Below are 72,089 nucleotides of genomic sequence, written 5' to 3' on the forward strand. Positions count from 1 at the left end.
AAAGCATGAGATGAAAATATAATATCACCTACAAATTAGCTTTGTGTTCCTGTATAGCCAGAGAAGCAGCACAGTGAGATAAGCCCACTCATATTGAACTATATCCTTTCTGGCTAAAGTCCCCATTGCATTTTGGATACAGCACACTGTCAGCAGATCGATAGGAGAAAAGAAGATGCACAGCCTAAGTGCATAATCACTGTGTTTTTTAGCTGTCTCTCATTAAATGACAGCAGCGCCACCCATTTCACACACACCTTATAGGAATTCTGTATAAACTGAAGAATTATTATATGAAAGATGCAATCTACTCCTCTGAAGAATAAAAGGTTAAGCTGGGCAACTTGAGCATCACTAGCAGCAACCATCATCTATAGGTAACTTAATGCTAAGTCACAAATGCTAAGCATTTTACTTATGTTTACCCAGGAACGTAGCAAAATGGCTAGGCATGCACAGTCTGAATTCAGACCCTATATGGTTTAAATACCAGTGGTATCACCTTCTAGCTAAATAATCATGAGCAACTTCACCCCTCTGTGACTCAGTTTTCCCATCTGTGAAATAATGATAAGAATATCACCCACTTCAAAGCACTTTTGTGTAGGTTGTGTTCATTTATATGTAGCACTTAGAACAATGCTTGGCATAAACAGCTATTTTTTTGCCATTAATATTGTTATTATTGTTAGTAATTAAAAGGAAAGTAAGGCATAGTTGTATAGAGCCCGTGTAATCTGGGAACATTGAAAATTGAAAGTTCCTGCTTTTCCAGTTGCTCATATAGTAAAGAGATCCTTTCAGCTGCCAGTCTTGATTAACATATAATCCGCAGTGATGTTATCTGTGACAGTCACCAGCTTTAAGTTAAATCATTTTATGAATACCAAATAAATAGACTTTTTTATACTGGAAAAAAATGTATTTATGGCAAAAGTTCCAAAAAGAGTCTATTCTGAAATAACTATAGGAAGACGCACAGGTTGAGTTGAAAGCCAAAAGAGCAATTGGTAGATTTAGAAGTATAAAGCTTTTTATGAGCTTCCCCAAGAAGAATATAGATTGGAGCTGACGATTAGTTGCCTAGACTTGGATTCTTGACCAATAGGGGAAAGCAAAGAAGAGAAAAACAATGACTGTCATTTAGCGTCTACTGCAGAATACAACCATTTCTTAGCAATACTTATTCTCTTCCAGCTGGAGAATTCTACTTCCTCATCAAGTTGAAGACAGGTTTGACCATCTGACTTGCTTTGCAGGATCCAATGTGAGAAGTAATATAGTGTCACTTCTGGGTAGGAGCTATATGAGCCTGATTATGCTAAACCAAGTTATCCTCTTCCCTCTTCCGTGTTTCGAGGTAATGTTCTCAGCTGGTGTTTTTAGAAGGAGGAAACGATGCAGGTGACTCCTGATGGGCATACGACATGAACAAAGGATGCACATACACTAAGTTTCTGGCATTTAGGGGTTGTTTGTTACTTTGACACAATCTAGTCAATCATGACTGGTACAGTTTATTAGGTAGTGTCTCAAGGGAGGGAAGAAACATACTCTGAGATGATGAGAGCCACATCAGAGGTGTTGTGTAGATATGAGGGGTCCCCCAAAAGCTCATGTGTGAGACAATTCAAGAAGGTTTAGAGCTGCAATGATTAGGTTATAAAAGGCTTAACTTAATCAGCCCATTAATCCACTGGTAGGGATTAACTGGGTGGTAAATAAGCAGATAGGGTGTGGCTGGAGAAGGTGGGTCTCTGGGGATATGCCCTTGGGGTACATATTTTGTGCTTGTTGAGCAGAGATCTATCTAGCTATCCATCTAATTCACTCTCTCTCCCTCCCCCTACCTCCCTCTCTCCTTCCTGATCATCATGTCAATGTTATCAGCCTTGCAAGTAATAAGAACAATTATCATACATGATAAGAATAATTTCAATAGGTGGCCACAAACTCAACAATTGGAGAACAATTGGGACCCCAGACTCAGAGAAAGCAGAGATCTTGTGTTAAACTCCTGAGTGTCCATTAATGTGCCTCCTTCCACTAGAAGAGAGAGCTTGAGGGACAGGAGTAACTCAGACTCCTCCAGTGGAGACTCAGGTGACTTTTATTCCCACTTTCAAGGTTTTCCTTTGTACCATTCTCCAGACCCCTGACTCCAGTCATTCGAGAAAGACTTAAGAAGCAAAGTTGCATATAAAAATGGAAAAATGGATCAACAAAACAACTACGCAACCAATATGAGTGAGAAGAGGACTTGCTGGTTCATGGGAGGTGCTGTAGGTACCTATATAATATAATAATAATGTGGGTATACAAAGAATGGCTAAGATCTATCCCCTTCTTCAAAGGATACTAATAATTATTAAGAGTCTCCTATGCAGTAAGCTTTTTGCTAAGTACTGCACATGATTTACGGCCTACATCCCTAGAACAGCAGAGGAGGATTCTATTATTATCCCTACTTTAGAGATGAGCAAATGAGACATGGGGTGAGTGGGATCCTTGCCTGCGAACCTACAGTGAGAAGCTACCAAGACATGATCTGAATTCTGAAATTTTGTCTCTGGAAGTTGAGATCATCACCCCTGCCTGATGCCCCTGCCAAGCACCTTTATTTTGATTGTGGGGCAAAAGCATAAAGATAAAAATTCAATTGCTATAGCAATCATAGGAGAGAAAATGGTTAATTTCTAAATAATTGGCAAAAGTAAATGAAGGGTCAGAGTTACAGAAAAAAAAAAATCATAGCCCTGGTCACCTTTGTGATCTGAAGAGGCTTCGTGTGGGAAAGGGTGTTGAGCAAGAACCATAGGGATTGGTAGGAACTGCATGGGTGGCAAAGAATTTGCTGTGTGAAGGCCAGTTCAGAAACAAACAAACAAAACCCTAGCAACTAGGTACCATCAAAAAAGTTCACTAATAATGAAAGAGAAAATTTATCTCAGCTTCAAATATGATGGCACTTCTGGCGTTCTTCAAATATTTCTTGATTCTGAAGCTGAGAAAAAGAGAGCAAAAACTTCCAAAGGACCTTTTTGACATTTATTTCCTTGCTCTAAACACAGCTATAACATTGTCAAGATTTGATTCTTAAAGAGACTAATCTCTGCCATAGGCAGCTGTAGCTGGCCTGGCAAAGATCCTCTTGGCGTTTATCTTCCTGTTTGAGAGACAGCTAAACCTTTTAGAAAGCCTCTTTCTTGGAAGTATTTCCAACCTAGCTCATTTACCATTCAGATGAGAAAACCCAAGATGCAGAGAGACAGGGAAATTGTACTAGGTCACACAGCAAAAGCAGCCTCTCTTGGGAATGTCCGGATTCCTAATAAAGTAAGTTGCTAGAGCCACAGCCCCAAGTGAGTTTGTGGCTACCTGGGAGAAGCAGGACAGGTAATGGTGCTGACAGAGAGCAATAAAGGGTCTGAAAGGGTCTGGAAAGGAAATTATAAAATACACTATAATGGGCTGCTGTGTTTGATACCAAGTGCACTGAATTTCAGGAATTTCCAGGAATTCTTAAACTTCTACTTTCATTATTGTATGAAATTCCACTGCCCACATAGCTTAGAATATTTTATTCTATGTCAGAAGAGAATAGAAGATTCTCCCCAAATCTAATAAAAATGGAGTAGCCTTCATAAGATCTCAGTCAATTTTATGAATTAACATTAATCTTTGGTTCACCTCACATACGGATCTCTTAATGCTATATGAATTGCAAATGCATATTATTACACTTACTTAATTTGAGAGACAAAATTTTAAAAGATGTCGAAGTGCAAATCAAACTTCTTCAGAATGTACATTTTTTTTTAAGTGACCAGTAACAGTGTTCTTCAGCTTTGGTTTCTCAACGATTGTGCACAAAAACAAATGCAGATCTAGAATCATGCAGAGTTGGTGTACTGGTTCCTGCCTGAAGAGCTGATAGAGAACACTGGAATTATGAGTGCAACAAGCAACTTTCAGGGTCTGCTCTGTTATAAAACTGTGCTTAACAGGATAGTGGCTGGTTAGAATAATGCTGAAAATTAAGATTATTCCCAATGACAAAACCTTGAAATCCGAAAATATTTCCAAAAGCACTTCAAAATTGTTTTTCAAAACTAAATGACTTTATCACTCTCTCAGCCCACAAAGGAATAACAGAGAAAAAAGAAACTTCCTTCTGTTGAACAAATGATTATACTCAATAAAACAAAATAATTGTGCAAATAGCTAGGGAAATGTCATGATCCTTTGAGCACAGATGATTTACATATGGCAGTCAGATTGTTGTACTAGTTTTTGTTAATGTCTGCTTAAAACAAGCAGACAAACAAAAAGTTCTACTTACTAACCAGGATCCACTTTTTTTCTGAGTTCTTCCACCAAAAATAGCCTCAAACAAACAAAAGACAAAGAGACAAGGAAAAATTCAGAGAAAGTCAGTTTTGTCTCACATTTCCTGAATTTTGCTACTCAAGCTGGGGTTCCACCAACCAAAGTTAAAACAAATGAAATAATTAAAAGTAGGAGTAGATCTTCATGTAGAAGAAATTCTCTGAATCATAAAAAGCATTCACAATTTATGACCCATGAAGCCCTACTAGACTATTCTAATCACGATGAACTATTTAAATATAATAATTATTGAAGTATTAGAGCATAAAATCTCTCCATTAAAACTGTGCTGAGATTACCCAGTTGTCTAACAACCATAGGAAACTCACGGGCTGTAAACAGTGTGGTGCTTCTTCAGAACTAAAACTTGATTCAAAACATTGCAAAAACATTTTTATTGCATGGTTAACCGTAAAATCCATTTTAAATTTGAAGTTTAAAAAAAAAAGATATAAATCCTATGTTTTTCTTTGAATTTTGCAAATTTTATTGCTTCCGTCTAAAAATGTGACTCGGGTAGTAAAACGTGACGCTACTCACTGTAATGGTATGTGTTTGAAATACAACCCATTTGCTCTTCATTCATTTTGCTTTAGCAGCTGGCAATGTTACAAAAATTTTTTCTATAAAATATTCTTTGTTGTGCTGTTATCATATTCATATAATTTCTTTATTTTATCTCTCTTGATAAAATATTTTCCACCCATGTCTGCTTTTTATCACTTTACAACTTACTGCCACATGCCCTCTCCTCTTGGCAAGGTTTATGAAGTGTCTTGGCTAAGAAAATGCTTGAACTGCCTTATCAACGGGCAATTGTCGCCTAGAACTTGAGTGACCACAGGGCATTATCTGAGGGTCATTACTGCACTGTTCTCCCATTCTCTGTAGCATCATGTTATGTGATCACCTTGAGAATAGGAACCAGGTTTTTTTTTCGTAAGTTATAACAACCAGCTATTTCTTTATTTTCTTCATTGTCTCCATGTGTCCCATGTGTGCAGATTTTTCCATAAATCGCAGACACATACATAGGGCGTTCCTTGGTACCCTGTGTGTCAGCGCATTTGTGTTTAGGGAGGACCCTGTGGCAGCTGAGCAAGTTGAGTATTTAAATACCCCACTCATCCCTGGTTTTGGCTTCCTTGCATTCATCTAGCTGTTTATGGACACCCAAAAGCTCCAAAAGCTGTTTTCCTTGGCTGTGAATGGGACTCTATAAAGTGTGTCTTAGTAAGAGTATTGTATTCCTGTCCTTTAAAACCTAGCCAGGTACTTTTCAGCTCTGGCAGCATTTCTGTCGCCCACATCGGCAGGGCTTTATTCCTTCACAGTTACTGACAACACCCAGCTCTGAGCTATCTACCTGACAAAGCCATCTTTGCACACTGTAACATGACTGTGGAGAACAATCCTTCTCCTCCCCCAAACAGCTCGTACTGAATTAGCATGAAAATGCAACTAATTATGTGTCCTATTAATAAGGGAAACACTGAGCGAGTCAGTTCTTCATTTAGAAAAAACAAGAGAGATCTTCATTAGACCTTCAAAAAAAGGACTTACTCTAAGGAGCTTAAAGTCGGCACTACCCTAGGCAGTTGGTAGAACACAAAAAAGAAATTGTGTGATCCCTGTCATTAAAAAGTGTTGTTACAAAACTCCAACACGTGCCTCTGAAAGAGAGTATTAACAAAGCAGCTAATGACAACTAGCAGCACGCTGTCCACTGAATAGATGCTATGAAAAAGAAAGTCCTTTCAGTTAAGAGAAAAGTTATTTGTCCTTTAAGCTGAAAAATATATTTTAGAGAAAACATATGGTAAGAATCTAACACAGTGAGGAAAAAAATTTCATGTATCAGAAGATACACAGAAGTAAAAACTTGTCTTTTATGTCTTTCTCCAAATGAATTTCTCAGACCAGAGTATATTAATTTGCAGACAAGATAAAGTTGTACATAGCAATTATGAGAATCTTAAAAGACTGAGCCTAAAATTTAAATGGTCTTAAAGGGAGATCCAGGGGTAGGACAAAATATAAAGGATGGTTTTTAGTTTATAAACTTTAGCCTAGAACTCTCCTTCATATGATGAGTCACTTATAAAGGGGGATATATGGATTCACATACAGTGTTCACTAGTGTAGAGTTATTAATTAGCACTAAAGACCAGGATTTCTCTGGTTTCCACACTTCAGTAGTTTCTGTATTCAAGTCCATATTATCCCAATACAGACAGTTAATTTTGCAGAAGAAACTTTCCACTTGAGAGACTTAAAAATATATACTTTAAAAAAAAAAAAAAAAAACTGATGTGACTTCTTTGGAGAGCTGAGACCAGGAGGAAACACAGTTGCTGATCTGCTTTGACTAAAAATACCAAAGTCAGAAACAAATGTCATTTGTAAAGTTGTATTGAAAGTTCTCTGTGGGACATAATTTTTAATCTAGGTCCATTTTGTATTAGATAAGGAAATCCTGTATGTGAGATAATACTGTCCCCTGAAAATTACCCTAGAGCTTGGAAAATTAAAATTATCTGTTTAGACGAAATTCTACCTGTATCTATTTTCATTTGCATTAGCAATAACTAAAAAAATATATAGTATTAGCTTATAATAATCAAAACAAACATTCAGCACATGTTAAACTAGCCACTGAATTAGGCACCTTGTATTTCGTCAGAAAACAAAGGCTGAGGAAACGTTTAGAAACTACTATTTTATTAAGAAGTGCAACCCCAGGGAGCAAAAGAAAGAGACAAAGAAAATTAGGTAGTAAAGGAAGAAAAGTCAGTAAAAGGACACATTACCAAGCTGGTCATCTCCAAGCGTAACCGATTGCTTAATATCACTGCGTCGTACTCCCCAAAGCTATGCAACTGCATTCCAGGAGTCTGTCCAGGAGGAGAAGAGAAAGGTTTATTCTAGTCCCTATCTTTCCATTGCCAGGGTTTGCCACAGAGCTTGTTACTAGCCCCATGTTTCTGGGCCATGCGTGGGTGGCCCTGAGCAGTGTCTCTGAGTGTGCCCTCCTCAGCATTAGGAACAAAGACTAGGGCAGGATCCCAAATGCCCTTGGCACAGGCATGGGGTGTAAAAGCACTGTCAAGCTGTTCTAGTGTCAACTTCATTCCCTTCCAGATGCTGCAGCTGCATAGGGTTGACAAAGCTGGAACAGGCAGAAGATGAGCTGGGAGACCCAAAGTCCTATGTCAAGGTTTCTGATCACAATCATCTTTTCATTTTAATCCTACCATCAGTAACCTGAGTGGATGCACTTGCATCCCCATTTTACACACAAGGAAATACAGGTTGCTGAGCCTGAGAGGCTCACCTGAAAGCACTCAGCTATTAGCAACTTGTACCTTAGAAATTTTAAGTTAATTCTCTTATCGTCAATTGGTCAATTCCATCAATTTTATGTTTTTCCGTAATAATAAGCATTAAAATATAAATATGTGATCTTGCTTAATAAAAAGAGAAAATCTTAACTTGATCTTCCCAAATATCACACACAGAAGAGTAACTTATGGCAATGAACAGATGCCAGTTTTCTGGTGTCCACTCCTACCCCATGTCTAGTAATTTAGGACAGATATAAAATCTAAGGAGATGTGTCGAAGAGTGACAAAGCCTAAGAACCTCACAGCTGATAACACCCTGTGCCCTTAAACCCCTTAAACCCCCCATAGGTTTGATCCAGTGAAGAAGGCGAATGGCACAACCTCAAAACAGGAACTAAATTTCCCCCATTTCTACTTGGTATTTTTTTTTCTATTAAGTAATTTATTTTAAAGATCATTATTTTTACACATGCAAAACGAGAAATGCATAAGTATGTTTACTGCAGCATTGTTTGTGATAACAAAAATAGAAAACATCATAAGTATCCAGTAGGCATCTGATTAAGTAAATTATCATAGTTTCATACTTTGCGATACTGTACAGCTTTTATCAAGTACAAAATTGGTCTCTAGGTACTGATATAATCTGTAATCTATAAAGTAATTTTTATTGAGGCATAATATTTGTACATCTTTATGGGGTACAGTATGATAATTTGGTATATGTATACAATATAATGATCAAATCAGAGTAATAAGCACTTCATCTCCTCAAATGTCAATGGTTTCTATATGTTGTAAACTTCCATGGTCTTCTTTTTAAGTTATTTTGAAATATATGATAGATGGTTGTAACCAATAGTTATATATTCCTGTGCAATAGAAAATTGGTAGTAATTTCTCCTCTTTTTTTTATAATTAGTATTTTTAATTGTGTTTTTATTAATGTATAATTATACATAATAGTGGGCTTATTGTGACATATTCCTATGTGAACTTAACATAATTTGCTCCATTTCATTCCCTAATAGTTCCCTTTTCTTTTCCCTCCTCACTCCCACTGATTTCCTTCCTCTGCTCTACTGGTCTTCCATCCATGTATTTTTTTAAATTAGTGCATTATAATTATACATAAAAGTGGAATTCATTGTAATATATTCATACATGCACATAGTATAATTTGGTCAACTTCCTTGCACAATTCTTCCCCTTACTTTTCTTGCGAACTGTTGCTATCCCCCTCCCCTCACCCTTCCCAGTCTCTACTGACCACTATTTCACTCCATTCTTCTAAAAGATGGTACTGCACACCACAGAGAAAAGCTTTAAACCAAAGAGGACCTGCAACGGAGGAGGCTGACCAGACCATGTGGTAAGTTGGCTGGGCTGGGAACAGTACAACTGAAAACAAAACAGAGCACAACACCTATGTATCCAGATAATGACATTTTGTGTCCTCCTTTCATTCCTGTAATACTTTTTAGATCTGTAAGAGCCGCTCCAGCATACAAAAGTGCATGTGCGTGCACATATACATATACAACTTTTTCAGAAAAACATTCTCTCATGTCACAAATTAATTTCTCTCTCTTCATCGATGCATTCTACAAATCAAAAGGCGGAGTTTATAAACAGATATTACTTAAAATGAGTATATCCAGCAGTCAAACAAAGCTTAACTGATAGCAGGGCACTGTGGCACACGCCTGTAATCCAACAGCTCAGGAGGTTAAGGCAGGAGGATCACCAGTTCAAAGCCAGCCTCAGCAACTTAGTGAGGCCCTAGCAGTTCAACAAGACCCTGTCTGTAAATAAAATATAAGAAAGTGCTGGGGATCTGGCTCAGTGATTAAGCACCGTTGGTACCAAAAAAAAAAAAAAAAAAAAAAAGGGGCTTAGTTGATTAAGAAAGTTAAATCAAACCAGGTGCGGTAGCACACGCCTATAATCCCAGTGGCTCCACTTGGGAGACTGAGGCAGGAGGATCACAAGTTCAAAGCCAGTCTCAGCAAAAGCGAGGCACTAAGCAACTCAGTGAGACCTGTCTTTAAATAAAATACAAAATAAGGCTGGGGACGTGGTTCAGATGTCGAGTGCCCCAACCACCAAACTCAATCCCCAGTACTAGCCCCCGACACCAAAAAAGAAAGTTAAATCAGTGCCTTTTTATTACTATTAATGTCAACCCTCACAGCACTCAAACATTATGAGTACTTGAAAGATTAAAATCACTGTTACATAAGCAACAAGGCCTTTGGAAAGCCTAAAACTTGATCAAGTTTTTCAGTTATTCTAAAACTCTAGTTATTTCTGTTTTCTTATAAAAGAGATAATTTGTATGTGTAAATGGCAATTATTTTATGTTTTATTACTGGTTAAATTTTAGATATATTCTAAGAGATAAGGGAATGGATGTACTAGAGGTCAAAAATTTGGTTTCACAGACATTTAACAGCATCTATCTGGGGAGGAAGAAAAAAGTTGAATTGAAATTTGGGATTTGCCGAAGTTTTTTTGCTTGATGTGGTCCCTTCAATAGAAGAACTACTGCATTAATATTCAAAAGGCAGCCATCTATGCTTTAATATAACTTCCATTTTGTAGCTGAAGTTTTTTTGGAAGAAGGAGAATACACTCTATGTAACTTAACATTGTGAAAATTTGCTGCAAACAGACCCTCTTAACCAGGGGTCCTTAATCCTACTTAAAAGGTTTTTATTGTAAGGAGTGAGTAAGTACGGCACACTCATGACTTTCACAACATAGTTATTATTTGAATTCAAGTCTCCAAAACTGAAACTTACATGTTGAAGGATGGCACCAACACAAGCATCCCCGTTTACAATTTCAAATGCCGTGCGTATTTGCCATGGTACACACTTAGTAATTCAACCAATGATTGCCCTATCCTTTATTTTCCAAGCCCAGCTCAGACATGAAAAGGAAATCTGACCTGCATTTAATGACCAAATCTGTTAACAGTTTTGTCATGGTACCTACGTCCTAGTTCGATCCAAATGAAATACTTCACCAGCTCCAGATGTCACAAGCTTAGTTTCATAAGCATGAAAAGGCATGTATGGCTGTTATTAACAGAGCTTGTTTAAATAACTGTATTTGTGTAGCTTTTAAAATTCTTTATCATACTCCACGAAAGACTTGAAGAGGAGCTAATAAAAATCGTATCAACTGAAAAATTCAACCTATGTGAAAAGCTCTCTCATTCCTTGACACGGTCAACATGAAGGATCTATGTTTGCCAACAGTATTAGCTAAAAAGAAATTTGAATAAAAAATACACACACTATAATTAGACATCATGATTGGATTCTCTTTTGACTTGTTTCTTTGCTTGATTTTCACATTTCATCTCATAAGAGTTCAAGCACCTAGTTTGACATCGAGTTTGAAGAACTTCCATATACATTTGTCAGAGTTGCCGATGGAAAATAGAAAATGGTTAACAATAATATCACTTCCTCCACGACCGCTACCTCACTCCAACAATGTGGAAACAAGTTGGCATTCCAGGAAGACAGAACATGATACACATAAAACAGATCAGAGAGGAGGTGACTAAAAAGACTTGACTATAAACTAGCTGAAGTATAAATCTGAGTGAGAGAGGAAGAAAGAGGTCAGTCAAATAGGAGTTGGGTCAGTCACCACAGACTAGGACAAAAGGAGGCACAGGTGTACGTAAATGTGTATTATGGAGCTATAAAACTAACTCCAGGTACTTTTCTTTTTATTTATCAAATAACATGACTACAGGAAGAGACGGTCATGAATAGGATTTCTGTAATAATGAGTTCAGTCTACCTTTATTCATTGTAAAACAACACAGTGGTATTCTGGTAGTTTTTCTTGTTTGTTTTGTTTTTTTGTTTTTGTTTTTGTTTTTTCGTTTGTTTGTTTGTATCAGGGATTGAACCCAGGGGTACTTAACCACTGAGCCACATTCCCAGCCCTTTTTATTTTTTATTTTGATTTTGAGACAGGTTCTCACTAAGGTGCCGAAGCTGGTTTTGAACTAGTGATTCTCATGCAAGGCATGTGCCACAGCACCTGGCTGATATTCTGTTCTTTTATATCAAAATGAGATATTTTGGCGGGCTTCCTTAGTATGACTCAGGATGACTAAACTTGACCTGCTCTTGACCAATAAAGTTTTTGAGCCAGCTAGGAAAGGGACAGCCCAAGTCCACACCTTTTTTGTTGGCTATTAGGGAACAGTCGATTGTTCTATCTTAGTAAAAATTTAACTTTATACCTTAATTTTTCATTGAAATATCTATATTGCCTTTTTTTTAAGGAGAAAAGCCTCAAAAAGAAAAAAAGGCAATTTCTTTCACTTCCTGTTTACTAATTTCAGATTATTTTTAGTAAAATTGAATGTTCCTTAACCTAAGTTTCCTGAAATTTTAGATAAGTGAACTTGTAGTTACCAGAGAGGTTGAAATAACTGGAGTCTAGTCACTACAGTCCTCCAGCATGACACTGTGATTATGTGTCAAGAAAAAAAAATGGCATTTTAAGTTTCTCTAAAAGTAATCCATGTGTCCTTATAAAAGTCTTCTTCTTTTGTACATGGATATATAGTAACAATAATGTTATCAATGGTGATAATAGCAAACTATTGTATAAAAAAAGCATTCCTATTTATTTAACTATATATATTTGCACACGAGAATAATATTTACTCTTATCCATTTTTTTTTTTTTTTTTTTTTTTTTTGCAGAGTGAAAAAACTTTATCTCTTTTGTTTTTCTATGAACAGGCTCCTCTGAACAATTCCTGGATTTTTTTGCTACTTCCACCCACCATCCCCATGAGAAAGTAGAAAAGTTTTCTGAGAGGTCAATGGATTTGGCTCCAGGGCAATATGCACAGGAGGTCCCTACGTGGAGATGGGGTACCTCTTTGTCCAAATACAAAAATAAGGCTAAAATGTCTTTAAGGAGCTGGGTATAGTGATGTACACTATAATCCCAGCAGCTCGGGAGGCTGAGGCAGGAGGATCACAGCAATTTATAGCAAGGCCCTAAGCAACTTAGCCATATCATGAGTAACTTATCAAAACCATGTCTCAAAATAAAAAATAAAAATAAAAAGGCTAGGGATGTGGCTCAGTGGTTAAGCATCACTGTGTTTCATCCTCATTATGGTACCCCCCCAAAAAAAAAATTTTAAGACCAGTTCAACAGCAAAATTTCATAATTCTTTCTAATGATGCTCAGCTTATCCCAAGTTTAAAAATCCAGTAGTTGATGCCTTTCAATATTTTTTATAACTGCTACACATTATTGAATAAATTTGGTCTGAAAATGTGATTGTTCCTTAGCTAAGCTATGGAACCAACTTAGGTGCTTTTCAACAGATGAATATCCAAAAGGAAATGTGGCATACAAACACAATGGAATATCACTCAGCCATTAAAAAAAAGAATGAAATTATGGCTTTTGCAAGTAAATGGATGAATCTGGAGATTGTCATGCTAAGTGAAATAAACCAATCCAACAAAAACCAAAGGTCAAATGTTTTCTCTGGAATGTGTATGCTGACACACAAGAAAGGGTGGGGAAAAGAATAGAAGTTCCAGTGTATTAAATAAAGAGAAATGAAGGGAAAGGAGGGAGGGTAGAAATAGGAAAGACATTGGAATGAATTGGATGTAACTTTACTATGTTCATGTATTAATACACCTCAGTAATTCTCCACATCATGTACAACCACAAGAATGGGATCTTAATTAGAATAAGACATACTCCATGTATGCATAATATGTCAAAATTCACTCTACTATCATGTATATCTAAAAAGAATAATTTTTAAAAGATATTTGAAAACAATTGCATCTAAACTGAAAAAAAAAAAAAAGATTGTTCTTGAAATACTAGCTGTCCATGACTTAAATAATTGAATAGATTTCAATTATAAGAAACAGTTACTCTTCTGGTTAAGTCTGTATAAGCAGCTTTGTGAATAAGAACCATATTTTCTTTGAACCAACCTGTCAATTTTTTGTTGAATGATTGTGCTATTGTTTTATATCAGCTAATGTTAATATATATAAGGATAAAAGAATTAAAGCAATACACTGTGCTTGTCTCAAGAAGCTCAAGAAAATTTATAAGGAAGACAGGTAATTAGACCTAAAGTAACATATAGAAGAATAAAAGTCTATATAAACTTCTCCAAGAGCCCAGAGATGGAACAATGTCTTCATAATAACTTGGATGTAAGATTGATTATGAGGACATTAAGTTAGTTACTATTAAGTTAGTTATTATTGCTTTCCTTTTTTTTTTTGGGGGGGGGGGACAATCTACCTCCTCTTCCTCCTTCTCAACATATATTTCATTTAAGTCCTGACTTCTTTATGTAATTTTACCTTGCCCAGATAATAATAATCATATTACAGCAATAATTTTTACATTTTTTTTAATTTTTTGGTTTTCATTTTAAGAAATTATCCATTGAACTTGCTTTTTTATTCAAAAATATTTTATAAGAAATACATGATTTTATAAAATATATAATATAAGAAATATATAACATAAATCTTATATAAGATATTTTTCACAAAATAAAATATTTTTATATTTTATAAAAATATATATTTTGCAAAAAATATATATATATGTTCTATTCCTGGAAATTGAAATTATATTTTTAAATGTACTACTGTCATACACAATAACAAAGACTCTCTGACAAGCTTTAAGTTGACATTATTTGAGTTTTAAAAGACTTTAGTGGGGCTTTCCCCCACATTTTTGTTGGCTTATTTATGTTGATAAAATTCTTTATTCTTAGGGTTAACTCACACCCATGGGATAAGAAACAACTGGCCCAGAATCATATAACCACCATGTTCTAACAATCAGAGCCAACCCGATTCAAAAGTGGATCAGAGTAGAATTTAGCATAAAGAGTGTTTCCAGTTACCAAATAGCAAAGTTATTTGAGAATTTGGGATTAAAGCATGCTTATCAGACCTACCTGATCGGAAGAATCACTCCATGATGTTGAATTGCTAGATCTTTCCCCAAAAGAGCTAGATTAAATACATCATTGGTGATCTTTATAAAATAAATAAAGAAACCAATCCAATGACTCTAACAACCAGGAAAATTTAAAAAGCTTTAGCATATTACCATAAATTATTATCATCTACTACATATTTAATTAACTTCAAGACTTGATGATGTAATTTACTAATGATATAACCCAATCCAAGTCTCTTCCTGATAGCAAATACTCAGAGTATTAAAGACATTCCAAAATAAACGATGCGTACCTCTCTATATGCTCCCTTTTCAGAAAAATCATTATTGGATAACATAAACAAGGAAGAGTTATTTACCCCAGTATATACAAATCTGAAGAAAGGAATGGAAACATCATACCAAAAAGAAAAGAAATAAAAAATATGCATTAACCACAAACTTTAAACCCAGCACTAATTGGAAATACTCAAAGAATTATCCTCTCTCTCCCTGACCAATAATCATGGTTTGTTGTTTGCAGTGACAGCAACTCAAGCCTCATAGCTGCTGAGCACATAAACATTCCAACCGATCTTTCCAGTATATTTCCATGCCTCTAGGATGCCTCATTCCCAAGTCAGGATTCCCTAATCTCTCTCCAAATCAAGACATTTTAAAAATGTCTTGGCCTTCAGGCTTCTTATTTTTGGAGATTCCACATTGTATCCAACATATTAAGATGATGCTTTGATCACGTTAAATGTAATTTCCTGCTAAAAATCTTTTTCAAGATTGTTATAATTTGCCTTTCAGTTTCGGGCCACAAAGAATTAAGCCACAGCTGGCTATGGGGCTATGGTTTCTCAGCAATTGACATGCCCATTTAATGATATTTCAAAAAGAGAAAAAACAAAACTCACTTACAAATTGTTTTTAAATATAAGAACGTTTATAAATAATACAATTAAAAATAGGTGAATGGCAAATATTTTGTTGAATATTAATCTCAATTTTGTAATATCTCCTGCTTAGGAATGAATGAAGGTTGTTTTAGATATCAATATCTATTTGGCTTCTGAAAAGATTGGGGGCCTTATATGCCACTCCAATAGTGCCAAATGGCCTTGCCCCATGGCACTTTTAAACAAAGGGACTCTTCTCAATGTCTCTCCTTTCACTGCTCCATACCTCTTCCAAAAATTCCTGAGGTTATCAGATCTGATCATCTAAGAAGAGCAGATTTAAGAGAAGATTTTTAGAGAAGATTCTGAGAGTGTCATTTATGTTCAGAAATGGTTAACACCATTCTCATAGTTTCATTTGGGGATCTGTCACTCTTTTCTGAACTTCACAAAATCGTTCTTAGATGGATCTAAGCCTTCAAGCTATTGTCATCTGTCATAATGTGTCAGTTGCATGGCAAAGGAACAGAGGCTGGAGGGTGATGAATGCCAATCAGTATGATTATAATCAAAGAGTCATCTAAATTAACTTGCTAACTTGCCTTGTCAAATGCGAGATACTCCTGAATCTGTTGGTCTCTGCTCCTTTGTGTTTATATGCACAATTAATGTATTGAAAGAAAACATTGACTATTCCTCAAACATATGACCAAGGGCAAGAATTTATTGTCACTATGAACTAAGACAGCTGTCATCTTGGGGAGCCAGGAATGAACTGATTCTCAAATCCTGAATTAGGTAAAAAATTTTACTTTCTCAGTTTTTGTTTGACAATAACAATTAGATCCAGAAATAACATAGCATGCCAGCAAAATCTCCTTTCTCAATATTTGTGCCTGAGTTGGCAGTACGAATGCTGACAATCTCTCATGTGATCCTGCTCTGCTGAAATCTGCAGACTTAACTGTGTTTAGGTAGTTCAGATAAGGTTTAAATAAGCATCTGAATTTCTGGGTGCTCATGGAAAATGAACCAAATTCCTCTCCTTTTGAGACTCACTTATGTCTGATTCTAATGCATTCATGTAGGAATAATAGAAGGTCTTGCTTTACATACCTAAGCTTACCATTAATATTAAACAATGAATTTAATGTTGTCAGCCACGTGGTACTTCATTCATTCCAGTGAGCAGGGATCTTTTGTGTTTATTTTATTTCCAGCCAGTAAAATATGTTATTTGCTTTTTGCTCAAACAACTGCTGGCTCTCTCTAGGGAATTGAGGCATTTCATGGAAAAGTGCAATCATGATTTCAAAAGACTGCATGATATAAAAACCATAAAATTGTACATAGTGTCAGGATACAGTGATATAACAGCAGGGGCTGGTGGGGACAGACTGTGTTTTTCTGGTCTTGTTAAAATTCAGTTTCTGCCTCTATTTATTTACATAATGGATTCCTGTTAACCTTGATCACATGCCGATACTGTCCTTTACCAAATGGAATTTGCAAGTTAAAAAGTTGAACACTACTAAGAAAGTTTCTTCCTTATGATTGGTTTGTTTGCAATTAGAATACACTGTCATCTACCTAGGAAACATTTTATTTATGGGCCCCCCAAGTTCCTAGAGAACATACTTTCTGAGACCCTGGAAAATCTTACAAATATATGATCCCTCTTTTTTAAAAAATCTGCTATAATTATGCTTAGCAATAAAATATAACAGTTTTTAAAAATTTTTAGAACCAGATGATTTGGAGGTGGGAAGGTAACCACGGCTTGAACCCAGGACACTTAACCACTGAACCACTTCCCCAGCCCTTTTTTTTATATTTTATTTAGAGACAGGGTCTCACTGAGTTGCTTAGAACCTCACTAACTTGCTGAGGCTGGCTTTGAACTCCTGCCTCAGCCTCCCAAATTACTGGGATTATAGGTGTGCAGCATTGCTCCCAACAAATCAGACATTTTTTTAACTTAAATACAAACTAACCCTTAAAAATCAACAACAAAGTTATACAGAATACATACATGATGTTGTGATGAGAAAAAGAAAAAAAGTGTGTCACATTAGATTGGATAGAGAGAAAGGATGGGAGAGGAGGGGAGGAGTAGGGAGGATAAGAAGGACAGCAGAATAGAATAGACAATATGATTGATGTATGTACATTCCATGTATGTATTATATATCAAAATGCATTCTATTGTCATGTATGACTAAAAATAAATAAATAAATAAAAATCAACAACAAAGTGACCGTTCTAACCTCCAACTCTCTTCCAAGGACTGTGACACATGTTTCTCCCATGGAGCTGCTTAGCTGCTTCGGGTGTTCCCATGGCAGTTCTTTGAAGGAAGTAGTATGTTCCCTCCTTTTTATCAGACATGAGGAAATTTAGGTAACCTGGTGAGGTAACCTGCGCAAGATCACACAGGTATTAAATAACTGGACCAGGATTAGAATTCATGTCTACAGTTAAAAGATATTGCTCACTTTATGAGCACAACATATTATGATGCATGAACTTGTTTATCATAAACACACTTCCCAGCTTCTGCAGCTCCACCTGGTGTCAAAATTCTACATGGTTTTCCTTCTACAGTCAAAGGGAACTGAGTTCCTTAACCTCTTTACTTCCTGGCATCAGAATCGCTAACATGAGTCACCTACATCCACTTCAGGGGTGGTTACAGCAGTGACATGAGGTAACAGCAGAGTGTACAATCGGAAGTCCAACATGATCGAAGCTCAGTCTTCCCATTGTCCCTATAACTCTGTCTCTCACCAAAGAAGAAAACCTCTGGTTGGCCTTTCTAATTCTCTTTTTGACAATACCTCCTTCCTCAAACATCCACCAGAAAAACAATAAGGAAAGAGTAATATTCTGCTACAAAGTAACATCACAGAAGGGTATGAAATGTTTTGAACTCCTTTTGCCAAACTGAAGACTTCCAGACACCTTGTTCATTCACTAATCCTTAATAATCACTTTTCTGATTAATAGCTTAATGATGTAAGAGAACGTATTCCTACCATGTAAACAGCCTCCTCATAATACAAGGTTATTTTTTTAAAAAGATCTCAGCTTACCTCTAAAAAGATGTATTCAAAAGAAACCAGGGATTTTTTGTTTGTTTAAGGTGATGCTGGGGATCCAACCCAAGGTCTCGGGCATGCTAAGTGACTGCTCTAGCACTGAGCTACTTTCTGCCCAAAAGTAACCAGTTTTTAAATATTTCTTCTTTGAACTAGGATGGATACTGTTTTAATCACAAAATCTAATAACCACAAGTTTCTGTTTAAAAAAGTTTATTTTGCTACAATTTATTTTTTAAGGATTTTTGAAACACAAATTTAAACCTACGGCTTAAGTAGCAAGTTAAGCTAATGCTACAAGGTATGCCAGAACTCTAGTTTAGAGGAAACAATGAAACTTTGCTATTCTCAACCTCTGCAAGTAGAAATGAAACAGTCATGTCAATTAAGTCTTCCTAGCACTTGGTATTTACCAAAAAATAGAAAAAGAAAAAATCCAACCAACCAACAGAAAAATCCTTGTACATGCATTTAATGGCCACTAACCACCCTACGCAAGGACATTATTTCCTTTTGTAGATTAGGAACAGGCCTACAGAATATAGGTGGCTGGCTGGCTTTAGGTCACACAATTAGCAGCTAATAGAAATGGGAATTAAATTCCTCATCTGATTCTGCTTCACAATTTCTAGCACATATGCTAAAAGCAAAACAAAAAGCTAGAAGACATTCAAAGTGAAAGACCAGTATCATCATTGACACACACTGGTAATAAATTGATGTAATGACTTAAAACCATAAAATATACAAGAAATCAATGCCATTTTTCTTAGTGCTTTAATTCTCAAAATGTTATCATGGGAAGTCCAAAAATTTTTTATTTCCTACCAGAGGTTTATAGACCTTGTTCAACTGAATCATTTTCACTTAAAACCAACTCTGACCATAGACTTCAAAATACGTCCACTCAGTTCTCAACACTGCTATCACCCCACGCCATGATGCCTCTGGATTCTTAAACTCCAATGACTCTCTGTGATGTTTTACCATCCCAGCTCCCTTGAACCCTTTCTTTCTTCATGCCTGTGTTGACTTTGTCAAAGCACTGAGACGCCATTTCCTCTGAGATAATCTCCCTTCCCCTGGTTTCTCTCTCTTCCCTGACTGACCTCCATCTCTATTGCTCAAGGTCAATTATCTATTTTCTTACCTCCAAGTCCTCCATTTCTTGTACTCATGAATTTCTAATGTTCTTCCCAGAGAAACAAACTCAAATAAGTGACATTATCTGTCTAGCGAAATGACTGCTTTTAAGGGCAGCATCCCAGGATGGTTCCTTGCCCCTCATTATTTTCATAGCATCTCACCAAAGCCTGGAACTCCTGCTGCCAACATTCACCTCACTGTGCCCACCCCTGGCATCTCGTTTCCTTTGGGCATGGCCGGAAATTGGTCCCACAAAGACTCTGGAATCATATCTGGCGCCGGGATCATACTCCATGAGCATCATGAGATATTTAAGCATCTCTCCGCCTGAGGACAGACAGAATAGAGACTGGTAGACAGATAGGTTTCAGTGGGTTTCAAGTTCTCTCCAGAGGACAGTACAATCTTTTGCTTCATCTTTGTAATTCATTCTTTTAAGTGAAACTATACTCTTAAAGATAGGTACAGTCTTCATTCCTTATTTCCAAACCATTTCTCATTTCACTGATAGCTGCTTTCTGCCCCCACTTAAGCCCTACTCCTGAAAATCTCCAAAGACTTCCTCAGTTGCCAGATGGTACCTTGAAGAACCATTGCTTAATTGACACTGTCAGTCATTTCCTCCTTGGAACAACTCCCCTCCTGTGATTTCTAAGATGTTAAGTAAACTTACTTTTCTATCTCCTTTTTGTTGGCCTCTTCTTCTGTTCCCTCCTAAGGCATTTGTATTATGTCCTGTCATTAGTTTTCTGAAGAAGTTGACTTAAGTGCTTTCCTTGGTTGACTTCATTCATATCATGGTATTTTCAACCAAATGCAGATAACTCCCAAATATATATTTGAGCTCACAAAATTATACACATATACATGTGTGTGCAAATATACATAGGTATATGTACATGTTCACGTGAGTACATCAGCACATATACACAAACACCTATCCTTACACGTGTCCTGTCAACTCAACCCAGCTGTCTCCTCCAAGCTTCAGAATCACATATTTACCTTGTTGCTGAACACCTCTTTCTGCACTCATAGTGCAGATACAAACTCAATACATTGAAAACTGAATGCATTTTTTCCTCCCGAAATCAGTGCTATATTCATTATAGCCCCCAAAATTAGAAACCTCAAAATTATGCTTGAATCTTTCCACCACACCTTTCTAATAAAACATTAAATATTGTTAATTTTAACTCAATAAACTATTTTTTCTTCACTTATCTGGTCTAGGACCACATCCTTATTCAGTGGGATTGCTAAAAGAATCTCCAAACCAACCATTGTCTCCAAATAGTTCGTCGTATAGAACATACCCAATGTAGACATATCCAGGTACTTCCCTGCTTAAATCCTTTGAGGGTCCCTTGACCTTTAAAGAATCAAGCTTACTCCTCTGCAATTTCTCTAACCCCATCTCTCTAAGATATATTGAACTGAGAGATAAATCAATGGTTGGGAAGAAAAAAGAGAGAGAGAGAGAAATTAGATTCAACAAATCTTGGCACCTGAAAATACAGATCCTTTTCTTTGGAAATCTTCTATGCAATAAAACAGAAATATTTACACACAAATTAAACCAGGTTGCAGCATGGCATTCTCTTTGCTCCCCAAACCTCCACGACTCCCAAAAACCCTGAGAACTCATCAGGGACTGTTCATATGAGTAAACTTACAGGATGAACTCTACTAACCTTCTAGTAAATTCTGGTCTACTTGCAGGTCAAGGCCTAATCACACTCCCCTTTCCCTTGGTTCACGCACTCCTGGAACATGTGTTTTCTGTGCCCTCCCTGCTAACCCCTCTTAGTTTCCAATCACCCACCCTGACTAAATAATTCCCAACTATGGTTCAAGTGCTACCTGATTCACCCAGGCTGGGAGACTGCTCTTTTCAGGACTCTTATGTACCTTAGCTTTTACAAGGTCCAGGGCATGAGGTGAGTGGAAGCTCACTTGTTAGATACTCAAATGTTTAAAAATTATAAATCAATCTGGCAGACATTAAGATACATTCTCTCTATCTGCCCTGAGAAACATATCTTTGTTTTAGTCAGCTTTTTCATTGCTGTGACCAGAAGACCTGACAAAAACAACTTAGGGGAGAAAAGCTTGTTGGGGCTCACAGTTTCAGAGGTCTCAGTCCTCAGATGGCTGACTCCATATCTCTGATCCAAAGTAAGGCAGAATATCACGGCAGAAGAGTGTGGGAAAGAAAAGCAGTTCGGAACCTAGCAACCAGGAAGCAGAGAGAGTACTCCACTCACCAAGGACAAAATACAAACCTCAAAGGCATACCCCATGAAGTGCTTCCTCCAGCCACACCCTACCCATCTATAGTTACTGCCCAGTTAATCCATATCAGTGGCTGAATCCACTGATTAATCTACTGGATAGGTTACACCTCAGACAATCTAATCATTTTATTTCTGAACTTTTTGCATTGTCTCACACATAGACTTTGAGGCTCACCTCCTATCTAAACCATAGTAATCTCCTGGAAAGTTGACTTCAAAGTCAAAATTCTTGAATTCCTTGTAATTTTGAGCCAGAATTAGCTGTACTGGGAGAACTGTCCTCTATCCCCAGGACCACAGCAATTTCTTTTCTAAACCAATCCTGCCATTCCCACTTCATTCCACCCTACAATAGCATCATGTGTACACAAGTGAACATTCCAGGCCTGTACAAACTCCATTCATTGCCCTTGCAAACAGCTACCCCTGAATCATCCCTTTGGTCCAGGTATGTGAGCATAAGGAGCATGGACTAGGAAATGGAGTTAGGACAGAGGCACCTGTCCAGGGGATGAAACTGCAGATTATCCCATCATCTAGAAGAGGAGGCAAACTTCAGCTGATGATAATCCTATGCCTCTCCACGTCCTCACTCCACAGGAAGGGACAAAGTCAAGTGAGAAACCGAATGTAGGCTCTCTAAAGCACCCAGGCCAGACCAGGAATCTCTCTTCATTGAATGATGATGATGTTTATGTAAATATTACATATGTCTCCCTACTCAAGTGTGAGCTCCTTATATGAAAAGACTGTTTCTTATTCATTGTTGCCAGCAAACTATAAACGCCTGAAGCATGAGTGAAAGAATGAATCAATCAACAAAACAAGGAAGAAAAGAAAAAAGCATAAACCGAAGGATGGAAAGTCTATAAAATTATGATTCTTAGGTTGCTTCTATTCCAAATAACTCACACCACCAGGCTCTCTAACTTGTCTTTTGGATTCTGTTCATGGAGAAGCTTGTCCCATCAAAAGCCAGGGATTCTTTCAGAAAGTAGACTGGGATGTTAATTTAAAATGTAGTGATCTAGCCAGACTCATGGCACAGGCCCCTAATTTGAGCAACAGAGGAAACTGAGGCAGGAGGATCCCAAGTTCAAGGCCAACCTCAGCAACTAAATGAGACCCTGTCTCAAAATAAAATATAAAAAAGGTTGGGGATGTGGCTCAGTGGTAAAGCATCTCTGGGTTTCATTCCCAATTCACACACACACCCAAATAAGTAGTTATTTAAAATACTCAGGGGGTGTCCAGAAGTATAGTATTTTAACAAGTTCAGTTGTGATTCCAATATATACTTCATATTTGAGCTAATAAAATTCACCTTCAAAATGAAGTTCCAGTCTCTCTCAGTCAAGAAATATACTTGCTTGGCAGCAGATTCTTCCCTGACTTGGTGGTGAAAGGATGTAGGTCTGATGTGTAGTTGGAAGGGAAAGGGGTGATGATAATAACAAAAAAAAAAAAAAAAAAAAGGAAAAACAAAGAGTTAAACTACTTTTTAAAAAATTTTATTAACATGAATGTCTTTTATGGGTCAAAGTATGAATTTTTTAAAAATTTTTGTGGTGTTGGTGATCAAACCCAGTGCCTTGTGCATGCAAGACAAGCAGTCTATCAACTGAGGTACAATTTTAAAATGTAAAGGGACATCATCTAACACACTATCTGGCACAAAGTGACCACTTGATACGTAGTAGATTAAATATGGAAAATAACTTTGCAAAGGCTCTCAGCTGTGTTAGCAATTGGCTGTTTCTATTCAACTAAATAAATGACAAATAGAAACCATGCAGTAAGATATTTTTCTCATTTACACTTACAATATTCACACTTCAAAGAAATTCAGGGAGGGTTTTTAAGAACATTTCATTGTTGCCAGGCGTGGTGGTATATGCCTATAATCCCAATGACTCAGGAGGCTGAGGGAGGAAGCTGGCAAGACCAAAGTCAGCCTCAGCAACTTAGTGAGAGACCCTGTCTCAAAATAAAACATTTTTAAAAAATTGGAGATGTTGCTCAGTGGTTAAACATCCCTGGGTTCAATCCCCAGGTACCAGGAAAAAAAAAAAGGAAAGAAAAAAATCACTTCATTATTATGAAATAATTTTTGTTTTCACAAAATTCACTAATAAAACAGCACTGAAAGATGTCATACTAACAAACAATTTGTAGATGGAATGAATTCTGTATAGTCTGTGATGTTTCCTTCTTTCTGCTTACAGAAAGTACGAATTTTTAACTGTATGAGGTAGTGAAAAAGAAACATTGGAATCAAAATCTTGGCTTTGAATACAATCGTAGGACCTTGGGAATGTTACTTTTTGGCTTAATTTCCTCATATTCAAAATGTAGTTGTCATGGGCTGCTCTTTAAGGTTTCAATATAATGGTCTATGCAAGGTGGTATCACAGTGCTGTACAATAAGGATGTTTGATAAGACCCTTGACTTTATCTAAAAACACAAGAGTGATACAATTAATTTTCTCTGTACAGGTATAAATGTTCTCACAATGTATTCTCTAAATCAAGATGTATTTCTTAAATCAAGATGTATTTCTTATTAAGTCTGATTTTGAAAGTCCATAAAATGCTTAATTTCTCACAGAGCTCTTGGTAGACTTTTAAAATTCTTTTTCACATTCTTATTAACAGTCCATATAATGGCTCCTCATTTTCTTCAGACTCAACATCTGGAACTGTCTATTTATTTCTGTTCATTTCACAAAATATGCCTAAACCTGGAACTTAATAGAGAAAATAATGAGCTTAAAATCTTGAGGCACAGGTTGGCTCTTAGCTTTACCACTAATCCCAAGTGTGTAACCCTATCTGACAATAACTCTAAGATAGCATATTAAGATTGCAATCATTTGTATTTGCATAAATGTATTTTTCCATTTCATAATATTTCAATAATTAACACATCTAATTCAACAACTAGCAAACAAAGGAAACCATATAGAAAACAATGGGATCTTCTGCCCTTGTTTTCAGAAAGAACTAACAGATACTGACAAGAGGTCTTTCCAAACTGGGCCTGCAATTTATGCCTCATGCAATTGGCCTTGTGCTTCATTTCTTTGATTCCTGCCTGGAATTCTACTCCATTGGAAAAGTCCATTTTGCAGGCTTTTTACCTCCCAGACTCTCCAGGCTGTTCAATATTGTTTCTCAGATGAGTTGTATCAAGTTGTTGGAAACCATTAGAGTAGCTGGTGCTCAAGGATCTTCAAATCGTTCAGACAAATGGGTTCTACGTAAATATGAAACACCATTTATTTTTATCTTCTTAAAGGCATCCTCCATGGGCAAAATAAAAGAAGAACTAGTTTCTACTATACTCTTTGCAAAGATTAAAGAGGGAATGCAGCTGAAAATGTGCCACATCCCACCTCCATCGTTTGCACCATAAATGTGTCAATAGCAAAGATGGAGGCGTCTCTTTCAACATCCATAACTCTAAGTCTGTGAAAGATCTACAATTTGTGCTCTTTCAATTAAAGATTCTTTCTTATATGTTATTATAAATATCTAAAAAAAAAACAATATCTCTAAGCAAAATAGAGCGTAGTATCTCGGTGAAATGAATAGAACAAATTTGAACAGCCAAGTTCCAGGAAATGCAGGGTTAAATTATCTTGATCTGTTAGTGACCCCACTGTGTAGGAATTAAAGTCTCCTTGCCCAGCTCACCATTATGTAGGCTCCACTGCAGTTACTCCTGGCCTCTCCCCTTCACTTCTTTATCCACAGAATTAGAAGACTGTACTGCAAGATGTTTAAAACTCTGACATTTCATCAGTTCATCTTTCTGGAAAGCACAATTATAAACTGATAGCTGAGTTTTATAAGCTCTACTGATTTGACCTCATTAATCAGAAATACTAACAGCCTCTGGTTTCAAGTTTTACCAAAAATGTAGAGTATATTTTATCAGCCCTCCAACCTAAACTTGTAAACCAATCTAACGTTTTTCTGAACATGTGAAAAAACAAATTGATATTCAAGTAACAATTCAGTTAACAATTCCTATCTGTATTATGGTGCTATTTTTATGGAATAAGAAATTTTAAAAATTTTAGCACAAAAGAATAATTTACAAAGGAGGATAAAACACATTTAAAAATTCTTAACTGTTGTATTTAGCAATGTACACTATAGGTATCAAGTTCTAATATATATAATACTGATTTTTAAATACTGGTATTTCAAAGTGGTTATGGAATTATAATTCACTTGTACAATTTAAGTTCAGTTCTCACATTAATACATATAGTCAGATACAGGTAATTTTAAGTAGCAAACATATCACAATGGATATAGAAGGAAAATTCTATCTTTTCTTCTACACAGATCTTTTCAACCACACCTACAGATAAATGAAGGCAAGAACTGAGTGTGCCCCATAAAGGTCTTCAAATGTAGACATCAACAGAATAACTAACTGAAAAAGAGTCTGAATATCCATTATGAACTGACAGTGTTATGACATGAAGCTACAGTTAAAGAGCATTCACCGTTATATTTTCATGGACTTGAACATAATACTGTGTTAATTACATAGATGAAAACAAATAGACTTCATATGCTGTGTTTTGTTTAGAATAGAAATATTCTTGAAAGCTCTAAAATAAAATGTCAAGGCTATTGTTTCTATTCTGTTCCCATCCTTCTATGTCTGGACTTGTTTTTATATTGTTTTCTTTTGTTAGTTTTTTTTTTTCTTTCCTATTTTAAAGATTGGGTAATGTGAACCTCATCATAGCCTTTCATTTAAAGTTTTGAAAAACTCTGGATTCTTTCTTTATCAGCAAATAAAGATAAGAGTAGCATGCTAAAAATGCCAATTTTGCCTCTTGTCTTGAAAGGTGATAATGTGCTTTCAAAAGCAAATTTTCTTTTCTAAATCCAAAGACTCAGTAATATCACCTTAATAATCCTTTCATCTTGAATGGCACGATTCTTTGAAAATATTAATTACTGAACCATTCATGATATCATTTTGAAATTATGTTATACCACTTGTAACACTTTAGCAAATGCAAAATGTTGTACAAAGAGAAATCAATATTATTAGAGGGCTATTGACCAAGAAAGATCTTTCAGAATCACCACCGCTCTAAGCTTAAGTGCATACAACAAGCTTGAACATTAATTAGGCACTGACAACAACAAGCTTTTATTAGGGTGGAGAAACATGTCATTAGTCATAGGTCCTATGAGTGGAAAAAATTTAAGATACTCGAATCATGATATTTAAAAATAAATGCAGCCATCTATAATAAGTCCTTCATTCTAATCAGTTTTTTTGGTACACTTAATTAATGCATTCTTTTAACAACTAACTATGTAATGGAAAGATAATTAAAAATGTGTAGCTTGCTTATTTTAAAACTCTACCATTTCTGTTGAGGTAAGAGGGATAACATCTTAAACCCTAAGTGTTATATTGTAAATAATATAAGGTTTTCGACTTTTCATTTATGCTTCAGAATCCTAACCACATTGTCTCACTTATTTGTAATCCATCAACCCAGGTGACAAATAGTCTTCTATATTTACCCACTCAGAATATACAAGAAGCATACTGTATTAGCAGCTGAAACTACAAACGCTACTGTCAATCACACAGTCTGGCATGGTACCATATTTCTTGTCACCAAGAGGCTTAAAGCAAAGAATCTGTGCCTAATTCTTTTAAACCTTATAGGTCAAAAGGTTTTAAAATTATTTTTGACACCATTTCTTTGCTTTGTCAACAGGCCTGAGTACTTTTTAGCTTGTAAAGGATATCAAAAACGACTCATTCTAACATTGCAAATTTATGGGTTTTAAGACATCACTTTTCACAGTAACATGATTCTTCAAGCAGATTAGATGATTGCTATGCCTCAGAAAGATGTTGATCTGATTTTGAAAACTGTCCTAAAAGCTTGGCGACATAGTACCTAGAACTGAGTGAATAGGCCAGTGGGCATTCATATGTGTTTGGGACTATGATAATGGCCCTGGCCCTAGGGTCAATAGTCTTATTCAGTTAAGCCACTTACAAATTCTAGGCACATTATCAACTCTCTGTGGCCTTCACTAAATCAGAAGGGAAACATTTTGGTATTTCTTTTAAACTAACTTCTCAAAGACCAAACTATATGAATCCATGTACCTCTTGATAAAAATTCAGTCACTCTCCTCATATATAAAAAGAATTTGAGGACACACCTTCTTCGCTAGAACTTTTTGCTCCTCCCTTATTTGTTCAGCGTTCAGACTACTTCAATGCACCTTCTGGTATTTTTTAAAGCCTCTCACATCTGTCTTCATGTCGTAAATGTCTCTTTTCAATCTGTGAGCTGGACTGTCCCACAGACTCCCACCCAGACACACTGACTTCTCCCTACTTGATGCCTGTCTTCCATTTTTCTGCTCCACAATCCTTTGGCTTGGAGTAGCTCAAAGAGAAGTCTTACTCTGTTAGCACACCACTCATGTGAAGCAAATCTATCCCTTGCTGTCTTTATTTAATCTTCTTACTCTAATATCAATAAACCATCTCCATGACCACATACCTTACACGTGATACATTCTCTCTCTGCAAACTTAGTGACTCCACTCCCTTTAAAAAAAATTTTTTTTCTTGACATCCTGAAAGACAGTGATGAGCTCCTCCTGGCCTTGCCCTGACTAAACATGAAACACTTGTCACGGTATCTCAGTTCCCACCTGACAGTGACACATGATGATGCTGTGTGTGTGTTTATTTAATTTCTTTGATTTCCTCAAGGTGTCCCTACACTGTAGGGTGTGTACCTTTCATGTCAATCTGAAGATGTTGTTGGTGAGCAACCGAAGAGTCCTAGAAGTCTCACATGATACAGTAATATGTCACAATTCACATTTTTATGGTGATGTGGATGATGGCTTAGAACTACACTTCTTCAAACTCCACACTGACTTGAGGTTTATTTTTCTTCCATTTTCCACTTATTATTAGGCCCAGAGAGACCATGTGGTCAATAAAGAGGAAATTATTTAGAAAAGAGCAATTATACCTGATTTCAAAATATACTACAGAATCATAGTAACAAAAAACTGCATGATATTGGCATAAAAGCAGGCACATAAACCGATGTAACAAAATAGGGGACTCAAAAATAAACCCATACATCTACAGTCAACCAAGACTCCACAAAGTAAATGTTGGAGAAAAGACATCCTTTTCCAAAAATAATGGTCATAAAACTGGACATCCATGTGTAGAAGATTGAAACTAGACTCCTCTCTCTTACCCTGCTCAAAAGTCAACTTAAAATCAATCAAGGAACTAACATAAGATCTGAAACTTTGAGACTGTTACGAAAAAAATAAGAGAAACACTTTGTGATATTGGCACAGGCAACAATTTCTTGAACAGGACTCCAGCAGCCAGAAAACAAAACCAAGAATTGATGCATGGGACTACATTAAATTAAAAACCTTCTACACAGCAAAGGAATCATCAATACAGTGAAGACACAGCCTACAGAATAGGAGAAAATATTTGCCATCTGCTCATCTGACAGAGGATTAATATCCACAATTTGACAACTTTAAAAAAGAATTCAAAAATTTTTTTAAAAAAGAACAAGTAATCCAATCAATAAAATGAGCAAACAATCTCATTTTCTTTTGAGACATTTCTCAAAAGAAGTACAAACACCCACAAATACATAAAAAATAATGGTGACTATCTTTAGCCACCAGGGAAATGCAAATCAAAACTACATAGAGATCCAGATTCATCTTACTCCACTCAAAATGGGTATTACAATATGTGTGTGTGTGTGTGTGTGTGTGTGTGTGTGTGTGTCAAGTGCTGCTAAGGAAAGAAAGAAAAAGAATCTCTTACACATTGTTGGTGGGAATGTAAATTATTATAGATGCTACTGTAAACAGTACAGAGTTTCGTCAAAAGATTAAATGTAGAACTATCACATGATCTAATTATCTCACTCCTGAGCATTGATCTGAAGGGAACAAAATCAGCATACAAAAGAGATACCTGCATATCCATGATTTTGTGGCACTATTCACAATAACAGAGATATGGAATCAGCCTAAATACTTGTCAACAGATGAATGGGCAAAGAAAACATGATACAAACATAATGGAGTATTATTCAGCCATAAAGAAGAATAAAATTATTTCATTTGAAGGAAAATGGATGGAACTAGAGGACATCCAGTTAAGCAAAATAAAGCAGACACAAAAAGAATGTGTTTTCTCTCATATGTGGAAACATTAAAAATATATATAATAAAGAAAAGATGACTTGAAAGTAGAAGAGAGACTCTTAGTAAAAGGAAAGAGGGTTGGGTAAAGAGGGAAAGAAGGGCAAGAAAGGGCACAAGGGACTGTGGACATGATCAAAACATGATATATACATATATAGAAAGTTCACAGTAGTCAGGCGCAGTGGCGCATGCCTGTAATCCCAGAGACTCTGGAGGATGAGGCAAAAAGATTGTGAGTTCAAGGCCAGCTTCAGCAAAAGCAAGGCACTAAGCAAACTCAGTGAGACCCTGTGTCTAAATAAAAAACAAAATAGAGCTGGGGATGTGGCTCAGTGGTTGGGTGCCCCTGAGGTCAATCTCTGGTACCCCCCCAACAAAAAAGAAAGTTCACAGTGAAACCCATTAACTCATATAATTAATGTGTTAATAATTATAATTTTAAAAGAGAAAAGATTGTGATAGTCACTTGTGTACATAAAAATGAGGCACAGAAGCAAAAACGTGTAATCACACAATGATTAAGAAAAATGTATACAATTACAAGATAAAAATAATTACACCATGAGCGCCATCCCTCTATAGGAGGAAACATCTTATAGATGTCTTTAAAGTCTCTCAATCCAAACTGTCAACAATTAGAAAAGCAATCACCATTATAGTGATGGGTGCTTTGTTACCAATTTTGTATGCCATCTTCAATAAAACTGAGCTTACTGAATTCATTGCATAGAGATTCCCTAAAGCTCATATTTTTTAATGTAGAGGTGACGATGGTACACACTAAGCCCCAGCTTAGGCTTGCAGTTACTGTGGATGTGTTACAAAGCTAAGGATTTTGTGGTTTTTTAAAAATTTACCATATTACAAACAAATGGCATTTTCTAAGCTACACAATTATAAATTGGGGCCACAATTGCTATTGTAAATGAATAATAAGAAATAAGCAATTGTCCTGAAAATGTTTTTCAATTAGACTAACTCTCCAATGTGTTTTATTTTTTTTTTTAATTTTCTTTAATATTTATTTTTTAGTTTTCGGCAGACACAACATCTTTGTTTGTATGTGGTGCTAAGGATCAAACCTGGGCCGCACGCATGCCAGGCGAGCGGGCTACCACTTGAGCCACATCCCCAGCACCTTTATTTGTTTTTATATGAAAAGTATGTTACAATTACCAATATGTTCATTATAATGATCTAGGATGGGGTTATAAATCTTACCAGTAAGAAATGTTCAATAATTTAGTTTCTGCAATTTTGTTTCCAGAGTCTAAAATCTGAACTTTTTGTTGCTGTTGTTTCCTAGGGCACTTGTTTTATTTGCTTTCTCAGATTATTTTTAAAGGACTGTTTGCCTAAAAAACTTAATCTCCCTTCCTAAATCCATGGTATAAAATCCATGACATTCACATTTGCAAATAATTTTACAATAGAACTTTCTATCACATTATTTGGAAATAACCAAAGCAGTGATCTTAACAGAAACACAGAGCCATCTTATACATAAAAACTTGCAATCATTGTCTTACAAAAATTAATCTGCTTATAAGGAAGTTCTTGAGTATGGAAGTAATATGCAGACTGTTTAGTAACATGCATGTAGGTACTAAAACTGGACCCCAAAAAGCCTGAAGTTTAGAATTAATATATAAATGACTATAATGAGGGTTCCTTAACTTCAAGGATATCACCTATCTGTAGGACTGCATGCCCAGTGATATTTCAGTACAGTTGTAGTAGAAACCCTTATTGGTCTTTGCTTTATACTAAACTACACTTAAAGGGAAAGGTATCATGATGAAGTTGGCTGTACCATTGACCCTTTTACAGGGAAAATGTAAAATTGTAACTTCCTACCAAGTCAAATCAGAACAGAAACCTCACTGCTGCATCAAGTGGGAGCTGTGTTTGAGCCATAAGAAGACAGCTTTCCCTTCTCTCTCACCTTTCAGCTTGCAACTGCCCTGCTTTAGAAAGAGAGAAACAGTTTATAAGAATAGAACTGGTCTTAATGATATTATTTATATTAGGATCCAGGATTTCTTTTTTAAGATTACAATATAGTATCCATATCTTTCACAATAATGTAAGATTATTGTCTATATGAAAAAAAATGCTCCCTATTTATTGGGCACTGGGGAAACTCAGGAAATATGGCCTATTAAAGGGAATTGAGCATCTTACTGTGAAATAGCAGTTAATAAATAAAATACACTGATAATTTACCATCATGAAATTAGCCAGTAATATAGATGAACTTTTCTTGTAAGTCAGAGCTCACGAGAAATCATGTGCCACTTTTTCTGACCCAACAACTGCATGATCCATTGTACTTTCTTATTTTTGTGATGAAGCCTCCTTACAGGGTCTTTTCATTTAGGTATTCTTCTTACAAAATGTACAGAAGAGAAACTTTTTGAAGTAGTAGGTTTCTTTAACAATCGGGTTTTCCTCCAACTTTATTCCATTTTATCTTTATGCAATTATAGGCCGATCTAACCCAAAAACAAAAATAAACAACCAACAAAAAACTTTCTTCTGATCACCAGAAATTGCTCCCCAGACTGTAGTGGAGCACTCCATACCCATAGCTGACAGACTGCAGTGCAGAAATATTCAGTTCCCTTTCCATGGATTACACTGCGTTGATTCTGTTTTGCTTTTGGTAAAATGCCAAAGCAATACATCTAGCAACTAGAAAGCAATGCCGCTAATTAAAACAACATATTCCATCCCAACATATGCAAAAGGAAATAAATATTTAAATAAACATGGGTTTGATAAAGACTGTCATGATTAAATTTATACAAAACAAAATGAAATCCTAAAAATAGTGAATATTCTCCCCAAAACCTCCTGTCTTTAGTGGGCTGAGAAAATTTTCAAATCACAGAATATTTAGATAGGATAGTAAATCTATAAAAGCACAGAGAAAGATAAAAGGGGAAAAAATCATATTCTGAAATAATTTTCTGTTTTTCAAATCAAGTTCACTGACATTTTTTTAAAGATTTCCTATAGAATTTAAAATGCAAATTTGTTCTTAATTTTAATTATATTCAATTAATTGTATTAATTTTAATTTTACTAAAGTTATTCATTAATTATCAGATTGCACATTTTTGTAAAGTTCTATATTAATTTATTCTATGCATATTCATTGAGTACTGACTAGGCACAGGGCCTCGTTCTAGGTGATGAGATTAAAAGGGTCAATGATGCAGAGATTTTTCTCTCTCTCATCTTCACAGAACTGATAGTTCAGTGAGAGCTAATGGTTCATAAAGAAAACAAATAAATGGGTCAGGAAGATAATTACCAAATATGACTGAAGAAAGTAAATTGTGACACCAGAGCTGAGACTGGAAGGATGAAGTGGATATACACAAGCCAAGGTCAGAGGAAAGAGAGATAATCAGAAGGACCAGATGATGAAAAGGTCAGCGTAGAGCATCTAGGAACTGAGAGAACAACACGGGGTAAACCTGAGAACAATTTGAGGTGGGGCTGGAGAAGAAAAAGAAGTTGGGTTTACAGACTCTAAAGATTTGCAACTACAGTGGTAGCAGTAGGAGAATAGATGGTTCTAAGATTCAGTTTGGAGGTAGAGTCAACAAGACTGAATCACAGTTAAAACTTGAGCAAACTTGGAGAATTAGAGCCAGAAAGGGGGTAAATGCATTGGACAAAGTCATACATACAATAACAACAGTAGCACTAAATTTCAAGTATCCCAAATCATAACTCTGAATGTCTTATACCAATTGTTATAGTTTTTTTACATCATGTCCCATATGTTCAATGTATTCTTTGCAATTTCATTTCTGAGAATTTAATTAAAATACATTTCTGATTACATGTAAATACAAGTGAATGAATTAGGCAGAAAGTTTTACTTTTCATATATTAAAACCTTTTTCTCATCTAAGAACTGAATGAGAGCTGGGGTTTTATTGTTGTTGTTTTGGTTTTTGCAATCTTCTAATCACAGTTAATATTTGATACTATAATTGTACACTTTTATGTTTTTCAACAAGGACTCTATGGTGAGACTGGCAGCTGCAGAATGCCAAAAAATGTATTCTCCATCTAGGATACATGGCAGCCCAGTTAGAATACATTGTCAAGTTACTATCTCATTGATGAGCAGCCTTGTGCTAAGTTCTCACCAATGATGTTAAGGGGAAATGATCTTTGCCACTTACAGAACTGGTTCAAAATTTGCTTCCTGGCATTGAGCTTACGACCTGCTTATTCTTACTTTCCTGACTACCAACCTGAACACAGACATAGTGGTAACCCAACATGGACCTTGGAAACTTGAGAGGGAGATGTTAGAACAATAATTTTGAGCAAAACTGAGTCCTTGAATAAACACAAGGAACACAGCTTTCCTGCCATGTTAGAACTCTTATGTGACAAAGAAAGAAAATTCCTTGCTTTTAAGTCACTTTGTTAGAGAATCTCTATATTTCAGCAGCCCAGCTTTATCCTAAGCAATAAATACTCCTAAATCTCTACATGTCAGTACAATTATATTTGTCATGTTGTAAGTAATCTTGAACCTTAATAAGGGGGAATATAAAGAGCATTAGTTGAGCAGTTCACTGGTCTGTTTTACAGATGTCTTTCAGGAGTGGAGGTTATTTGGATACAAACTTTTCCATTCCCCACAGACATATGCAAACATTGAGATCCATTGCTGTACGTGTGGCTTTCCTAGGTAAAGGTGGTAGTTCTCAAATGGTACACAATAAGCCCCCTTTGTCCTCCAAGCTTCACAGATCTATAGGCACAAGAGAGAGATGCATTATCAAAGCAGTGCCCGTGAGCTGGATCAGCATGCTGCCTGGGTAGGATACGGGTACCTGAAGTTTAAGTTACAGTGAAGGAGACAAACACTAGCTTCAGTTCAGTGCAAAAGCTGTGACTCATGAGAATATGGGTGGGATCCATGAAGCAAATAATTATACAGCTACATGGTGCTAAAGGTGATCAAGTCCCAGTGTTGTAACTGTCAATGGACTTCAATCTCTTCAAGTCCTACTATTCAAACATATGTCAATAGGATGACAATTTAGGACCTTCAGTTGTGAGTACCAATTTCCAGTCCAAACAGTCAGGGTCAAGATAGAAGTGCAACATGGCAACTTTTATAGCAGGTGACAGCCCTAGCTATATCCTTCAGAAGGTCAATATGAAGGTTAACCGGCAATTAGTAATTCATACACCATCCAGTAGTGGTAGCAGTAGTAGGATAGTCCTTATCATAATGATGACAATAACAAACATTTATTGAGCATTTACCCAGCTCCAGGCCCTATGCCAAATGCTTTATATACACTATCTAATTTAATCTTTATATTACCTTATTATTATCCTCATTTTACAACCAAACAAACCAAATCTTAGAGATAGTAGTGGGAGAACTACTCCTCAAATTCAGGCAGTATAACCTTAAAACCTTGTGCTTAGCCATTATATTATACTGTGACCTTCATGTGGCCAGAGCCCAATTATGTTCATACTGGTATTCCCAGCACATCCAGTAAATAATTACCTGTATGCCGCAAGTAGCAAATACACAAGTGCCAGGCCCATGTTTAACTAATTAAAATAATACAGTCAGATTCCTCAATCCATTCTCACTATTGCTGTGACATAAAACAGTTTGCAAAATGTCAGTGTCAAGGTAGTAAAACTTATACAGCAGTCCAAAGATACTTGTAGATTAACATCTCCTTCACCAAATTGTGCCAGTGCTCAACTTGCATTGCAAGACATGAATGCAAAGAGTACAACAGTCTTCAGAAGAGACTATTGAAACAAATATCTCCACATACATTTCAGCTTTGGCTTATAGAAATGTCTTTTGCCCTTTCTCTCCATAAAGATAATTATTGAAAAAGACCATTTCAGGTATCTCTCTCTAGCCCACTCTTCACTCTTACTCACTTTATACCCAGAAGGATGTGTTGCTAAACCAATTCACAAAAGCTTCCTACTCACTGGGTTCCTTTACTAATGGGCTTGGGAGGCTGAGGCAGGAGGATAGCGAGTTCAAAGCCAGCCTCAGCAAAAGCGAGGTGCTAAGCAACTCAGTGAGACCCTGTCTACATAAAATACAAATTAGGACTGAGGATGTGGCTCAGTAGTTGAGTGCCCTTAAGTTTAATCCGTGGTACTAAAAAAAAAAAAAAAAAAAAGGTAGAAAAGAGGCAGCACTTTTGCCTCTTGCTTCCTACAATCAGGAGCAGCTCTTCATTGTTCTTCACTTTCTGAGATCGGACATCCCAGCCATCTTGTACTTCATGTCAGTTGAGGTCCGAAGCCCTCCCTTTGTGAATGCATTTTTGTCTCTCTACTCTGGTGCAATGGAGATGTGATTTCAGACTTCACTCTCCCTGCATGGGCATGGTTCAGTCTGTATGGTAGGCTGCAAGAGCTTTTACAAGCAAACCTGATGTGTGCATCCTAAAGTCAAGACTGGAGGTTCTAAACCTGGCATTTGCAAAAGAACTCTGTATTGAGAGGGAGAGAATAATCAAACATAGATTTAAAAGTGGTATCTTTTATTACATTTGGTCATTTAAACATGGGCTGCATAAGTCAGAGCCCCAAGGGGGAGATTAGTGCCACACAAGACCCACTATATTTATATATAATTATAATGTGCTAATAATAAAATATGTTTAAAATTTTAAAAAATTACACAGTTTTCTTTATAATCAACGTGGGATAATTAAGATATAATCACAGGCACTAAGAATTTTGGAATTAGTGAAGCTAAAACTCAGGAAAACCTCTATAAATCACCAAAATATCAATTTAGTCCATTGTATCATCCTCAGGATAAGTTCACATCATGTTGTGGGTAAAATTTTAATTGTGAACAAGATACTTAATTTAAGTAAGCGAATGTTAAAAATTTTATTACAAATTCTTTTTAATTTGAAAAAGATACAGTTTAAAAAGCAGTTCCATTCATGGGTCAAATATGTAAAAGCAGGAGATAGAGGGATAGAGATTTAATATTCACATCAATTGTAACAGAGAGATAATGCTATGGTATGATTCTGTTGTTTTCAGAAAAGATACTCAGAATCAAAAAATCAAAAATCAAAAAAGAAAATTATAATGGAATACTAGCTTCCACATGACATAAAAATGATCTACAAAAAAATATGGATATCCAGATTCAAGCTTTCAAATGTGCTTCCCCCACCCTCATGGCACAGAGGACTGAACCAAAGGCCTTGTGAATGCTAAGCATAAATATGCTTCCAGTTCAGAAATTGTTTGATCAATTTGCTGAATGTTGAGGAAGTTAACATTTTGTGAGTTTTTATTCTTGCACTTACTGTTGTATTAAGCTCTATACAAATTTTTTAACAAAATTTTATATTCCTTCTTGAATTATTACTTATATTCCCACCAACAATGTATAAGAGCACAGATTCCCCTCACTACTTGTTAAGGCAAGTTGCTGTTTTAAGCAACACTTAAGAAATTTGCTTACATAAAATTCAAACTCTTATATACCAAAAGGTGTAAGAACAAAATTAAAAGACAATCAAAGGAATTAAAAATAAGTTATCTTTAATACTTCCAGCAAAGAGTTAATATTACACATTTCAGACAAATAACCCAAATGAAAAACAGGCATAGTCATAATATGCAATTCACAGAATACATATACATATGCAATAAACATATGAAAAGGTTTTTTAAATACTAATTAATTAAAACCATAAAAATGTTCTCCATTCAGAATAGAAAAAAAAAATTGAACAAGTTGATATAACTGATTGGTGAAGGGTGTAGCAAAATTTGATTCTTATATATTATTCCTGGAAGCACCAACTAATAACCGTTATAGGATAATTTTCAGTGTGTATTAAAGATTTAAATGTATAATATTCCCGATCTCAAAAATACAGAGTAAAGAAATAACATAGAGTACGTATATTAAAATGTTAGTGCAGCACTGTTTAAAATAGTAAAAATAAAGTTAAGAGGTGAGGGCAACTTTAACTTCCAACATGAGCACCTGTTAAATAAATGAGGGGACAGCAATAAAATAGAATATTAACTGAGAGCCACAGATATGATAGTGAAGATAGAAAGTGTAATTAATGGAAACAAGTATATCTATCTCCAAAATGATTTAAATTCAATGTTTTTCAAGCATATTATATGGCCCAGACCAAAGAAAATTCTTTGTAGATCATTTTTTTTTCCCAGTGTACCTACAGGCTGTGATAAAATTAAATGTACTGACCTAGAGAGACAGCCACAGAGTTTAGAAAAAGAAAGTTGTAGGACCAATGAACAGCACCGTCACCTATTTGGTAGCTATGAACACATGGGACTCTAAATACCTACCAAATGATAGAAAAGCATAAGGCAGGTGTATTGTAGAATTAATGGGCAGGGGAAGAATAGGAGTAGCTCTCACTTATAAATTCATGTTGCTTCTCAAGTTCTGTAATTCTCAGTAGTTTTCACTTTTTATGGGTTTTTTTTTTTTAGTATTTTTCACATAAATGTTCAACAAAATGAATTAATCCAAAAATTCACACATAAAAATCTCAGGAAAAAGAATAGAATTATGTTTAGGGTAAAGAAATAAAACATGTCTTCCTTGAATATTATAAACTTTGGTTATTTCTAATATGGGATATACCTTTTATATTAGTTAATTATTTAACTACGTTTTTGGTTGTTTTTTTTCCAAAAAGAAAACATTATACTTAGAACAGAAAATAAGCATAAATATTTAAACACTAAGTTTGTACCACATAAAGACATCAAGGAGGAAAAAGTTAATTTGTAGAAAGTTTTGCCAAGTTTTTTAATATTTAAATGAGTTGAATTCAAGTTATCCACCAAAATTAGCATATTTTAGTTATGTTACCAATCCACACAATTGTTTGTTATTTGAATATAGCAATGAAAGCTACAATTCATTTCTGTTTCTGTTTACTCTGTGAAACGTTAACTTTGTGGTAAAACCTTACTTAAGTGAGCATTTTGAGTTAAAAGAAAAACAACATTGGGCATTTCAGATCTGAAAGCAGTTGAATTTTTTATCATATAATGGTGTTTAGCACACTTACAGCTTGTATTTAGAATCTGTAGTTCTAATCAAGTGTTTATGGACATGCGTGTGTAAGCCTATGCTTGCTCTATTTAGTATATTACACTATTTCATCATGGTTCATAGGTTGAATGCTTATTACTATAAACATGAAAGTGTTCTCAAGGAGATAGAAGTCAGGCTTAATTTTGCTCTTCCAAGAATTCTAGAATACTCAGGTCCAAGTCACTTACACTGTTTGTTAATAGATTACATTCTTGCCCCATTAATGATACTAAGTGTACTAAACTTAAACTTAGATTCAAAAGTAGATCAAGCACTTCTAATGTGATGATCAAGGGCACATTCTAAGATATTCTCCAGAAAGGGACTGAAACCACAAAGCAGAATGGAATACATGTTTTAACATCAGTTATTAAATTAATTATTCAAATAAGTAAATGTTGAAATGCAAAATAACATGGCCAGTAATTTTATTTCCAGTCTTTAGGGCATCTCTCTTCTTATGCAGATAAAGTCCAAGGTGCTTTATAAATTATGAGAATATGTGCACAGGAGTCCCAGGACATTCTGAGAGTTACCTCTTGGGTAATCATCACAGACCCTTATGTGCTGATAGTCTGGGCTCACACAGGAATCCGTAAATGAAGTTTGATGTATACTTGTCAACAAACAAATCAATAGTACAGCAGAGAATTTCCTGTTTTAGTTTCGCTATTTAGAAATTTCCCAAGCATGCTCAGATGCAAAAAGAAATAATATCTTCCCCTCTGTAGCTCTGCCTGAGGATTTTGTTCCTTGATTCCTGCTGCTAAGTCTCACACCCTCCTCTATAATTTCATTTCTGTTTCATTTCTCTAATAATATAGTTTGTGTACATTTTAAATATATATCAAGTCATGATTCGCCTTTAATCAAAGCCCTGCAATGATTCCCTCTATCTTCAGCAAAGAAAAAGACAAAGTTCCCAGTTTCTTCTCTGACTTCATCTTCAAACTCTCCTCCACCTTCAGATTGCTCCAGATAGCTGTCCAACAATCAAAGCATCTCTGTTCAAACACAGCAGCCAAATCTTTTTGACATTTTTCTCTATATATGTTTGAGAGAGTCTAACAGTTCTCAATAAACTGTGCTGATTCAATAAAACCACCTTGATAAGTCAGTGTAAATCTAGTCATTAATAACAAACCTGCACTTTACATCTTTTTTAAGCTTTATTTATCTATTTAATTTACATATAATAACAGAATGCATTACAATTCTAAGCTTTATTTTTAATTGTGATAAACTATATATCACATAAAATTTACCACATTAATCGGTTTTAAATGTACTGTTCATTGGCAGTAAGTGCATTCACATTATAATGCAACTAATACCACTATGTATCTCAGAGACTTTTTTCACTTCCCAAATCAAAACTTTGTACCCATAAAACAACTAAGTCTCATTGCCTCTTCCCCAGAGTGACCATCCTTCTTCTTTCGGTCCCCATGAATTTGACTACTCTAGGTATCTCCTGCAATTGGAATCATGCAGTATTTGTTGCTTTGTGACTATCTTACTTCACTTAGCATAATGTCCTCAGAGTCCGTCCGTGTTGCAGCAAGAGTCAGAATTTCCTTCCTTTTTGAGGATGAACGATACTGTGCTGTATGTATGCACCACATTTTCTTTACCTATTCACCTGTCAAAGGACGCATGATTTGATTTCATCTTTTAAAAAACTGTTATGAATAATGCTGCTATGGAAATGGGTGTACAAATATCTTTTTAGGCCCTATTTTCCATTCTTTAGAGTAGATATCCATTAGTGGAATTGCTGGATTATAACATTATGGTAATTCCATTTTTTATTTTTTAAGGAACCATACTATTATTTTCCACAGTGCCTGAACCATTTTATATTCCTACAAACAGTGCACAAGAGTCCCATTTCTCCACATCCTTGTTATTTTCTGGGTTTTGTTTTGTTTTGCTTCTTTGTTTGTTTTTTATAATAGTCATCTACCAAGGCTGCAAGATAGTGATGACAAATCAATTTTTGTAGTATAAAAAGTTGCAAATTAAAGTCCCATGGAATTCTTCAGGAGTCATAAAATTAAAAAATGACTTAGGTAATTACCCACGTACTCAAGTTGACCATGTCTCAGCAGACATCAGAACAGAATTTATGCTTTACAAAGATTAGGTAGTTTAGCACTTAGTCCAGTGTTCAAGTCCTCACATGTGATGTGGCATAAGCAACTACTTAAAATTATCCAAAAAAGTATCTAGAGAAAAAACACTAAGGACGAAGAGAAGAGAAGGGGAAAGAATGACAAAATAAAATTCAGACATCTTTAGGTAGCGTGAGACTGAGGAAAAGCTTTGTCAAAATTCTAAAGCTCCAAATACTGCATCCTTTTGATGGGGAAAAGGTGAAAATTTAGTAACTTTATATCAGGCATCTCAGTCCTTTTTTTTTTTTCTCTCTCTTTCACATTTTTATTTTGCAAACTTAAGTAGTGCTACTCAATTGTGACAATTTCAATGTTGCTGCTACTTGGGGGATTATTGTTAATATTTTAGTAGATGGTTATTTTCCTTTAAACGTGTGTTGTCAAAAGTGTTGCATCCTTGAGAGTGATCTTATTACATTCTAGGATCGGCTTTTTTTTTTTCCCCAAGAGTAATAGTCAATAATTGTATAGTGCTAGTCAACAGAAAAACAGGATTCACTTAAGAGAATTTGTTTTTCTGTTAGCTTTGCAGGAACACACTTATTCCACTGAGACTAGGGTACCTGCACTGACATCCACTCAGAGAAGTAATAACTTGCCAAATCCTACTTATCAACGTGTATCCTTTTCTCAATTAATTCAAGATTTCCAGTTTGTTTATTTTCATCTCCAAAATAGCAACAACTTCCTTTAATATTTCAGACAGGCTGGCATTTAAGTAACTGATTGATGAATGTTCAATTGCACTTGGAAGGCGACAGCAGTTCTCATCATCCGTAATTCATTAGCATATAATGGAAATGCCGTGCCAATCAAATTAAAGTTGCATGTGATAAGAGCTCTTTGTTATTGATTGAAATTTTTTCCTCAGCAACTGTTGTAACTGCATCTGATAGAAACAGGATCTCTGCCTGCATCCCAGTTGTTTTTATTTCTTTTCCCTCTTCTTGCAGGTCACATTCTTATTCTGTGCCCAGGCAGCAATGAGCATCATTTCTCCGCCAGTCTTGCTTTCAGCTGTGTGTTTTCTATTGCTCCCCTCTCGGTTTCTTTGCATTATTCATTGCTGGGCTACAGCAGAATATTGGAATGTGTAGCATATGGCAACCGAAAGAGAGGGACATCCCTTTGCAGAATTTATAGTGTATATATTTAAATGCTTTCAACTCTAAGAAACTGCCATCCCCAAATTAAAACTATTTGCATAGAGACTAACCACTACACACCCTATGGCATAATGCCACTACATGGAAGATAATCACCAAAAATCCATGTCCGTGTTTTCAGAAAGGCATAAAAATATGATTTATATACATTTTTTGTTGTGCTTTTTTAAACAAGGGTTAAGTAACAAAATAAAACATGTCACATTTTGTTTATTCTTTCAGGCCTCACAGCCGAGCATGTTTTAGTCTGCAAACATTTAAAATTTTTAACTTCAACATTTCACCACAGAAAACATCTAAAGGTTCTCCTCTTCCCTTTACTCTAATAAATGCTATAACTCAGAGCTTGATCAAAGCACTTCTCTCTTAACTCTAACAATGTAAAGAAAGAAAATTTTAAATTGAAGTCATTTAGAATTCCTCAGTAGTTAAAATGTTTTTCATAGACACAATCAAACCTTCTTTAAAGTTGCAATTAATTCTTAGTTAGGGGAAAAATTCCATATGGAATAAAATTCTCTTTGGAAATCACGTGTTTGCATTCCTGCTGTATGATTATTCTTACCACACCAGAAACTTCTTAATTAATTGCACTCTTCATGGCTACACTAAAACAGATGTAAATAAGTGCTTTTTATAACCATTAACTTTCACAACAGGCTTCCTCACAAGCACTGGAGGTTTGCATTGTGGAGAGGCAGTGGAGGGTGTGGGCCAGGGAAGCACAGTGGCTCTCCACTCATTTGCATAGGCAGTTGGTTCTAAATCCAACAAATGGGCAGAAAGACATTTCCAAATGAGAAGGCTCCCAAGCTGCCTGTGTTTAAAAACAAATTGGACTCCCCGTGCTGAGTTCTGAGTGGTGATTATATAATTAGTGCTGTGCGTTGGGGGAGAACCCACCCCTGTGCTCAGTGGGTTTGATTTTGCTGCTTTTCATTTTTTGTTTTTTAATTGGCAAGAAAGCAAGATGACTACCGAGAACTTAAACCAATGAAAAAAATGTAACAGTGAGAGAAATTAGAGTGGGAAGAACTAATAAAAACAAAATAGGGACAAAGTCTTGTAAGGAGTCCAAGAGAAGTCGCCCTGGCCTGGAGCCAAGCACTGCTGATTTCAGGGATGGAATTTGTTAAGCAGGGAGCATGTCGTGTCTTCTAGGAACTCCTGCCTGCAGCTCCTCGGTGGAAAAGAAGGGAGCGAGCGAGCCCATCTGTGCACACTCTAATAGCAGAGTATTCATTTCAAGTAGTCTTGTCAACATGGTTTTTGAGGTTGCTTGGGGGGGAAAAAATAGCAAAAATGTTACAAGGACATAAATACATTGTGCCCAACATTCTCCAATAGACACGTGTGGGCCTCTTTGCCCAGGGGTTTTCATCATGAGTTGACTTGTAAATGATCGGGTTACCCTATGATCTGAGTGAATCTTCCAGGGAGAGCTCCTTCCATGAAGCCAGAGGGATTTTCTCAGAGCGAGAAGGAGATCTGCATTTCAGGGTAGCAAGTGATAAAACGCAGATCAAATTTGAAATCTGATTTCTCGATGAATCCAGGTAAATTTTTATCCCAGACATTAGATCATCTCGTGGACAAAGGAAGAATATGAAAGTGCAAACCAACACCCACCAATGAGACGTACCCATTTAATCTGTGAGGTGGTAGGCCCCACACTATTAAAAATATCCATCCATGATTCCTCTCACGGGCTTCAGGCAGTACGTGCTTTTTGGAAGGGAGCAGTCCGTGGTGATTTTATATGAGCCATCTGATGGCGGTCTCTGAGGCCTTCTCAGCTTTTCAAACAAATAATAATATCAATAATAACAGCTACCAGTTATTAAATGCCAAACACTATGTACTTTACATAATCATCCCTAATTCCCAAAGCAACTCTGTAATCTGGGTCTTATCTCCATTTTTACAAATGGAACCCGGGTCAGAGAGGTTAAGTAACAAGTCCAAAGTCACAAAGCCAGTTAGCATAAAGCCAGAATTCAAATTCAGAGCTGCTTGACCCCAAAGCCTAAGCTCTTTTTATTACCCCTGCTTCCCTGAGACACCTTCAGTCTGCTCTCTAGATAACAAGAGCAAGCCCAGGATGTCTCTGGGGTATCCTACCCTCTGAACATCCCTTCCCACGTTTCCATTTTGCAAAGGTCTCTTGTTTTTCCTTAAGTAAAGCCAAAGGACAGCCTTCCTCTTTACAACCATCCATAAAGTAAGATTAATCCAGCTTCACAGGATTTATAACTCTGATTTAAGGGACCCGACCAAAGTCCAAATACAGATGTGGAAATGATTATCCTTACACCTATTTTGTATAAGGAGATCTCTGCAGGATCACAGAAAGTGACATTTCTATCTGTCTCTGTGACTTAAGCCATCCCATCTTTTATGTAAGTTTCTCTAGTTTACAAGCACAATTCCCACTTTTAAGGCACACTGCCGCACTCATATGTGCAATATCTCTCTCTCTCTCTCTCTCTCTCTCTCTCTCTCTCTCTCTCTCTCTCTCTCTCTCACACACACACACACACACACACACACACTTGGTCCTTTTACCTTCCAAATACATGACACTGAAGGATTGACAATATTAGGGGTGCTCAGTAACTATTTATTATCATTAATTAGCCCACTGCCTCAAGAAAGCCTAATAAGAAGGAAAAAGAAGTTTAGTTGAAGAAAACATGTGATTAGGCCTCACTGCCTACATCCCCTCTGTGATTAGCGAATTTGCCATTTGGGCTCATTGAGACACCGCATTCTTAGAGCTGCTTTACCGTATTCAAACTGATCTCTATGAGAAAGAGAAAGGCAGTTAGAAAAGAAAAAAATAGTATCAACTAGAATTAAGCTGAAATTACCCACATTGTATCAATTTCAACCCCAGACTTTAAGATTAATTAATCTGAAGATTGTCTGCCTTGGGGACTTTCTCCTTTTTTCGGTGTTTGGGCAGCAATTTCTCCCCAGGCCTTTAGTTAACCACCTCCCACTCACTCAGGAAAGTGAGGGCTAAGAGCTCTTCTGGTGTTCTGGGATTTGTACATGGAAGATTCCCTTTCACTATTTGATAGCCTCCAAGCTGAAACGGCTGTTCCACACCACTCATCACCAAGGGTCAGAAGTTGTATCAGCATCTTCAAAAAGAAAGTCAGTACATTTTCAGTTAAAAATAGCCCTATTCTAAGCTTACCTATGGGTGTTGCAAAACTTTGCTAAGCAGAAGAGAAGATATCTCTTGGATCCATTTTCAACACGTTCAATAACTTGATGTAGGTATAAAACACCTTTGTTTTATTTCAGGGAGCCAACAGTGGTCACAACTTGAAAGGTCTTTGAATTTGACTTGGATAGCATCCCAAAATGTTATTGCAATCCTCAGAGATCTGTCACCAGGAGAATGTGTGTGAAACCACATTTACCTTAGCATAGTGGATATTTGGGTGGCTTAAAAACCAGTGTCCCCACTTATGTAATAAAGTATAGCAGGAGAAAAGCAACAACACTTAAACAAATCATGGTTAATGTAAAGAGTTTTCTGATATATCATGTGATGATGAGGACTGTTCTAGTGTTCTAGATCTGGGGGTGAGGGTAGAGGTACTTCTGGGTTTTTCTTTAGCCATAAAATTTTATTTATTTATATATTTATACACACACACACACACACATATATATATATATAGTATCTGAGAATTAACTTGGTTTTCTAAGATCTAAGGAACAGGGGAAGAAGTGATGATGGCCTTTTGTTTATAGAAGCAGTTTCCAGTGTTCAGTGACTGGATGGGGGTAGCACAAAGTATGGTTTTAATTCCTCCCTGGATCAGACTCTGACTAAAGTGACATAGTTCCAGCAACACTGCCAACACATACTCTTCCGCTCAGAGAGTCTGAGACCAGAGAAGGTCTGGACCAGAGAAGACTTTCTACATTTCCAAACAAGTTAGTCTAGATGAAATGCATCGAATATCTCAGCTAAATTAAAAATTGAATGTGATCTGTCTGAAAGAAATCATCTAAAATATCATTTTTCCCTTAATTTTCCTTTCCCATATATTTTTTTTATTTTATATAACCGGTTTTAAAGAAATGTGTGCGATGACTGCAATATTGCACATTGCACCTAGAAGTATTTTCATGCTATTTGTACATTCCACTATTGCAAGATAGATTTCAACTCCTTGGGAAATTTTAGAAGGATTTGCAAGAAATTGGGTATTATTTGGAAACTGTTTATAAATTCTATTTCTAATTGTCCAATTGAACTAACAGACCTCAACAAACAAATGTTATCATCATCTCCAGTGACTTCACGAGTGAGCATTTTGAGTGGATCTGAATCAAGTTGTTAATGAGAGCTAGGGCTGAGGCTTAGTTTGCTGAATTTTCACTCCATGAGACACAGAATCACATACTGAATAAATCAAGTGTAAATGGCTTCATCTCAATTCCCAATGATCAACACCATAAAGTAACTACATATTAACTCAATCAGCAAGGTCCAGCATGGCAGCTTAAGAGCCCAGAATGGAGGAGGGCTTCTAGCTAGCTCTGAAGGACATCCTTCAAAAAGGAAGGAATCTGGACACAAGGAAGGCATCAAGAGACTAAATAACTAGTCATATTTGGAGGTCAGGGTTACTGGACCACAGTCCTCTCAATACCATCTCTACCAAGAGAAGTAGTCTGTAGCGTGTTCTGCTGTTTGTATGCTGCCTCATTTGGGTTTACAAACTGTAAAATGCACAACTATGACCTTGACAGGCAGTTTCTGTCCTTCTGGCATTTGTAATTCAAGAGGACTTAGAGGAAGTACCTGAACTCACCCAAAACCCTCAAAGAAGGAGGAAGAAGACAACCCACCCAATCACCCAGCACAGTGACACAGTGAAATGCAGAGCACAACCTGTTCAAGCCCTTCCTCCAAGTGGGCTCAAATTCACAACAAAACATAATTACCATTTAAGAACAATAGTATGTGAAAGTGAAAAAAAAAAAAAAAAAAAACCCTTGTCCCTGACTGACTTTTCATCCACTTGCCCTAACTACTACCATGAAACATGTTTGATAAAGATAAATGAAATAAAATGATAAAACCTGGAAGCAGGCTTAGTACCTGTCACATAATAAGCACTACATAAATGTTGGCCCTTAAAGTCATTTCAGCAAGAAAATCAGATTGAACATTGTCACGGGAAGCATGGCTTTTAGGCAAAGGGAGTACGTACCCATTTTTCAACACGTACAAAATTAAATCATTGCACAAACAGACCAAATTGAGACCCTTCTAGAGATAACTGAAGTCCTGAAAATACCTTCACAGCATAACAGGGACTTGTTGGGACCTTATAACAAAGGATTAGCAACATTTGTTGATTTTTTTAAAAGACTGCCCTATGGGGATCCAGAGTGAGCTGTGAGGCTTACAGGCCTGGGATGATCCTCCCCAAATTTGGGGGTTGTTTAATGTAAGTCTTCTTGGGTTTTAAGCTGGTTATTCAGGACTATTCCCTTAACTAAAACAAGACGGCCCCCTACCTTCACCGGGGGATCTCAGAATCCCTGAAGTCTGGCAGCCTCCACTAAGCCAGCTGCTGTTTGCAGGATTCTGATGATCTGGGACTTCCCAGGTGTCAGAAGCAAACAATAGATCACAGCTGGCATTAATTGGCAGCACCCTGGTTGGCAGTCTCAGCAGAGAGAGGCCAAACACTGAACAGGCCACAGAGAGAGGACTCCCCTCACTCAGCTAATATTAATTGAAATGTCTTCATGGAATGCTGTTTTGCACATTGCAATGAAAACAGTTTGTTTTTAGGATTTAAACATCCCTCCGCTGTGTTTGCAATCTGAACACTACAGCATGTGTTAAAACATAAGATCCAGGGAGGCAAACTGACTATAAACAGAGTAGTTTAGGAGCGGGGGTGGGGAAGCTGTCTTTCTTTTGCAATTTTCAAGCTCAGTGAAGTGCGCAGGAGTGATAACCCAGGACAGGCAAGGGAAAAGAAAGAAGAGATTTAAACTTCAGAGGATTTTTTTTTTTTTTTTTTTTTTTTTTTTTTACTGTGTCATTGTTGGGAAGAACCCTGAAAAGGGAAAAATGATTTAAATCCATGACTTTTCCCCCTGATGCTGCCCTTTTAAAATCCTAGGCCATCCTGCTAAATATTATCCTGGTTATCTCGGCCAAAAGTCTCAATCCATCTAGTTAAAAGATACCAAGGAATGTGGTTTGCGGCCAGTAATATAGATTAGTATGCTAATGTTGTTCTAAGGGTAGCATTGTTAAATAAGCCCGCGATATCCCTGGAATCAAACCGAGCACACTATGCCAACCCGCGTGTATCATTTAGGATTATACACGGCCTGTTAAGAATACAGAACAATTGCTTCGCATTTCTCTGCACTGGTGTCATCTCCCTTTCGAATCTGGGAACAACACCCATATCTCGTCTTCAGCTACTGACATTTGTCATAAATTTCAACTGACCTTTTGCCAGAAGAGCTTCAGGATGATTTTCTTTTTATCTTTTCACAGTCCTCAGCATGTCATGATTCATTCCGGAAGTATTTGGGGCCCAGCACTGTGCTGGATATTATAGGAGATGAGCGAGAAGCAGGAAAATCTGTTCCTAGCAGTGGAATCAAAACATGTTTTCATGACACAAGCAGACAATCTGGAAGACAGTGATAACTTGCGGGTGTAAATTGAAAAATCTCAGGGCAGAAGAGGTAAAAAATAAGACAGATATTTATGCATTTGGGTTAGTCATCAAAGGCTTCATGTGGAACATGTTTTAAACAAAATATTGCGTATGTATGAGAAAAAGTATTTCAGATTTTTTTAAAAGCAGAGGAGAAAAACTGATAAATAAGAAAGCCATAAAAATGCAAACAACAAAAAAAAGGGTGGAATCTAGAAAAAAGATGATCCCTGAGATCTTTTATACAACAGAAAAGGGTGCTGTTTTACTTGTTTCTCCTCCAAATATTAGAATATTCCAGATTTTACAAGTAGAAATATTGACATAGCACAGAAAAATAATTCTCCAAAGTCATGAATGCAGCCAATGTTGAGAAGTCATAACAGAGCTGAACACAGACAAGAAAGCTAGCCCGGGAGTAGTATTCACTCAAGTCCTGGACCCACCTCAATTGTTTGCTTAAAATGATTTAAATCCATTCCTTTTCCCTCAGATGCTCAGTAGGGACACTTCCCCAATTCTTCTTTGACACCTTTAATTCATTATTTTCTTAGAATGTACAAGCATTTCTTTATCCTCCTTAACCACCCATCTACCTTTCTTCATTTCCTCTGCCCTATTTTCCCCCCACCTTTCCCTTCCCACTCATATTCAAAGAATGAGTGGAGAAGTCATTCAGAATGTTTGGTTTTTTGTTTTTTTTTTAATTCCCCATCTCAAAGCAATCCTGCTTCTAATTTGCCATGTGAACATAAGCCTGCTAATACCTTGGACTCAATTTGCACCACTATAATACCTAACAATATGCTAAGAAAAGAAAATTTTATATAACTAAAAACACTTTGCTCAATTTCAATGGACAGAATGTCATGCAAAGAATGAAAACAATTACCTTAAAAATCTAAGCAAGCACCCTCATCTCCGTACACATAACTTAGTGTAGGAATGTAATTTATATCTTAGGTTGAAAAAAAGTCCCATTTAAATTAACTTCCAGGACCGCAGTGAAACTTTGTTCAGTCTTTATCCCAAGACAAACTATGTTATTTAGGATAACCTATTGTGTGGCCAATCATTCCCCTGCGATAATCCTTGCCACCTACAGAGGATCAGTCACAAGGGTGAGGGAATGAAATGTTAACTTTTGAAGTTAAGAGTGTCAGTGCAAATTACACTAACACGTTTAAATGCAATTATGAGGCATCCACTTACTATTAAAGATGGGAAACTATTTTGTCATAGTTACAATATTTGGGGTAGACATATACTCATACATCATTCTTTATCCATGGGCTTAGCACCTATCAATCCAGTTGATTGCAAATGGGAATCAAAACAAAATGATTCATTTATTATTTTTGAAAAATGTTTTGTTATCTATTGAAGAAAGGATAGATGTGCAAATAGTCCGTGTTTTCAAAGGTGACATGATCTACTGAATTTAAAATGCTGCAGTGGGAAAATTGGAAAGCCTGATTTTTGTTTTTTTGGTTTTTTTCCCACTATGTCTACACCCCTGACGAACTATCCATGAGAACTTGGGCAAATTCTTACACATTCAGATCTCATTACTTATGACCTAATAAACAAAAAGGTGTGAGAACCAGAGTAAAAATTGGAGCTACGAGTCAATCTGAGAGATTTTGCTCAGGAATGGATCAGATTAAGTCAAGCTCTTACCAAACAAAGATAATGCTGAAAGGAAATCATACAATTATAGAATTTTAAAGCCAGAAACAACCTCAGAGCTTATTGATTCCTACCTCATTGTGTAAATGACAGACTTGAAATCTGGAAAGAATAAATAAGATGCCCATAGCCATGCAGCTAAATTGTGCAGCCATGAAGGGAACCTGGAAACCGTGTTAATACACACATACACACGCATTACAATAGCAAAGGAGGATTACTCCTTCATATATAGATGTTTGGACAACAAGAAGTTACTAGCAAAATAACACACTGTTAAAGCCTTTTTTTCTCTTGATTTCTCATATTTAAATGCATCACTAAGCCAGACATAGTGGGCACACACCTGTAATCCCAGCAGCTTGGGAGACTGAGGCAAGAGGATCATGCGTTCAAAGCCAGCCTCAGCAATTTAGTAAGGCCATAAGCAACCTAGCGAGACCCTGTCTCATAGAAAATGAAAAGGGTTGGGGATGTTGCCCAGTGGTTAAGCACCCCTGGGTTCAATCCCTGTTATAAATAAATAAATAGGTTATTGCAAAAGTGGTTCCAGTCCCAAGACAAGGCAAATAAAGGTTGCTTGTAGTGGTATGTGAGTCCCCTGACTTCCATCGTGACTGGGAAGAAGAAAAGGAAGAGTGAAGAAACCAAATAAGAAAAATCATCATTGCTATTAAGGCCTGGGCCCAGAGGCAAAATCATAGCAGCGAGACTTTATTGTATTATACATTAAATGAGGTTCCTAACTTAAATTTTTTTTTTTTTTTTTTTTTTGTTTTAGGACAATGGAAGGAGGGAAGGAAGGAAATAAAATACAGGACATCTATACTTATTACAATCAGTCAATATTTTCCTGCCATAATTTATATTTTCACATGTTCTCTTTATAATTATGTCCACATTTTGAGCTCTTAGTAAAGAAAAGATTCTGTTCCTGTTTGCAACTCTGTATTTCTCCAACACTACTAGCAGCTTCCTGTCAGTCCACCATGTTTGTAGGCTTCTGGGTCCTGAAATAAGCCATCCCTCTATCCTTTATGCTTTCTCCTCTTTGATCTTTCCCCCCACCAATCCCTTGAAGAAGTAGTCTAGACTCACTGTCTCCACTTTTCCTTGTTTATTCTTCCACCTACTTTGGTGTTACTTTCAGGTTACTCTTCAGGAGATATCTACTGAATCCGTTTCACAATAACACAGGGATCACCAAATCCAGAATTCTCAGTTCTCAATTCTCATTCTCTTGGATGATGTTTGGCATCCAGACACCTTTCTCTGGGAATTCAGCTCTTTCATGTCTCTCCAGATGCCACTTTCTCCCACTCTTGATGAGCACTTTCTCAGTCTCTTACAGGGTCCTCGTTCAACACCCGCCTTCAACTGGATCAATAACAATTTCATCTACTCTTTCGTGTTCACTCACACGGGTGTTTCTCAACAGGGGATGATTCTGATACTAGGTGACATTAGTCAATATCTGGAGACATTTTTGGTTGTCACAAATGTAGAGGGTGCTGACTACTGGGACCTACTGGATAGAGGACAATAATGCCATTAAAAACCATACAGTGCACAAGCAAGCCCTCCAAAATGAAGAATTAGCCAATGCAAGACATTTATAGAGCAGGATCTACACCTGCCCGTCTATAATGTGGATTATATGATTATCACAGCCCGCGTTGGTCAGCTAAATTCCAGAACTCTAGAATTTTCGATACCTCTATTGTCCAGTAATTATCATTATTTGTCTCCAAAGTTTTCCTTTTTATAGTCCCCCTCCCGAGTAAAGCCTTCATTATTTCCAAACTCAAGTGGGAAACCTTGCAATCAGTTTCCATTCTTCATAAACCCATACAACCCATGTTCACCATGTTTTATTGAATTTTATAATCCAATAATCTCCTAAGTGAGGTGCTTGACTCCAGTCTCTCCATCACTGCACTCCATTCTTCAGAACAACCACCATCCTACAGCCAAACTTCCTCTTATCCCTGTTTTACTTAATAATTATCCTTGACTTTCAGGGCCAAGAGGAGTAATTCTTAACTTCGATTCTAAAATTGGGTAGATGAGGTGGAATGGGAGTAGAAGGAATTTCCATATACCATCTATTTTTTTTTTCTGGAAAAATTAAGAACTTTCATTAGACTCTATGGCACCTGCCAAATTCTGTTGGAGAGCTTGCTGGGCCCATCATAGTTTCGAATCCACTAGATGTGGACTTGGGAGTGAGAATCTGCATTTCTATTGAGTTCCCAGCTGGTACCGAGGCTGCTGATGCTGGGATAACATTTTGAGAAACACTGTTTTATATTAAAAGCATCTGGAGATTTTACAAAAATACTGACTCTTGGATCCTTAATCCCAGAGTTCTATGTGGTTTGGCCTGGCTTCTAAACTTTTTTTTTTTTTTAAATCTACTTAGGTAATTTTAATACACACCAAGTCAATGAACCGCTGCTCTGATGGGCCCATATCTAGCACATAGGTAAAGAGCTTAGAGGACAGAGCAAAAATTGCCAGTGGTAAAACCTCCTCTTCTGGACTCCACTTGCCTTTCAGGTCTATGCCCCGGACTCCTCTCACTCCCTCACCTCACACTTGACCCTCTAAGTGACCATACTAATTAGAATCACGTGCACATATTGGGAACTCTCCTGCTGCCATTGAGCATTTGCTCAAATGCTCCTGTCTGCCAAAAATGGTCCTCCCATAACTTTCTGGAATGTTCTGTACATCCTTCAGAACTAGATTAATTTTACATGCTGATTTTTTTTTTTCAGGCAGGAACTCAAGCCCAACCACCACCAAGACAGAATTACTGCTTCCTATTTCATGTTACCACTGTGCTTCAGTGATACCTGTCTTTCTGCATGCTGCTTATCATTAGATTGTGAGTCCCTGGGAAGCTTATTAGTATCTGGTAGCTCATCACAGGGCAATTGTCAATATCATTCATTTATTCATTCATTCAGTGAAATTCAAAGGGACTTCCCTTTGCCAAAAATTCTCCTACTTATTCTCCTAAACATTTTTTGTTTCAAGATTTTTCTGTATTTCAAATAGCAAACAAGTTTTTAAGCAGTGAAAGTTCTTTAAATGAATAGGATTCTTCTGAAGAGTTTTACAAGTCATGCGTGCTACACAGACTTCAACAGCTTTATTTACTTAACTATCATAACTGAATACTTAATTGAACATTTTTAAATACTTAGAGTTCTCACTGGTAAACCTGCAAAACAACTACTTAAAAGAGTGTGCGTGGTGGAAGAAATGACTATAAAAATGTCAAGTTAGGAAAGCATTGATCTGTTTCTCTGAGTCTAATTGTCACCCCCGTTTAACTCAATGGGAATTCTCACAGTGAATTATGCAGGAGGTGAATCGGGGCCAGATGTGTTCCCCAAGACTGTGCAGCTTAGTTTCCAATAAACTCTTTTTATGGTTTCTTTTCCCTGACTTTCTAGAATAGCCACAGACTGAATAAGTTGCATTCTATATTTTACAGTTTCAAACAAATATCAGTCAAATCTTTAATTTTGTGGTTTAAAAGAGGACCAGTATTATCATCATCTCAAATATCTCCAAAAACCTAGGAAACCTACTAATTGATTTGATTTTTGTATCAGAATTTAAATGAATCTGCCAAGAAGGGTTTGCACAGAGAAATAAAGCCCTGAATGACAGGAGGAATGTGACACTTCCTGTGGCCTGTCTTTGTCATCCTCACAGCTAAAAGCAGCAAAAAAAATTCTTAAAGTTTTAAACAGTTAGGCTACTGTTACTTTTCCTTGTTGTGAAAAAAAGATTTGTCATTTTCCTGGCTGTATAAATATTTACTATAAAAAACAATAGAAGTTTCTAAAAACTGTTGACTAAAAATCTCACAGAAGATTAGAAAACACATAATCTAGTGACCATCTCTTTTTTTCATCATTAGCTTTTCTGTTTTTAGAAGCAGAATGTATAGTTGTTACTCAGAAATTCCACCTAAGGACCAACACTACACATTCTGCTTTTTCATTTCTCAAATTCTTTATTGAAATGATTGGAATTAAGCAATTCTCATTGGACAGAGTCAGGATTTTTGTCCCTAGACTTAAGTAGCTAGAAATCCACTTAGCATTTCCCTTGTATACTTTTTCACCTCCTTAATTAGGTTTATTTTTACTTATTTGCTATACTTGTTAAAGATGAACAGGTCACAAAGAATCAAATTTAAAAATTTTCCAGAATTTCTACAGAGTGTCTGTGTGTGTGTGTGTGTGTGTGTGTGTTTTCTCTGCCATAGGAGAAAACAATGAATTCCTAAAAACTGTCAAATTGCCTAGGTAGTACCATCATTTTGTCAAAATAACAAAATCCAATTTTATATAACCAGTAGGATAATTTTGATACTTGTGCCTCCTTGGTTAATCTGAGTACAATGTCCTTTTTTTTTTTGTGATTGACACCATGAATGTCTTTCCATTGAGTGTGAGTCTTTCTGACAGTTTTTCTGAAGTTGTAAATGGAGGGACTTGTGGTTAAAGCATCACGGATCAGACTTGAAGCACAAAACTTACCATGTTCTTTTTTTCTCCATGTCTCTGCCTCCTCTTCACTACCCCAAGGCAACATGAGAAATAAATCTAATTATTTAATTTAACAAATTAAATTACCTCATTGGAAACTTGCTGTGACATTGTCCCCAGGCGCCCTGTCAACCAAGACACCACATACACACAGGTGAAAAGTTTTCAAATGAGATTCGTCTCTGGTATTTACTCTAAATGAATTTCATTGGACAAGGTCCAAAATGGTTTCAGCTTGCCCTGAATTCCTAGCAAGAGTAATTGAGTTTAATTTTGTCACAGGGATTCCACGTACCGGCATAACTCACTGTGAATGAGTGGGTGGGCAGAATGATATATTCTTCAAGTCAAAAATAAATTTTCCTCAAGAAGAGTGTTTTGATTATGTTGCTTATCTATGACAGCTCCACAGATAAAAGAGTCTTCCTCTGGGGCACCATTTGAATACGAAATGACCCCACTCAAGAATAGTTTAGTTTCATAAATAAAGAGACCTACATTTAAACTTGAGACTTATCTAGACCTCCAACCAAAATTGTAGGTGGGAAAAGTAAAACTCATCGGTGACCAAGATGTTTTAAAGCAGTCAAAAATTATCATTTTCATGTGCAGAATGATTTTAAGTGAAAAATCTTCATGTACTGTACAATATTTTAATTACTCTTCATTCAACCTGATGGTCCTAAGTAATTCTTGTAAATTATTTTAATAACTAGCAAAATGTTCATGAAATTCATTACTTTCAGGATCTGGAATCTTCAAAATACATTTGAAGGAAAAATAAATCTAAATAATGAAGGCTGTACTTTCATTGCTTTCTCCAAATACAAAATTTAGGCCGTAAGAGATGACACTTTAAACTGTGACTCACTTTTATTTGTTGGATTAGTTCAAAGAAGATTACTTGCAATTTAGTTAGAAATTTAGACCCAGATATTAAAATTTTAAAATAGAATTTCTTGGCAAAGGAAAAATATACCATGCAAACAGGCTATGTAGGGGTATTTCTACTAGGTGTGATAGAGATTTTTGTTCTTTTGTAAGCCATGTGTTAGTAATTCTACAATTTATAATTCTATAGGGAGCAAGGCTAAGAGGGGAACAAATAATAAAGAAGCTTATTTAGTAGGTTCCATAGAACATTCACCAGTGGGCTAACGTCCATCACCAGTTCACAAACTTGCTTTGTCAGTATTTCCTATATTGGTGACCAAGAAATTCCTTTTTTTTTTTTTTTTTTGAACTAAGAAAGGCAATAAATTTTGCTTTGCTTAATCTTTTATAGCTAACTGTTGATAATTGGTTTCTTTTTAGCATTGAGTAAAACCATGACTGGGAGGACTAGTATACTAACATTAACTAATGTGTTTTCTCTTCAGTAATTCTTTCTTAAGCTGTATCCCTTTTCCCATTCAAAGGCTTTGAGACATCCATTGCCTTAGGGCAGGGTTGAGACTTTGGGGAAGAGAACAAAAGAGTCAAATCCTGGGCTTTGGAGTGTCAAAGGCTCAGATCCAGGCATAGGACAAAAAGATCTGGAATGATAAGTGTGCAATCAGAAACTAGTTTTTCCTAGGCCCGCCCCCAGACTAGATAAAGTTGGCCCCTGGGAGAAAGGAACGAAAGAAAGGAGGAAAACACCAAGTATTGGAGCAGCTTTAGTGTCTGAATAAGAGGAGCCTTGAGAGTACTGGAACCTCCACATTGGTTCGATGGATCTGAGAAGGAAGGGTTACTGTGGATGGAGGTCAGGGAACTAGAAACCCCCGCAGAGTGTCCCCAGGTCTCCTCCTGCACCAGAAGCATGGGTATAATGATGGTTACTTGGAACCTTTCTGGGAAAAAGAGGGCCAAGAGAACTGCAAAAAGTTCCCCAGGGTCCCATCCAGAAAGGTTCAGGAGAACAGAGGAAGGAGCATTGTCCAAGAGGAGTTCAAAAGTAACGGGGAGAATGAAAGCTGAGAGTGTCAGAGAAAAGGAAACGCATTCTGGGTTCCAGGGGGGATCTAAGTAGATCAACACCGGAAGCCTGATGAAATACGTAGGTGTGCCCGTGAATGCTAGCAGGAAGAGATGACAACCAGTATACCTTCCCATCATGCAAACCCTCCAATGTGTGCTCCACCCTGAGGAAGCAGGTGAAGTTCCCAAATGCACTAAATTCGAGAAAAACCATCTCACACCAGGGGGTGTTGTGACCCTGTGGTATTAATCCTATGCTAAAGATAAGGAAAGAATGTTCACACCAACGTTTGGATTTTGTTATTTCTGATTCTAAAATCTGTGCCAATACACTTTATTAGAGTAATAATGAATCATTAACATATAATCCAATAAATAGTGTGGAGACATCTGTCTCATCATATTGAAAAGAGAATGACTCTTTATGCCAAAATAAATTCCAGATGGATCAAAGATTTTGAATTACCAAGTGAAATCATAAAAGTATTAAAAGAAAACATGGGGAAATATTTCTTTAATTTTGTAATGCGAAAGGCCTTCTTAAATATGAAACAAAACCAAGAAACTGTTAAGGAAGATGCCAAAAAATATAAACAAAGTTAAAGAATGAGTGACAAATAGAAGAAAAATAATTGTACCATATTTTGATAATCAAAGGCTTATTTTCTAATTTACATAATGCCTATACAAATTACAAACTAGCAAGAAAAAGACTAAAAGAGACCAATAAAAAAATGAGCAACTAATGTCAATAAGCAATTCACAGAAATGGAAATAAATTGAATTGCCCATAGTCTGCAAAAGATTCTAGTTTTTTAAACTCTTTTTAAAAAAATACTCTTTTTTTAACTAAAGATGGACGTAATATCTTTATTTTATTTATTTATTTTTATGTGGTATTGAGGATTGAACCCAGTGCCTCACATGCACTAGGCAAGTGCTCTACTGCTGAGTCACAACCCAGTCCTTCTGACTTTTAATTAAAGAAATAGTTTTCACATACAAGTTATCACCTCTCAGATTGGCATAATTTTTAAAGTTTCATAATACCCAGTACTGATGCAACTATGGAGAAACAGGTTTATGAAATTCAATACTTTGGGTGGTACTTTGAAGTGATGTAAATTTTCTTCATAAGATTTTAGTAATAATGATCAAAATCAATGATGAATCAACATCCTTTGACACAGCAATTCCATTGTTAGAAACTGAACCTAATGAAAAGATAATATTCCCACTGACATAAATAATCTTTGCAGAATAATATATAGTAAGAATAATCAGGAAAATAATCCAAAGGTCGATTAATAAATAGTATGTTAAAATATATTATGATATTATCATAAAAGAAGGTATTATGCAATCATTAAAAAATAAAGTATATTTACAAGATGCAAACAGATGGTCTCTAAGCCAGTTGATTTAGTGAAAAGGGAAGACATATTGGTATTTATACTACAATCTTATTTGTTATTATTTGTGAAGACTGAATACACACCCACACATAACAAGTACATAATATCTGTGATTTAAAATATATATGAATGAAGCTGAGTGATTACCTTGAATAGATTACTGGGGAGAGGAGTAGTGGCCTGAAAAAAAAGAGGTTTTAGTTCTCATATTACAAGGTTCTGTATTCTTTGTGCACACGTTACTTTCATTTTCATTTAAAAAAATAACTTTCTTTAAGAAGAAAACCAAGGACATTGGAGCTGTTTTGTTTTTCTTGGTTTAAAATTAAAAACCACATTTCAGTAAGTAAGATGCACCTCCAGAGACCCAGACAGCTGCAGCTGCCAGCTAGGAGAGAATTTTGTCAGGCTTAACATCTTTCTAAATTACTGGTTTTGTTATTACAAATACCTGATATCATTTTCATATCCCAAATGACACTCATGAGCCCTGACTCAAAATAACTCAAAGCCTAACTAGAAGTCAATGGTCTGCAGATATTTACCACTTTTTGGTTAGTTCCTAATTAAGTCAGTTGGTGAAAAGATGCATATACTTTTCTAAGCCCCATTTCCTAGCATGTTGGCAGAAAAGATGTGAAGGATAACAAGAGCAATAGAAGGCATGTCGCCTACTGTCAGGCAGGCAAGTACCTTTGATGACTCCGCAGTCCCGAGGCTACATGCCCCAGCCCAGCAGCCTCAGCTCAGATGCCACTTTCTCAGAGAAGCACTCGCTGGACACCAATCTAAGGGGCCTCTCTGATCCACACCTTTCTTCTTATCCTCCACCTTGACTCTCTGTTGGTTTCTCCCTATTGCTGTTCCTTTTATTTCTTTGTGAGATTGGTTTTGAATTGTCTTCCTCTTTGGAATATGTGCTTCATGAAAGCAGGACCAAGGTCAGCTTGTCTGCCACTGTATTCCTAAAGCTAATCTACGCTAATCATGGCGCAAAACTAAGATCCAATAAATGCTTATTGTATAAATTAAAACTGTGATTGTTTATATGTGTATATAGATGTACGGGCATGTATAGGTATAAAGAGGGGCTATTGTATTAACAATAGCCAGGTTTATTAAGTGTTTGCAGTGTGTGCAATATTGTAAATATTTGTATGTTATATCCATGCTGTATCCAAAACAACTATACAAGGAGAATTCCATTATTTTCCCTATTTTACCGATGAGGAAACTGAGACATAAATACGATCAAATAACTTGACACACATAAGGAAAACAAATTACATCTATATAAGTATCAGCTATATATATTATGAATATCAGCTATACATGTTACATATTTATAATCTATATACAAAGTATACAGTAGCTTTGGTTTGTCTCTCAAAGGCCCAGGTGGTGAAGGCTCAGTCCCCAATCTGTGGTACTATTAGGAGGTCAGGGAACCCTTAAGAGGTGGGACCTACCTAGAAGTGTTTCAGTCACAGGGGAGGGGTGCTCTTGAAGGGGATATTGAGAACCTAGCCCCTCTTCTTCCTCTCTTCTTTGCTTCCCAGTTGCCAAGAGATAAACAGCCTGCTCTACCAACTCCCTGTCATGATGTACTACCCTACCAGAGGCCAAAGGCAACAGGACCAACTGGCCATGGACTGAAACCTCTAAAATTGTGATCCAAGATAAACCTTTCCTCTTTTTAAGTTGATTATCTCAAGTAGTTTGTTATGGTAAAAGAAAACTGAATAACACAATGGTAGAGACTTGCCTTTTTAATTCCAGCTTCAGGGTTGAAACAAAATCAGGAAGAAATGGAAACTCTATGCTAACAAACCACCAAAGAATCACCACATTAAAGCACTCAACTCTATTTTCCTTTGACATGGAAAGAGGAAGTTCCCTTCTTGTGAATAATAAGGAAGAACTTCCTTCTTCCACTCTTTGGCAAAGTACATCGATTTTTTCCCAAAACTCTGCAAGTAGTTCTACAGAGCCCAAACTGTGCATGGTTTTATATGACTATAGAGGCACGACGAGGCCCAAAGCAGCCGGGATCCACTCTACTGAAGGCAGAGTATAATTGTCACTTCACTATTTATATCTGGAATGTAGTTATGTTGTGTCACCATTATCATCAGCAGAGGCAACAAAAATAATTCTGAAGCATAGTGCCTGTTGTTTTGGAAGACAGCAGGAAAACTGATTCCCTTTACTTTATAGATTTTTCAATAAAAGAAGGTAGTATGGATGATAATATAAAAATGTTGGACATTTTCTATGAAAGCTCAATGAGGAAGAATTGAAACAAAAGGATTAAAGCAAAAGAAAGATTAATTTACCTTGACAAAAATATCCTGCAATTCATTGCCAAATTCTCATTCCTAAAGTCTTTCTTTTGTCTTCAATACACATGGGGCAAGGCTCTGTAAACTGATATGCAGCCTAAAACAGACACACTAATTATATCAGTGCATATGTGCTTCTTTCTCTTACCCAGTGGCTCCTTTCACACTAACCAGAAAAACTGTGCTATCAACTCACAGTTTTTTAAACAATAATTACTTTAAGCAGGTAGAAATGCTAATTGCCCTAATTTGGTCATTACCCATTGTATATAGGTACCCCTCTATGGTACTGTCCCCCATAAATACATACAACTAATATGTGTCAATTTCAAACAATACTTATAAGAATCTCTGAAGGGCTGGGGTTGTAGCTCAGTGGTAGAGCACTTGCCTAGGATGTGTGAGGCACTGTGTTTGATACTCAGCACCACATATAAAAAAATGAATAAAATAAAAGTCCATCAACAACTAAATATATATATATATATTTTTTTAAAATAAAAACACTCTGAAATATATGCTTCATTAAAGCATATTTATGGATTTGAAACCACCCCAGAAACAAACTTTAAGCAGAAAAAAATGAATTGCTATTGAAACCATTTAATATTGGTAGGTAGGACATCTTTACCAGTCAATCAAAATCACTTTAAACCAGTGGCTCTCAGCCAGAGACAATGTCACCCCCAGAGGACATTCAATAATATCTTCAGACATTGTTATCACCATGACTTGGGGATGAGGTGGAGGATGCTTCTGGCATAAATAGGTGGAAGTGCTACTAAATATCCTATAATGTACAATGCAGCATCCAAGACAAAGCATTATCTAGTCCAAAGTGTCCACAATCCCTCTGTTGAGAAACCTACTAGATTGTCTATGGCATGAGGCAGCGACAGCTCTGGAATCCAAATTCAGTTTGAACCTTAACTTAAGGATTATTAGTAATCCCAAACAAGTCCATTTATTTAGTAATATTGTTGGAGCTCTGACTCTGTTCTAGGTACTGGTACCCAAGATGTAATAAGAAGCAAAACTGATGAAATCCTGCCCTCATAATATTTCTATCAGGAGACAGAGATGATAAGCAAATAAGTAAAAATGTGTCTTAGGTTAGTGTCTTCAGAGAGAAGAATCTGACATGAAATATTGCATGGAGAAAGTTTATTAAGGAGTGCTTTCAGAATCAACACCTATGGGGTATGGATGAATGGGAGCAGGAGGGCGTCAAGGGGCAAGCTGAGCAGTGGCGCTGTCCTGAGAAGGACCCAGCAGATCCCACAGGCGCTCCCTAGCTGGAGGGACTCGACAGAGTTGGCTTCCAATGAGGCAAAGGAGCCAGGCCTTAACACTAGCACATCACTAGGCATTAAATACATGCTGCTCCAAAAGGAGGCATGAACTTGAATAAGGCAGCCGTCTTCCACCAAGACCAATGCCCAGAGGGCCATTCAGCTGAGTACTACCACCAACATTCCTGCAGCTGGAGGAATAAGTTAGCTCAGCGCACCACAACACCCACTCCACACACAATTCAGACCAGTAAATGAAATGATTCTGGGTAAGAAGAGGGAGGATGATAGAAGATGAAGTGACATTTAGAAACTTCAGAAGGGTCATCCTGATAACATGCCACGGGAACAGAGATTTAAAGGAAGTAAGTTGGCAAGGTGAATAGATCAGAGGGAACAGTACACCAGGCAGCAGGAAGTACCTTGGCAAAACCCTGGGGGCAGGAACGTTTAAGGGACACCAAGAAAACCATAGTATCTGCAATGGAGGAAGCAAGACGGAGAGTGGTCAGAGATAGGATTGGAAATAGCCAAGGCATTTGTTCTGCAGGACGTTTTGGCCATGATGAGGTTTTAGTACATCTTCTCAAGTTGACAGAAAGCCAGTAGATAGTTTTGCAGAAGCAATTGATGTGGTCTGTTGTACACATGGGTTACAAGGAAGTAAAAGTTGGAGACACAGTGACAGAAGTATGGGAAAAGTGATGGTGGCTTGAACCAATGCAGTCAAAATGACTGGGTTTTTGAAGGGAGTTATGTCAGCATTGGCATCAATTACATGTGGACTATAAGAGAAAGGAAATAATTAAGGGTTACTCCTAGATTCCAATCAATCGAGTGACTATGGGTGCTATTTACAGAGGGGGAGACATCTGGGTGTAGGCCAAAGTTACGAGAAGGACATCAGGGGTTCTGTTTTGCCATGTCCTGTTTGAGATGACGGGGTCATCTGTAACAAGGAGGATGAGGTTTTTCTAAGTGACAGAGACCCCAAATAAGAGTAGCTTAAATAAGATAGAATTTTTAACTTCTCTTGAGTCTGGAAGTAGGCAATCATTCCAACTTCCTTCTCTATTAACTCAGAGTGTGGGCAGCATGTCATTGCTCAAGATTGAACTCCATTCCAAGCAGCAGGATGGAGAAAGGTAGAATAGACAAAGGGTCTCAAAAGCTGCCACGTGGAACTCATGTGGCCTTATATCTTCTTGGTGAAGATTCTGTCTCACAACTGCATCATTCATCAGTGGTGGGGGTGGAGTGAATGTATAGACTTTATTCTGAGCTGCCATATCCAACTAAAAATTATAACACTTTGGAATAAGAGTGAACATTGGTAGACAACTAGCAACCTCTGCCACAATATCAAATAAAAATCACAAACAGGCAATTCAATATACAAATCTAGAACTCAGGGCAGAAGTCAGGAGTGGAGACATCAATTTGGGAAACATCAGTTACCTCAGATGTGAGTGCATATGAAAAAGATAAATATCATTTAGACATTTAGTCCCCTCCCCTTGAATTTGGGTAGGCTTGTGAGTCATGACCAAAAAATGTAGTAGAAGTGACACAACATGGCTTCCAAGACTAGGTCAAAAAGGAGATACAGCCTCCTTATTATAATTTGGGACACTTCCACTTGGAGCCTGGGCAAACCATACAAGAAGTTCAATTACCCTGAGGCCTCCATGTTGTGAAGAAGCCTGTACCTCCTCGACCCTTCAGAGAGAATGTGTTCCCTGGATGTGGCACACACATAGGCATTTTGATTAAGTTTCAGTTCTCACTGGTTGGTGATACTTAGAATCTAAGCATATCAACCAGGGGTAAGGATGAAGCTGGTTTCAGTGTGATGACCCTTAGATCCTGCTCTTAGCACCAGCCTTAGAAACTAATTTCAGAATCTGGGAGGAAATCAAGGGTAACTAATTCTCCCTCTAATTTATCAGTTAGTAATTAAGAAAAAATAATTTTGAAATGACTAGAATCCCCAAAACTGCAAAAAAAAAAAATATTTAAAATACTAGAGTTATTCATAATCCTTGAACTGTTTGCCTCTCCCAGTGGTGGCAGGAACTGAGCAATAGGACAAAGGTCATGTCTGAGTACTGAAGTTCCTGTCTGCCCACAATGTTCTCCACCCTCCTAACACACACACACACACACACACACACACACATGCACACACACATGTATGGGGAAGATACACAATACATTCGCCCTCAATACTATTTTTCCTGTCACTTGCCTGTCTCTTTCATTTCCTGCCACTTTAAATGATAAAGTCCCAGGTGCAGAGACATGTTTATCTGTTTACATCCATATCTATATCACTTAGAACTGTTATAGACAACCAGAACATGCTTTTGATGTTCAGGAAATCTTCTTTAAAAATGTTTCATATTAGTTAATGCTGATAGGAATTGTAAGCATTTTTACCTACAAAGTTACTAAGATGAGTTGAAGAATAACTTTCATGGACCAGGAAAAGATGCTTATCTATCTTATTTCTGCTTTGCCATATTTGATACCAAATTATTGTGTGTGTGTGTGTGTGTGTGTGTGTGTGTGTATTCTTTGATTTGAAATCATCTGTTATGGACTATTTCTCTAGAATAGCAGGTAAACAGTTTCCATAGAGTATCTGTAAAAAATTATTTGTGCCATTTATAAGATTGCTGACTACTCATGTTTTTATTTTGTATGAAAAGTTTACAAATTAACATTTAGAGAAAAACTAACAGTATTAGAAGGATGAAATTATTTCAGAAATAATTATGAATTCCAAGCTACTCTTCCAGCTTTTCTGTGGAAAAACTTTAGAAATGCCCATTACTAGTCTTAACATTTTCCTTTCTAAATTCATGAACAGAAGAAGGACAAGTTTCAGCAAAAAAATAATCGTAACAGATGAAAAGAAATGCAATAATTGGTAGTGGAATATAAAGCCAAAATTCAAGCAAAAGTGAAGATTCAGAAAAGACCCATTTGTTGTTAAGTATGTTTCTTTAGCATAAGAAGATTCCTGAGAGTTCTAGGCAAGGCTGACTTTGCATTTTTAAGGTGGATAGTACATGTATTGGAGAGAAATGTGTAAGTCCCCCCAGATGCCCAGTCCCTGTACTTCACCTTCTCCACTGCCTCCCAAAATAACTCCTATCACCGCTATTACCCACTAAGCTTGTTCGTACAATATAATCTGTGAAGAAACAATAGGAAAAGTCATAGCATAATAAATTTTAATTCTACTTCCCCTTGTTTACATTTCACGTATTCTAACGGTAATTTTCTCCAAGGTGGTATTAGGATATGGATGAGGTCTAACCAATTTCTCTGATTTATACTTCCTAATCATTTCCGAGGAAATATGTTCTGTAAATGTGTTACACAAATCCACATTAATTTTTGACCAAAAATAATACCAGGTTAACCTTTAAAAAAAAAAAAGCATTTTAATGATGTTCATATTCCTACCAGAAGTATAATTTGATGTTATCATTCCATTTCTGACACATCAAAATATCAATTCTTTGATAGCCCCTGTCAATTTCAAACACATGAAAGAAATTTGGGAAATTTGGATGAAAATTGTTTTTATGTTGAATTCTCAAAATGACTGCTTTCATTTCTCAATAATCCAATTCATAGGAAGAAAAAATCTTAATTTATTAACACTATAGCACAGAATACATTAACATTTATTTTTAAAACATACTCTCAGCCACAAAACAGAAATTATAATTTTCAGAATCCAGAAATTTTTCTACTTGTAAGATATATTGTTTAACTTATTATTATGGAAAATCTATTAACATAGTTAAATGAGTGTTAAAACAACTTATGAATATTTTATTGCATTTGATAGTTGGGAATTTATTTCACATTAAGTAAAATAGGTATTTGACTCTTTGACTTCACTTTTCAGAGGATGAAACTGAGACTGACATAGAGGATCTTGCCCAAGACCACATACCTCTGGGTGGTGAGACAAGGGAACCCAGGTATTCTGACAACCAGTCAGTATCTGTATCATTGATGACAGGTGTCACTCTGCTGAACTAGAGGTTAATCCTTCATTTTAATCTGCTGACCAATTAATCAGTTATGGTTTAACAAGTGTAAATAATTTAAAATTAATGAAAAAATGAACATATAAGCTCCCAAGAGCTTGAGAAAAACACTCATCACTAGTGAGCCGTTTCCTACTCAATTACCAGCACTACTATCAAACAAGCCCACAGTGACCAGGAAGAGAAAATGTGCCTATGCATTTCATCTTCACAAGGTCTTCAAGTTCCATTTCACAGAACCCTGTGCTCAATAAAAATTTGCTTTAACATCTAGACTGACTGCAGTGGAAACTTTTTTTTTATGTTGGTTCAAAGGAAGTCACCCTGAGCACAGAGGGAAAGCAATAGTAAGGGCTTGCATGACTTTAGCAAGGCTTCTGATTTAGCCTTGCGTGATAGAGCCATCAACAAACTGGACAGAGTCTGGTCACACAAATGATCGAGAGCTGCATAGCTATTGAGTGGTTATCATTGGCTCAGTGTCAACTGGGTGGGAAATGAATAGAAAATCCCAAATGTAAATTTGTTTAACATTTGCCACTGGTGACCTAGAGAAATGGAGAGCTTATTGAAGTTTGCAGCTGGATAAGATAAATGTCCTTTCTGGTGCTAAAAAATCTCCAAAATGAAGACAAGAAGTAACAACAGAATCAGAATTTCACATATCTTTGATTAACTGGAAAAAAAACTAGTCAAGGAAATAATCAAGACTGATAAAGCTAAGACTAACACCTTTGAGAAGTGTGATTGTAAGAACACAGTATAAAAAATGACTAGCAATTACTTGACCTTTGATATCTACTTAAGTTCACAATGTATACACACAAACACCACACACACACATACACACACACACACACACGCATACACACAGAGCATACCAAAAATATTTAAATGGAAAAATTTGTGGTGGGTATCTAGCAATTTATAGAGAAACTTCATTTTTTTTTAAGTGAGGCACAGGAACTTGTGATAAAGAAGGTTTGTCTTTGAGTGTTGTTGTTGTTGTTGTATATTCTTTGATTTAACATAGGAGGTATGAAATTGTTCAGCATCTGGGATAAAACTAAGTTGGGGAAGGTGTAGGAGGACATTGTTTTTTCTTTTAAAAAAGACAGATTTAAGGTATTAAGTGATTAGTTCACATCTGTGTAAGGAATAAAGTACATGACACTTATTAAAAATGAAATTTCAAAGTTGCTTAATGCAAAAGTAGGCTTTACAACAAGAGAATTCCATCTCCTCAATTTAGTCTTATTCTAAGGCAGATCTTCAAAAAACAGTACAAAACGCTTGAATACGACAAATATCAAGTCAAGAAATAGAATAGATGACAGAGAAAACCAATCATTTAATGCTAAGAACTTTTCTCCATAAAACTTGCAAATGCTAAAATGAGGAGTATTTCATTGTCTATTAGCATAGTTTTTTCTCTGAGAATTCCCACAAGTATTTTATATGAAAGTATTCTTATAAGATTTATATAGTAAAAATTGAGACCATGGCAACACATATAGTTGAGGTAGAGAGGGCAAACAATAACATCTTTTTTTTTAAATTCTTTTTTAAATTGATGTTTGCCTGGGGCACAGTGATTCAGGCCTGTTATCTCAGCTACTCAGGAGGCTGAGGCAGGAGGATGACAAGTTCAAACCCAGCTTCAGCAACTTGGTGAGGCCCTAAGCACCTTAGCAAGACCCTGTTTCAAAAAAATAAAAAAGTCTGGGGACATAACTCAGTGGCAAAGCATCCCTGAGTTCAATCCTGACTATCAAAAAATAAATAAAATAAAACACGCACACACACACACACACACACACATCAATGTTTGTTTATGGGTGGGATTTCAAAAGTTGAAGAGAAGGCGAAAGGACAATAAATTGTTTTGAATCTCTCTGTATGTGTCATGTGCCAGAAGAAATGTAACTTTTCTGTAAAACAGCCTTCCCTTTGCTCCCTCATCCAGTACCAAGGCAGGCAACTGTGAAATAGACATAGTTTTAGAAAAACAACACAAAATTAAGCCATTTCATGTATTGGGAAGGAAAAGTTTACACTTTACACTATTTCCATGAACTAGCTGACTTTAAAACTTGCCCACTTAGTTTGGCAATACCATAATAAATCTGTGATGAAATGATTGTTTGAACTTTCAAATCAAATACATTTATATTAAAACAAAACTTATATCATGCTCTGTGTGGGTAGATGTATATACATAGACAAACATACAAATGGGTATGTAAAATACAAATATCCCTTCACTAAAAAATTTTGTTTTCTCTCATATAATTAATCAACTTCTGACTCTAATTGCTTGGTTTGGAGTCAAGAGTTTAGAAGTTTGGCGTTATGTAGAAATTTAGTTTTTATATTTCTCCTATAATCCTATAAAAGAAATTAAGTTTTAGGACAATTGCAATTAATGAAAATCATATTAATTTTTCTATTTTACAGCAAGGCAGCAGTGAAAATACATATTGAACTTATCCTAAAACTCCTTGGATTTTTTTATTTGAAGGGTTTGCAGAAGATATATGTTCTGAAATACTTTTAAGAAAGCATGAAATACTGTATCACATTGTATTAATTTTCTAAATATCTCATCAAAGTATAGAAACAAATTGCCACACATGCTAAAAATATGGTCTACTCACTGTCTTGCCAAAAGCAGCCTTTCCTGAAATCAGCTTTGAATATTAAATATATTCAATTTCTTCCTTCCTTTATTGTATAACTCTCCCACCCTTGATTTGATTTTTTCCCAAGTGCTTTTAAAATCCATTTCTAGCTCTATAAATAGCAAAAACTTGTGGTAAAAGCTCTGTCAAATTATAGCAAATAAGGAGCTTGGGTTGTGGCTCAGTGATAGGGCACTTGCCTGGCACTTGTGAAGGACTGGGTTTGAGCCTCCGCAACACAAAAAAATAAATAAAAATAGAAACAAAAGTATTGTGTCCATTTACAATTAAATTTTTTAAAACTTATGTCAAATAAGATCATACTTATTATTTATCATACTCAGGTTTTAAAAGGAGTCCCTTTCACCATCTGTCTTAGTTCACTAGGGCTGCTTTAACAAATATAACAAACTAGACTGCTTAAATTTATTATCTCATAGTTCTGGAGGCTAGAAGTCCAAGTTCAAGGTGTTTGATAGGGTTGGTTCTTTCCAAGAGCTATGAGGAATGAGTCTTTTTTCTTGACCTCTTTTTTCGGTTTATAGGTGACTTTCTTCTTTCATGTGTCTCTTCACATCCCTTCTCCCTATGAGTCTCTGTCTGAATTTCTTCTTTTCATAAGAATAACAGTCATATTAGATCAAGACCTCCTCTAATTATGAAGACCCTATTTCAAATAAGGTCACACTGAGATATTTAATGTTAGGACATCAGCTTATGAATTTGTCAGGAAGGATAGCACACAATTCAACCCATAACACCATTACAAAGTTTTTCTCTATGTAGACAAATAGTTCATGTAAAAAATAAATAAATAGCTGAGCGCAGTGGCACGTGCCTATAATCCCTGTGGTTTGAGAAGCTGAGACAGGGGAATTTCAAGTTCAAAGCCAGCCTCACCAATGGTGAGACACTTAGCAACTCAATGAGACCCTGTCTCTAAATAAAATACAAAATAGGATGTGGCTCAGTGGTCAAGTGTCCTTGAGTTCAATCCCCATACCAAATAAATAAATAGATAGATACATACATACATACATAAACCATTAGAGTAAATTTTAAGAATTAGACCATGTCTCTGGTTGTGGTCAACTTAAGCAAGTTGAAAACAATGGGTTTATCCATGGACAAGCCACCATCCAAACAAATTCACTTGAGTTTATCCTGGAGTCAAAATCTGTGTCAATTTGAACTCTGTTGGTTGCAAGTGACAGAAAATCCAACTAAAAATTAACTTAATCTAAAAAGAAATGTTTTGACTCCTATAAATGAAAAGTCTGGAAGTATAGCTGATTTAAGGCATGTCCAGTCAGGGGTTAAGCATTGCTATCAGAACAAAGTTTTTCTACATTATTCAGCTCTGCCTTTTTCTTCCTGGTTTTTCTCTCGGATTTATATCCTGCTGGAAAAATTTTTTTTTTCCACGATCACTTGCAAAATTGTTTTGAGGCTAATTGTCTCAGATTGAGTCTTGTGCTTGTTCTAATCATTGTGGCCAGGAGGAGACCCATACATCAGGAATCAGTGATGTAGTCAGTTCTAATTAGGTAACTAAAACTAGGGGACAAATTGATTCCAATATGAACACCAACCTCTTGTTACCAGAGGTGGGACAACTAGATATGTGAGGCCAAACAATATCTACAGAAGCCCAAGTGACAAATCCAAAAGTCAGTAGATAAACTTGGGAATAGAGTTTCTTACTTACATAAGACTTACACGACTTCTATCAATTCAACAAATATTAACAAAGCATTTTAAGGGTCCGTCAAAGTTCTCATAAAATGCCGAGATTATCTGCAAAATGAATATCAGCTAAACCTCTGACACAGCATGAAGATTCCTGTATCAACTAAACCTCTGTGTAAGAACCCCAAATTGAAAATAAGTGGCTTTAGTTTACTGAGTTTGAATAACCAATGGGGCTCAAGAATTCAGAGGCGTACAGGCAATAGCCAAAAGAGAGTAAGCTTAAGGGAACCTAAGGAAGATATTTCCTTCCAAGTGTCCCCTTTCTCTCTCTCAAACAGTGAAATCTATCCAACTACTATATCCAAGCAGGAGAAGCCAATAATTTATTTTCCAATAGACTGAGAAAAAGAAAACTTCGAAAATTTTTATTTGAAGTCCTACCTTACTGACTATCTCCTCTCATTTCATTAAAAATGTGCACAGATTAGTGGAAATTATGTGTCTGGCTTCACAATCCACGAGACTATGAAAAAGGACTATCTCAGATTGGTTGCTGGTCTTCCATTTAAACTCATATTGTTCATGTATTTATTTAATTGTATTTAGGACCTGTAATCTGCAATATAATCAAGGGAATAAATGTGCAAGGTAAGTATTTGGGTTAGAAATGAACAGGGTTTTTTTTTTAAGAAGATTTTGTGACATTGTTCCTAAGCTTTACATA

Source organism: Callospermophilus lateralis, chromosome 8 (genome assembly GCF_048772815.1).
Source record: "Callospermophilus lateralis isolate mCalLat2 chromosome 8, mCalLat2.hap1, whole genome shotgun sequence".
Lineage (NCBI taxonomy): Eukaryota > Metazoa > Chordata > Mammalia > Rodentia > Sciuridae > Callospermophilus > Callospermophilus lateralis.